Raw genomic sequence first — 72089 nt, 5'->3', positions numbered from 1 at the left:
CCCTCACACACTGTCTCACTCTCTCTCTCCTCACACACTGTCTCACTCTCTCCTCACTCTGTCTCACTCTCTCCCCTCACACACTGTCTCACTCTCTCCTCACCCACTGTCTCACTCTCTCCCCTCACACACTGTCTCACTCTCTATCTCCTCACACATTGTCTCACTCTCTCCTCACTCTTTCTCACTCTCTCCCCTCACACACTGTCTCACTCTCTCCTCACACTGTCTCACTCTCTCGTCACACACTGTCTCACTCTCTCCTCACACATTGTCTCACTCTCTCTCCTCTCACACACTGTCTCACTCTCTCCTCACACGCTGTCTCACTCTCTCCTCACACACTGTCTCACTCTGTCCTCACATACTGTCTCACTCTCTCCTCACACACTGTCTCACTCTCTCCCCTCACACACTGTCTCAGTCTCTCCCCTCACACACTGTCTCGCTCTCTCTCTCCTCGCTCACCGTCTCTCTCTCTCCTCACACACTGTCTCTCTCTCTCCCTTCGCACACTGTCTCACTCTCTCCTCACACAATGTCTCACTCTCTCCCCTCACACAATATCTCTCGCCCTCTCTCTCCCCACACTCTGTCTCACTCTCTCTCCCCTGGCACACTGTCTCTCTCTCTCCTCACACACTGTCTCACTCTCTCCTCACACACTGTCTCACTCTCTCCCCTCATACACTGTCTCACTCTCTCCTCACACACTGTCTCACTCTCTCTCCTCACACACTGTCTCACTCTCTCCTCACACACTGTCTCACTCTCTCCTCACACTGTCTCACTCTCTCTCCTCTCGCACACTGTCTCACTCTCTCTCCTCACACGCTGTCTTACTCTCTCCTCACACACTGTCTAACTCTCTCTCCTCACACACTGTCTCACTCTCTCCCCTCACACACTGTCTCACTCTCTCTCTCCTCACACACTGTCTAACTCTCTCCTCACACTCTGTCTCACTCTCTCCCCTCACCCACTGTCTCACTCTCTCCCCTCACACACTGTCTCACTCTCTCTCTCCTCACACACTGTCTCACTCTCTCCTCACACTCTGTCTCACTCCCTCCCCTCACCCACTGTCTCACTCTCTCCTGACACACTGTCTCACTCTCTCCTCACACACTGTCTCACTCTCTCTCCTCTCACACACTGTCTCACTCTCTCCGCACACGCTGTCTTACTCTCCCTCACACACTGTCTGACTCTCTCTGCTCACACACTCTCTCACACTCTCCCCTCACACACTGTCTAACTCTCTTTCTCCTCACACACTGTCTCACTCTCTCCTCACACTCTGTCACACTCTCTCCCCTCACCCACTGTCTCACTCTCTCCCCTCACACACTGTCTCACTCTCTATCACCTCACACACTGTCTCACTCTCTCCTCACACACTGTCTCACTCTCTCGTCACACACTGTCTCACTCTCTCCTCACACATTGTCTCACTCTCTCTCCTCTCGCACACTGTCTCACTCTCTCTCCTCACACGCTGTCTCACTCTCTCCTCACACATTGTCTCACTCTCTCTCCTCTCGCACACTGTCTCACTCTCTCTCCTCACACGCTGTCTCACTCACTCCTCACACTGTCTCACTCTCTCTCCTCTCGCACACTGTTTCACTCTCTCACCTCACACGCTGTCTTACTCTCTCCTCACACACTGTCTCACTCTCTCCTCACACTGTCTCGCTCTCTCCCCTCACACTGTCTCACCCTCTCCCCTCACACACTGTCTCACTCTCTCCTCACACACTGTCTCACTCTCTCTCCTCACCCACTCTCTCACTCTCTCTCTCCTCACACACTGTCTCACTCTCTCCTCACACTCTGTCTCACTTTCTCCCCTCACACTGTCTCACTCTCTCTCCTCACTCACTGTCTCACTCTCTCCTCACACACTGTCTCACTCTCTCCTCACACACTGTCTCACTCTCTCTCCTCTCACACCCTGTCTCACTCTCTCTCCTCACACGCTGTCTTACTCTCTCCTCACACACTGTCTCACTCTCTCACCTCACCCACTGTCTCACTCTCTCCCCTCACACACTGTCTCACTCTCTCTCTCCTCACACACTGTCTCACTCTCTGCTCACACATGTCTCATTCTCTCCCCTCACACTGTCTCACTCACTCTCTCCTCACACACTGTCTCACTCTCTCCTCACACTCTGTCTCACTCTCTCCCCTCACACACTGTCACACTCTCTCCTCACACACTTTCTCACTCTCTCTCCTCTCACACACTGTCTCAGTCTCACTCCTCACACGCTGTCTTTCGCTCTCCTCACACACTGTCTCACTCTCTCTCCTCACACACTGCCTCACTCTCTCCCCTCACACACTGTCTCGCTCTCTCTCTCCTCACACACTGTCTCACTCTCTCCTCACACTCTGTCTCACTCTCTCCTCACACACTGTCTCACTCTCTCCTCACACACAGTCTCATTCTTTCTCCTCTCACACACTATCTCACTCTCTCCTCACACTCTGTCTCACTCTCTCCCCTCACACACTGTCTCTCTCTCTCCTCACATACTGTCTCACTCTCTCCTCACAGTGTCTCACTCTCTCCTCACATATCGTCTCACTCTCTCCTCACACACTGTCTCACTCTCTCCTCACACACTGTCTCACTCTCTCCTCACACACTGTCTCACTCTCTCTCCTCACACACTGTCTCACTCTCTCCTCACACACTGTCTCACTCTCTCCTCACACACTGTCTCTCTCTCTCCCCTCACACACTGTCCCACTCTCTCCCCTCACACATTGTCTCACTCTCTCCTCACACACTGTCTTACTCTCTCCTCACACACTGTCGCACTCTCTCCCCACACACTGTCTCTCTCTCTCTCATCACACACTGTCTCACTCTCTCCTCACATACTGTCTCACTCTCTCCTCTCACTGTCTCACTCTCTCCCCTCACACACTGTCTCACTCTCTCACACACTGTCTCACTCTCTCCTCACACACTGTCTCACTCACTCTCCTCACACACTGTCTCACTCTCTCCTTACACAGTCTCACTATCTCCTCACACACTGTCTCACTCACTCTCCTCTCATACACTGTCTCACTCTCTCCCCTCACACACTGTCTCACTCTCTCTCTCCTCACACACTGTCTAACTCTCTCCTCACACTCTGTCTCACTCTCTCCCCTCACCCACTGTCTCACTCTCTCCCCTCACACACTGTCTCACTCTCTCTCTCCTCACACACTGTCTCACTCTCTCCTCACACTCTGTCTCACTCTCTCCCCTCACCCACTGTCTCACTCTCTCCTGACACACTGTCTCACTCTCTCCTCACACACTGTCTCACTCTCTCTCCTCTCACACACTGTCTCACTCTCTCTCCGCACACGCTGTCTTACTCTCCCTCACACACTGTCTGACTCTCTCTGCTCACACACTCTCTCACACTCTCCCCTCACACACTGTCTAACTCTCTTTCTCCTCATACACTGTCTCACTCTCTCCTCACACTCTGTCACACTCTCTCCCCTCACCCACTGTCTCACTCTCTCCCCTCACACACTGTCTCACTCTCTATCTCCTCACACACTGTCTCACTCTCTCCTCACTCTGTCTCACTCTCTCCCCTCACACACTGTCTCACTCTCTCCTCACACACTGTCTCACTCTCTCGTCACACACTGTCTCACTCTCTCCTCACACATTGTCTCACTCTCTCTCCTCTCGCACACTGTCTCACTCTCTCTCCTCACACGCTGTCTCACTCTCTCTCCTCTCGCACACTGTCTCACTCTCTCACCTCACACGCTGTCTTACTCTCTCCTCACACACTGTCTCACTCTCTCCTCACACTGTCTCGCTCTCTCCCCTCACACTGTCTCACCCTCTCCCCTCACACACTGTCTCACTCTCTCCTCACACACTGTCTCACTCTCTCTCCTCACACACTGTCTCACTCTCTATCTCCTCACACACTGTCTCACTCTCTCCTCACTCTGTCTCACTCTCTCCCCTCACACACTGTCTCACTCTCTCCTCACACACTGTCTCACTCTCTCGTCACACACTGTCTCACTCTCTCCTCACACATTGTCTCACTCTCTCTCCTCTCGCACACTGTCTCACTCTCTCTCCTCACACGCTGTCTCACTCTCTCTCCTCTCGCACACTGTCTCACTCTCTCACCTCACACGCTGTCTTACTCTCTCCTCACACACTGTCTCACTCTCTCCTCACACTGTCTCGCTCTCTCCCCTCACACTGTCTCACCCTCTCCCCTCACACACTGTCTCACTCTCTCCTCACACACTGTCTCACTCTCTCTCCTCACCCACTGTCTCACTCTCTCCTCACACTCTGTCTCACTCTCTCCCCTCACACTGTCTCACTCTCTCTCCTCACTCACTGTCTCACTCTCTCCTCACACACTGTCTCACTCTCTCCTCACACACTGTCTCACTCTCTCTCCTCTCACACCCTGTCTCACTCTCTCTCCTGACACGCTGTCTTACTCTCTCCTCACACACTGTCTCACTCTCACACCTCACCCACTGTCTCACTCTCTCCCCTCACACACTGTCTCACTCTCTCTCTCCTCACACACTGTCTCACTCTCTGCTCACACATGTCTCATTCTCTCCCCTCAGACTGTCTCACTCACTCTCTCCTCACACACTGTCTCACTCTCTCCTCACACTCTGTCTCACTCTCTCCCCTCACACAATGTCACACTCTCTCTTCACACACTTTCTCACTCTCTCTCCTCTCACACACTGTCTCAGTCTCACTCCTCACACGCTGTCTTTCGCTCTCCTCACACACTGTCTCACTCTCTCTCCTCACACACTGCCTCACTCTCTCCCCTCACACACTGTCTCACTCTCTCTCTCCTCACACACTGTCTCACTCTCTCCTCACACTCTGTCTCACTCTCTCCTCACACACTGTCTCACTCTCTCCTCACTCTGTCTCACTCTCTCCCCTCACACACTGTCTCACTCTCTCCTCACCCACTGTCTCACTCTCTCCCCTCACACACTGTCTCACTCTCTATCTCCTCACACATTGTCTCACTCTCTCCTCACTCTTTCGCACTCTCTCCCCTCACACACTGTCTCACTCTCTCCTCACACTGTCTCACTCTCTCGTCACACACTGTCTCACTCTCTCCTCACACATTGTCTCACTCTCTCTCCTCTCACACACTGTCTCACTCTCTCCTCACACGCTGTCTCACTCTCTCCTCACACACTGTCTCACTCTGTCCTCACATACTGTCTCACTCTCTCCTCACACACTGTCTCACTCTCTCCCCTCACACATTGTCTAACTCTCTTTCTCCTCACACACTGTCTCACTCTCTCCTCACACTCTGTCTCACTCTCTCCCCTCACCCACTGTCTCACTCTCTCCCCTCACACACTGTCTCACTCTCTCTCTCCTCACACACTGTCTCACTCACTCCTCACACTCTGTCTCACTCTCTCCCCTCACTCACTGTCTCACTCTCTCCTCACACACTGTCTCACTCTCTCCTCACACACTGTCTCACTCTTTCTCCTCTCACACACTGTCTCACTCTCTCTCCTCACACGCTGTCTTACTCTCTCCTCACACACTGTCTCACTCTCTCCTCACACACTGTCTCACTCTCTATCTCCTCACACATTGTCTCACTCTCTCCTCACTCTTTCTCACTCTCTCCCCTCACACACTGTCTCACTCTCTCCTCACACTGTCTCACTCTCTCGTCACACACTGTCTCACTCTCTCCTCACACATTGTCTCACTCTCTCTCCTCTCACACACTGTCTCACTCTCTCCTCACACGCTGTCTCACTCTCTCCTCACACACTGTCTCACTCTGTCCTCACATACTGTCTCACTCTCTCCTCACACACTGTCTCACTCTCTCCCCTCACACACTGTCTCAGTCTCTCCCCTCACACACTGTCTCGCTCTCTCTCTCCTCGCTCACCGTCTCTCTCTCTCCTCACACACTGTCTCTCTCTCTCCCTTCGCACACTGTCTCACTCTCTCCTCACACAATGTCTCACTCTCTCCCCTCACACAATATCTCTCGCCCTCTCTCTCCCCACACTCTGTCTCACTCTCTCTCCCCTGGCACACTGTCTCTCTCTCTCCTCACACACTGTCTCACTCTCTCCTCACACACTGTCTCACTCTCTCCCCTCATACACTGTCTCACTCTCTGCTCACACACTGTCTCACTCTCTCTCCTCACACACTGTCTCACTCTCTCCTCACACACTGTCTCACTCTCTCCTCACACTGTCTCACTCTCTCTCCTCTCGCAAACTGTCTCACTCTCTCTCCTCACACGCTGTCTTACTCTCTCCTCACACACTGTCTAACTCTCTCTCCTCACACACTGTCTCACTCTCTCCCCTCACACACTGTCTCACTCTCTCTCTCCTCACACACTGTCTAACTCTCTCCTCACACTCTGTCTCACTCTCTCCCCTCACCCACTGTCTCACTCTCTCCCCTCACACACTGTCTCACTCTCTCTCTCCTCACACACTGTCTCACTCTCTCCTCACACTCTGTCTCACTCTCTCCCCTCACCCACTGTCTCACTCTCTCCTGACACACTGTCTCACTCTCTCCTCACACACTGTCTCACTCTCTCTCCTCTCACAAACTGTCTCACTCTCTCCGCACTCGCTGTCTTACTCTCCCTCACACACTGTCTGACTCTCTCTGCTCACACACTCTCTCACACTCTCCCCTCACACACTGTCTAACTCTCTTTCTCCTCACACACTGTCTCACTCTCTCCTCACACTCTGTCACACTCTCTCCCCTCACCCACTGTCTCACTCTCTCCCCTCACACACTGTCTCACTCTCTATCACCTCACACACTGTCTCACTCTCTCCTCACACACTGTCTCACTCTCTCGTCACACACTGTCTCACTCTCTCCTCACACATTGTCTCACTCTCTCTCCTCTCGCACACTGTCTCACTCTCTCTCCTCACACGCTGTCTCACTCTCTCCTCACACATTGTCTCACTCTCTCTCCTCTCGCACACTGTCTCACTCTCTCTCCTCACACGCTGTCTCACTCACTCCTCACACTGTCTCACTCTCTCTCCTCTCGCACACTGTCTCACTCTCTCACCTCACACGCTGTCTTACTCTCTCCTCACACACTGTCTCGCTCTCTCCTCACACTGTCTCGCTCTCTCCCCTCACACTGTCTCACCCTCTCCCCTCACACACTGTCTCACTCTCTCCTCACACACTGTCTCACTCTCTCTCCTCACCCACTCTCTCACTCTCTCTCTCCTCACACACTGTCTCACTCTCTCCTCACACTCTGTCTCACTCTCTCCCCTCACACTGTCTCACTCTCTCTCCTCACTCACTGTCTCACTCTCTCCTCACACACTGTCTCACTCTCTCCTCACACACTGTCTCACTCTCTCTCCTCTCACACCCTGTCTCACTCTCTCTCCTCACACGCTGTCTTACTCTCTCCTCACACACTGTCTCACTCTCTCACCTCACCCACTGTCTCACTCTCTCCCCTCACACACTGTCTCACTCTCTCTCTCCTCACACACTGTCTCACTCTCTGCTCACACATGTCTCATTCTCTCCCCTCACACTGTCTCACTCACTCTCTCCTCACACACTGTCTCACTCTCTCCTCACACTCTGTCTCACTCTCTCCCCTCACACACTGTCACACTCTCTCCTCACACACTTTCTCACTCTCTCTCCTCTCACACACTGTCTCAGTCTCACTCCTCACACGCTGTCTTTCGCTCTCCTCACACACTGTCTCACTCTCTCTCCTCACACACTGCCTCACTCTCTCCCCTCACACACTGTCTCACTCTCTCTCTCCTCACACACTGTCTCACTCTCTCCTCACACTCTGTCTCACTCTCTCCTCACACACTGTCTCACTCTCTCCTCACACACAGTCTCATTCTTTCTCCTCTCACACACTATCTCACTCTCTCCTCACACTCTGTCTCACTCTCTCCCCTCACACAGTGTCTCTCTCTCTCCTCACATACTGTCTCACTCTCTCCTCACAGTGTCTCACTCTCTCCTCACACACTGTCTCACTCTCTCCTCACATATCGTCTCACTCTCTCCTCACACACTGTCTCACTCTCTCCTCACACACTGTCTCACTCTCTCTCCTCACACACTGTCTCACTCTCTCCTCACACACTGTCTCACTCTCTCCTCACACACTGTCTCTCTCTCTCCCCTCACACACTGTCTCACTCTCTCCCCTCACACATTGTCTCACTCTCTCCTCACACACTGTCTTACTCTCTCCTCACACACTGTCTCACTCTCTCCCCACACACTGTCTCTCTCTCTCTCATCACACACTGTCTCACTCTCTCCTCACATACTGTCTCACTCTCTCCTCTCACTGTCTCACTCTCTCCCCTCACACACTGTCTCACTCTCTCACACACTGTCTCACTCTCTCCTCACACACTGTCTCACTCTCTCTCCTCACACACTGTCTCACTCTCTCCTTACACAGTCTCACTATCTCCTCACACACTGTCTCACTCTCTCTCCTCTCATACACTGTCTCACTCTCTCCCCTCACACACTGTCTCACTCTCTCTCTCCTCACACACTGTCTAACTCTCTCCTCACACTCTGTCTCACTCTCTCCCCTCACCCACTGTCTCACTCTCTCCCCTCACACACTGTCTCACTCTCTCTCTCCTCACACACTGTCTCACTCTCTCCTCACACTCTGTCTCACTCTCTCCCCTCACCCACTGTCTCACTCTCTCCTGACACACTGTCTCACTCTCTCCTCACACACTGTCTCACTCTCTCTCCTCTCACAAACTGTCTCACTCTCTCTCCGCACACGCTGTCTTACTCTCCCTCACACACTTTCTGACTCTCTCTGCTCACACACTCTCTCACACTCTCCCCTCACACACTGTCTAACTCTCTTTCTCCTCACACACTGTCTCACTCTCTCCTCACACTCTGTCACACTCTCTCCCCTCACCCACTGTCTCACTCTCTCCCCTCACACACTGTCTCACTCTCTATCTCCTCACACACTGTCTCACTCTCTCCTCACTCTGTCTCACTCTCTCCCCTCACACACTGTCTCACTCTCTCCTCACACACTGTCTCACTCTCTCGTCACACACTGTCTCACTCTCTCCTCACACATTGTCTCACTCTCTCTCCTCTCGCACACTGTCTCACTCTCTCTCCTCACACGCTGTCTCAGTCTCTCTCCTCTCGCACACTGTCTCACTCTCTCACCTCACACGCTGTCTTACTCTCTCCTCACACACTGTCTCGCTCTCTCCTCACACTGTCTCGCTCTCTCCCCTCACATTGTCTCACCCTCTCCCCTCACACACTGTCTCACTCTCTCCTCACACACTGTCTCACTCTCTCTCCTCACCCACTGTCTCACTCTCTCCTCACACTCTGTCTCACTCTCTCCCCTCACACTGTCTCACTCTCTCTCCTCACTCACTGTCTCACTCTCTCCTCACACACTGTCTCACTCTCTCCTCACACACTGTCTCACTCTCTCTCCTCTCACACCCTGTCTCACTCTCTCTCCTCACACGCTGTCTTACTCTCTCCTCACACACTGTCTCACTCTCTCACCTCACCCACTGTCTCACTCTCTCCCCTCACACACTGTCTCACTCTCTCTTTCCTCACACACTGTCTCACTCTCTGCTCACACATGTCTCATTCTCTCCCCTCAGACTGTCTCACTCACTCTCTCCTCACACACTGTCTCACTCTCTCCTCACACTCTGTCTCACTCTCTCCCCTCACACACTGTCACACTCTCTCCTCACACACTTTCTCACTCTCTCTCCTCTCACACACTGTCTCAGTCTCACTCCTCACACGCTGTCTTTCGCTCTCCTCACACACTGTCTCACTCTCTCTCCTCACACACTGCCTCACTCTCTCCCCTCACACACTGTCTCACTCTCTCTCTCTCCTCACACACTGTCTCACTCTCTCCTCACACTCTGTCTCACTCTCTCCTCACACACTGTCTCACTCTCTCCTCACACACAGTCTCATTCTTTCTCCTCTCACACACTATCTCACTCTCTCCTCACACTCTGTCTCACTCTCTCCCCTCACACACTGTCTCTCTCTCTCTCCTCACATACTGTCTCACTCTCTCCTCACAGTGTCTCACTCTCTCCTCACACACTGTCTCACTCTCTCCTCACATATCGTCTCACTCTCTCCTCACACACTGTCTCACTCTCTCCTCACACACTGTCTCACTCTCTCCTCACACACTGTCTCACTCTCTCTCCTCACACACTGTCTCACTCTCTCCTCACACACTGTCTCACTCTCTCCTCACACTCTGTCTCACTCTCTCCCCTCACCCACTGTCTCACTCTCTCCTGACACACTGTCTCACTCTCTCCTCACACACTGTCTCACTCTCTCTCCTCTCACACACTGTCTCACTCTCTCTCCGCACACGCTGTCTTACTCTCCCTCACACACTGTCTGACTCTCTCTGCTCACACACTCTCTCACACTCTCCCCTCACACACTGTCTAACTCTCTTTCTCCTCACACACTGTCTCACTCTCTCCTCACACTCTGTCACACTTTCTCCCCTCACCCACTGTCTCACTCTCTCCCCTCACACACTGTCTCACTCTCTATCTCCTCACACACTGTCTCACTCTCTCCTCACTCTGTCTCACTCTCTCCCCTCACACACTGTCTCACTCTCTCCTCACACACTGTCTCACTCTCTCGTCACACACTGTCTCACTCTCTCCTCACACATTGTCTCACTCTCTCTCCTCTCGCACACTGTCTCACTCTCTCTCCTCACACGCTGTCTCACTCTCTCTCCTCTCGCACACTGTCTCACTCTCTCACCTCACACGCTGTCTTAAACTCTCCTCACACACTGTCTCGCTCTCTCCTCACACTGTCTCGCTCTCTCCCCTCACACTGTCTCACCCTCTCCCCTCACACACTGTCTCACTCTCTCCTCACACACTGTCTCACTCTCTCTCCTCACCCACTGTCTCACTCTCTCCTCACACTCTGTCTCACTCTCTCCCCTCACACTGTCTCACTCTCTCTCCTCACTCACTGTCTCACTCTCTCCTCACACACTGTCTCACTCTCTCCTCACACACTGTCTCACTCTCTCTCCTCTCACACCCTGTCTCACTCTCTCTCCTCACACGCTGTCTTACTCTCTCCTCACACACTGTCTCACTCTCTCACCTCACCCACTGTCTCACTCTCTCCCCTCACACACTGTCTCACTCTCTCTTTCCTCACACACTGTCTCACTCTCTGCTCACACATGTCTCATTCTCTCCCCTCAGACTGTCTCACTCACTCTCTCCTCACACACTGTCTCACTCTCTCCTCACACTCTGTCTCACTCTCTCCCCTCACACACTGTCACACTCTCTCCTCACACACTTTCTCACTCTCTCTCCTCTCACACACTGTCTCAGTCTCACTCCTCACACGCTGTCTTTCGCTCTCCTCACACACTGTCTCACTCTCTCTCCTCACACACTGCCTCACTCTCTCCCCTCACACACTGTCTCACTCTCTCTCTCTCCTCACATACTGTCTCACTCTCTCCTCACACTCTGTCTCACTCTCTCCTCACACACTGTCTCACTCTCTCCTCACACACAGTCTCATTCTTTCTCCTCTCACACACTATCTCACTCTCTCCTCACACTCTGTCTCACTCTCTCCCCTCACACACTGTCTCTCTCTCTCTCCTCACATACTGTCTCACTCTCTCCTCACAGTGTCTCACTCTCTCCTCACACACTGTCTCACTCTCTCCTCACATATCGTCTCACTCTCTCCTCACACACTGTCTCACTCTCTCCTCACACACTGTCTCACTCTCTCCTCACACACTGTCTCACTCTCTCTCCTCACACACTGTCTCACTCTCTCCTCACACACTGTCTCACTCTCTCCTCACACACTGTCTCTCTCTCTCCCCTCACACACTGTCTCACTCTCTCCCCTCACACATTGTCTCACTCTCTCTCCTCACACACTGTCTTACTCTCTCCTCACACACTGTCTCACTCTCTCCCCACACACTGTCTCTCTCTCTCTCATCACACACTGTCTCACTCTCTCCTCACATACTGTCTCACTCTCTCCTCTCACTGTCTCACTCTCTCCCCTCACACAATGTCTCACTCTCTCACACACTGTCTCACTCTCTCCTCACACACTGTCTCACTCTCTCTCCTCACACACTGTCTCACTCTCTCCTTACACAGTCTCACTATCTCCTCACACACTGTCTCATTCTCTCTCCTCTCATACACTGTCTCAGTCTCTCTCCTCACACGCTGTCTTACTCTCTCCTCACACACTGTCTCACTCTCTCCTCACACACTGTCTCACTCTCTCCCCTCACACAATGTCTCACTCTCTCCCTCCTCACACACTGTCTCACTCACTCCTCACACTCTGTCTCACTCTCTCCCCTCACACACTGTCTCACTCTCCCCTCACACACAGTCTCACTCTTTCTCCTCTCACACACTATCTCACTCTCTCCTCACACTCTGTCGCACTCTCTCTCCTCACTCACTGTCTCTCTCTCTCCTCAGATACTGTCTCACTCTCTCCTCACAGTGTCTCACTCTCTCCTCACACACTGTCTCACTCTCTCCTCACATATAGTCTCACTCTCTCCTCACACACTGCCTCACTCTCTCCTCACACACTGTCTCACTCTCTCTCCTCACACACTGTCTCACTCTCTCCTCACACACTGTCTCACTCTCTCCTCACACACTGTCTCTCTCTCTCCCCTCACACAATGTCTCACTCTCTCCCTCCTCACACACTGTCTCACTCACTCCTCACATTCTGTCTCACTCTCTCCCCTCACTCACTGTCTCACTCTCTCCTCACACACTGTCTCACTCTCTCCTCACACACTGTCTCACTCTTTCTCCTCTCACACACTGTCTCACTCTCTCTCCTCACACGCTGTCTTACTCTCTCCTGACACACTGTCTCACTCTCTCTCCTCACACACTGTCTCACTCTCTCCCCTCACACACTGTCTCACTCTCTCTCTCCAAACACACTGTCTCACTCTCTCCTCACACTGTCTCACTCTCTCCCCTCACCCACTGTCTCACTCTCTCCCCTCACACACTGTCTCACTCTCTCTCCTCACACACTGTCTCACTCTCTCCTCACACTCTGTCTCACTCTCTCCCCTCACACACTGTCTCACTCTCTCCCCTCACACACTGTCTAACTCTCTTTCTCCTCACACACTGTCTCACTCTCTCCTCACACTCTGTCTCACTCTCTCCCCTCACCCACTGTCTCTCTCTCCCCTCACACACTGTCTCACTCTCTCTCTCCTCACACACTGTCTCACTCTCTCCTCACTCTGTCTCACTCTCTCCCCTCACACACTGTCTCATTCTCTCCTCACCCACTGTCTCACTCTCTCCCCTCACACACTGTCTCACTCTCTATCTCCTCACACATTGTCTCACTCTCTCCTCACTCTTTCTCACTCTCTCCCCTCACACACTGTCTCACTTTCTCCTCACACTGTCTCACTCTCTCGTCACACACTGTCTCACTCTCTCCTCACACATTGTCTCACTCTCTCTCCTCTCACACACTGTCTCACTCTCTGTCCTCACACGCTGTCTCACTCTCTCCTCACACACTGTCTCACTCTGTCCTCGCATACTGTCTCACTCTCTCCTCACACACTGTCTCACTCTCCCCCCTCACACACTGTCTCACTCTCTCCCCTCACACACTGTCTGACTCTCTCTCTCCTCGCTCACCGTCTCTCTCTCTCCTCACACACTGTCTCTCTCTCTCCCTTCGCACACTGTCTCACTCTCTCCTCACACAATGTCTCACTCTCTCCCCTCACACAATATCTCTCGCCCTCTCTCTCCCCACACTCTGTCTCACTCTCTCTCCCCTGGCACACTCTCTCTCTCTCTCCTCACACACTGTCTCACTCTCTCCTCACACACTGTCTCACTCTCTCCCCTCATACACTGTCTCACTCTCTCCTCACACACTGTCTCACTCTCTCTCCTCACACACTGTCTCACTCTCTCCTCACACACTGTCTCACTCTCTCCTCACACTGTCTCACTCTCTCTCCTCTCGCACACTGTCTCACTCTCTCTCCTCACACACTGTCTTACTCTCTCCTCACACACTGTCTCACTCTCTCTCCTCACACACTGTCTCACTCTCTCCCCTCACACACTGTCTCACTCTCTCTCTCCTCACACACTGTCTCACTCTCTCCTCACACTCTGTCTCAATCTCTCCCCTCACCCACTGTCTCACTCTCTCCCCTCACACACTGTCTCACTCTCTCTCTCCTCACACACTGTCTCACTCTCTCCTCACACTCTGTCTCACTCTCTCCCCTCACCCACTGTCTCACTCTCGCCTGACACACTGTCTCACTCTTTCCTCACACACTGACTCACTCTCTCTCCTCTCACACACTGTCTCACTCTCTCTCCGCACACGCTGTCTTACTCTCTCCTCACACACTGTCTGACTCTCTCTGCTCACACACTCTCTCACACTCTCCCCTCACACACTGTCTAACTCTCTTTCTCCTCACACACTGTCTCACTCTCTCCTCACACCCACTGTCTCACTCTCTCTCCTCACACACTGTCTCACTCTCTCTCCTCACACACTGTCTCACTCTCTCCTCAGTCTGTCACAATCTCTCCCCTCACACACTGTCTCACTCTCTCCTCACCCACTGTCTCACTCTCTCCTCAGTCTGTCACAATCTCTCCCCTCACACACTGTCTCACTCTCTCCTCACCCACTGTCTCACTCTCTCCCCTCACACACTGCCTCACTCTCTATCTCCTCACACACTGTCTCACTCTCTCCTCACTCTGTCTCACTCTCTCCCCTCACACACTGTCTCACTCTCTCTCCTCACACACTGTCTCACTCTCTCCTCAGTCTGTCACAATCTCTCCCCTCACACACTGTCTCACTCTCTCCTCACCCACTGTCTCACTCTCTCCCCTCACACACTGCCTCACTCTCTATCTCCTCACACACTGTCTCACTCTCTCCTCACTCTGTCTCACTCTCTCCCCTCACACACTGTCTCTCTCTCTCCTCACACACTGTCTCACTCTCTCATCACACACTGTCTCACTCTCTCCTCACACATTGTCTCACTCTCTCTCCTCTCGCACACTGTCTCACTCTCTCTCCTCACACGCTGTCTCACTCACTCCTCACACTGTCTCACTCTCTCTCCTCTCGCACACTGTCTCACTCTCTCACCTCACACGCTGTCTTACTCTCTCCTCACACACTGTCTCGCTCTCTCCTCACACACTGTCTCGCTCTCTCCCCCACACTGTCTCACCCTCTCCCCTCACACACTGTCTCACTCTCTCCTCACACACTGTCTCACTCTCTCTCCTCACCCACTCTCTCACTCTCTCTCTCCTCACACACTGTCTCACTCTCTCCTCACACTCTGTCTCAATCTCTCCCCTCACACTGTCTCACTCTCTCTCCTCACTCACTGTCTCACTCTCTCCTCACACACTGTCTCACTCTCTCCTCACACACTGTCTCACTCTCTCTCCTCTCACACCCTGTCTCACTCTCTCTCCTCACACGCTGTCTTACTCTCTCCTCACACACTGTTTCACTCTCTCACATCACCCACTGTCTCACACTCTCCCCTCACACACTGTCTCACTCTCTCTCTCCTCACACACTGTCTCACTCTCTCCTCACACTCTGTCTCACTCTCTCCCCTCACACACTGTCACACTCTCTCCTCACACACTTTCTCACTCTCTCTCCTCTCACACACTGTCTCAGTCTCACTCCTCACACGCTGTCTTACGCTCTCCTCACACACTGTCTCACTCTCTCTCCTCACACACTGCCTCACTCTCTCCCCTCACACACTGTCTCACTCTCTCTCTCCTCACACACTGTCTCACTCTCTCCTCACACTCTGTCTCACTCTCTCCCCTCACACAGTCTCACTCTCTTCTCACACATTGTCTCACTCTCTCCTCACACACTGTCTCACTCTCTCTCCTCACACTCTGTCTCACTCTCTCCTCACACACTGTCTCTCTCTCTCTCCTCACACACTGTCTCTCTCTCTCCTCCTCACACACTGTCTCTCTCTCTCCTCACACACTGTCTCACTCTCTCTCTCCTCACACACTGTCTCACTCTCTCTCCTCACACACTGTCTCACTCTCTCTCCTCACACACTGCCTCTCTCTCTCCTCACAAACTATCTCACTCTCCTCACAGTGTCTCTCTCTCTCTCCTCACACACTGTCCCTCTCTCATTCCTCACACACTGTCTCAATCTCTCTCCTCACACACTGTCTCACTCTCTCCTCACACACTGTCTCACTCTCTCTCCTCACACACTGTCTCTCTCTCTCTCCTCACACACTGTCTCACTCTCTCCTCACACACTTTCTCTCTCTCTCCTCACACACTGTCTCACTCTCTCCCCTCACACACTGTCTTACTCTCTCTCCTCACACACTGTCTCGCTCTCTCTCCTCACAAACTCTCTATCTCTCCTCACACACTGTCTCACTCTCATCTCACACACTGTCTCTCTCTCCCTCCTCACACACTGTCTCCCTCTCCTCACACACTGTCTCACTCTCTCCTCACACACTGTCTCACTCTCTCCTCACACACTGTCTCACTCTCTCTCCTCACACACTGTCTCACTCTCTCCTCACACACTGTCTCACTCTCTCTCCTCACACACTGTCTCACTCTCTCTCCTCACACACTGTCTCACTCTCTCTCCACACACACTGTCTCACTCTCTCCTCACACACTGTCTCACTCTCTCCTCACACACTTTCTCATTCTCTCCTCACACACTGTCTCTCTCTCTCTCCTCACACACTGTCTCACTCTCTCCTCACACACATGTCTCTCTCTCCTCACACACGGTCTCACTCTCTCCTCACACACTGTCTCACTCTCTCCCGTCACACACTGTCTCTCTCTCTCTCTCCTCACACACTGTCTCACTCTCTCCTCGCACACTGTCTCACTCTCTCCTCGCACACTGTCTCACTCTCTCCTCACACACTGTCTCACTCTCTCCTCACACACATGTCTCTCTCTCCTCACACACGGTCTCACTCTCTCCTCACACACTGTCTCTCTCTCTCTCCCCTCACACAATGTCTCACACTCTCCCTCCTCACACACTGTCTCACTCACTCCTCACATTCTGTCTCACTCTCTCCCCTCACTCACTGTCTCACTCTCTCCTCACACACTGTCTCACTCTCTCCTCACATACTGTCTCACTCTTTCTCCTCTCACACACTGTCTCACTCTCTCTCCTCACACGCTGTCTTACTCTCTCCTCACACACTGTCTCACTCTCTCTCCTCACACACTGTCTCACTCTCTCCATCACACACTGTCTCACTCTCTCTCTCCAAACACACTGTCTCACTCACTCCCCTCACTCACTGTCTCACTCTCTCCTCACACACTGTCTCACTCTCTCTCTCCAAACACACTGTCTCACTCACTCCCCTCACACAATGTCTCACTCTCTCCCTCCTCACACACTGTCTCACTCACTCCTCACATTCTGTCTCACTCTCTCCCCTCACTCACTGTCTCACTCTCTCCTCACACACTGTCTCACTCTCTCCTCACATACTGTCTCACTCTTTCTCCTCTCACACACTGTCTCACTCTCTCCTCACACTCTGTCTCACTCTCTCCCCTCACACACTGTCTCACTCTCTCCCCTCACACACTGTCTAACTCTCTTTCTCCTCACACACTGTCTCACTCTCTCCTCACACTCTGTCTCACTCTCTCCCCTCACCCACTGTCTCTCTCTCCCCTCACACACTGTCTCACTCTCTCTCTCCTCACACACTGTCTCACTCTCTCCTCACTCTGTCTCACTCTCTCCCCTCACACACTGTCTCACTCTCTCCTCACCCACTGTCTCACTCTCTCCCCTCACACACTGTCTCACTCTCTATATCCTCACACATTGTCTCACTCTCTCCTCACTCTTTCTCACTCTCTCCCCTCACACACTGTCTCACTCTCTCCTCACACTGTCTCACTCTCTCGTCACACACTGTCTCACTCTCTCACCTCACCCACTGTCTCACTCTCTCCCCTCACACACTGTCTCACTCTCTCTCTCCTCACACACTGTCTCACTCTCTGCTCACACATGTCTCATTCTCTCCCCTCACACTGTCTCACTCACTCTCTCCTCACACACTGTCTCACTCTCTCCTCACACTCTGTCTCACTCTCTCCCCTCACACACTGTCACACTCTCTCCTCACACACTTTCTCACTCTCTCTCCTCTCACACACTGTCTCAGTCTCACTCCTCACACGCTGTCTTTCGCTCTCCTCACACACTGTCTCACTCTCTCTCCTCACACACTGCCTCACTCTCTCCCCTCACACACTGTCTCACTCTCTCTCTCCTCACACACTGTCTCACTCTCTCCTCACACTCTGTCTCACTCTCTCCTCACACACTGTCTCACTCTCTCCTCACACACAGTCTCATTCTTTCTCCTCTCACACACTATCTCACTCTCTCCTCACACTCTGTCTCACTCTCTCCCCTCACACAGTGTCTCTCTCTCTCCTCACATACTGTCTCACTCTCTCCTCACAGTGTCTCACTCTCTCCTCACACACTGTCTCACTCTCTCCTCACATATCGTCTCACTCTCTCCTCACACACTGTCTCACTCTCTCCTCACACACTGTCTCACTCTCTCTCCTCACACACTGTCTCACTCTCTCCTCACACACTGTCTCACTCTCTCCTCACACACTGTCTCTCTCTCTCCCCTCACACACTGTCTCACTCTCTCCCCTCACACATTGTCTCACTCTCTCCTCACACACTGTCTTACTCTCTCCTCACACACTGTCTCACTCTCTCCCCACACACTGTCTCTCTCTCTCTCATCACACACTGTCTCACTCTCTCCTCACATACTGTCTCACTCTCTCCTCTCACTGTCTCACTCTCTCCCCTCACACACTGTCTCACTCTCTCACACACTGTCTCACTCTCTCCTCACACACTGTCTCACTCTCTCTCCTCACACACTGTCTCACTCTCTCCTTACACAGTCTCACTATCTCCTCACACACTGTCTCACTCTCTCTCCTCTCATACACTGTCTCACTCTCTCCCCTCACACACTGTCTCACTCTCTCTCTCCTCACACACTGTCTAACTCTCTCCTCACACTCTGTCTCACTCTCTCCCCTCACCCACTGTCTCACTCTGTCCCCTCACACACTGTCTCACTCTCTCTCTCCTCACACACTGTCTCACTCTCTCCTCACACTCTGTCTCACTCTCTCCCCTCACCCACTGTCTCACTCTCTCTTGACACACTGTCTCACTCTCTCCTCACACACTGTCTCACTCTCTCTCCTCTCACAAACTGTCTCACTCTCTCTCCGCACACGCTGTCTTACTCTCCCTCACACACTTTCTGACTCTCTCTGCTCACACACTCTCTCACACTCTCCCCTCACACACTGTCTAACTCTCTTTCTCCTCACACACTGTCTCACTCTCTCCTCACACTCTGTCACACTCTCTCCCCTCACCCACTGTCTCACTCTCTCCCCTCACACACTGTCTCACTCTCTATCTCCTCACACACTGTCTCACTCTCTCCTCACTCTGTCTCACTCTCTCCCCTCACACACTGTCTCACTCTCTCCTCACACACTGTCTCACTCTCTCGTCACACACTGTCTCACTCTCTCCTCACACATTGTCTCACTCTCTCTCCTCTCGCACACTGTCTCACTCTCTCTCCTCACACGCTGTCTCACTCTCTCTCCTCTCGCACACTGTCTCACTCTCTCACCTCACACGCTGTCTTACTCTCTCCTCACACACTGTCTCGCTCTCTCCTCACACTGTCTCGCTCTCTCCCCTCACATTGTCTCACCCTCTCCCCTCACACACTGTCTCACTCTCTCCTCACACACTGTCTCACTCTCTCTCCTCACCCACTGTCTCACTCTCTCCTCACACTCTGTCTCACTCTCTCCCCTCACACTGTCTCACTCTCTCTCCTCACTCACTGTCTCACTCTCTCCTCACACACTGTCTCACTCTCTCCTCACACACTGTCTCACTCTCTCTCCTCTCACACCCTGTCTCACTCTCTCTCCTCACACGCTGTCTTACTCTCTCCTCACACACTGTCTCACTCTCTCACCTCACCCACTGTCTCACTCTCTCCCCTCACACACTGTCTCACTCTCTCTTTCCTCACACTGTCTCACTCTCTGCTCACACATGTCTCATTCTCTCCCCTCAGACTGTCTCACTCACTCTCTCCTCACACACTGTCTCACTCTCTCCTCACACTCTGTCTCACTCTCTCCCCTCACACACTGTCACACTCTCTCCTCACACACTTTCTCACTCTCTCTCCTCTCACACACTGTCTCAGTCTCACTCCTCACACGCTGTCTTTCGCTCTCCTCACACACTGTCTCACTCTCTCTCCTCACACACTGCCTCACTCTCTCCCCTCACACACTGTCTCACTCTCTCTCTCTCCTCACACACTGTCTCACTCTCTCCTCACACTCTGTCTCACTCTCTCCTCACACACTGTCTCACTCTCTCCTCACACACAGTCTCATTCTTTCTCCTCTCACACACTATCTCACTCTCTCCTCACACTCTGTCTCACTCTCTCCCCTCACACACTGTCTCTCTCTCTCTCCTCACATACTGTCTCACTCTCTCCTCACAGTGTCTCACTCTCTCCTCACACACTGTCTCACTCTCTCCTCACATATCGTCTCACTCTCTCCTCACACACTGTCTCACTCTCTCCTCACACACTGTCTCACTCTCTCCTCACACACTGTCTCACTCTCTCTCCTCACACACTGTCTCACTCTCTCCTCACACACTGTCTCACTCTCTCCTCACACTCTGTCTCACTCTCTCCCCTCACCCACTGTCTCACTCTCTCCTGACACACTGTCTCACTCTCTCCTCACACACTGTCTCACTCTCTCTCCTCTCACACACTGTCTCACTCTCTCTCCGCACACGCTGTCTTACTCTCCCTCACACACTGTCTGACTCTCTCTGCTCACACACTCTCTCACACTCTCCCCTCACACACTGTCTAACTCTCTTTCTCCTCACACACTGTCTCACTCTCTCCTCACACTCTGTCACACTTTCTCCCCTCACCCACTGTCTCACTCTCTCCCCTCACACACTGTCTCACTCTCTATCTCCTCACACACTGTCTCACTCTCTCCTCACTCTGTCTCACTCTCTCCCCTCACACACTGTCTCACTCTCTCCTCACACACTGTCTCACTCTCTCGTCACACACTGTCTCACTCTCTCCTCACACATTGTCTCACTCTCTCTCCTCTCGCACACTGTCTCACTCTCTCTCCTCACACGCTGTCTCACTCTCTCTCCTCTCGCACACTGTCTCACTCTCTCACCTCACACGCTGTCTTAAACTCTCCTCACACACTGTCTCGCTCTCTCCTCACACTGTCTCGCTCTCTCCCCTCACACTGTCTCACCCTCTCCCCTCACACACTGTCTCACTCTCTCCTCACACACTGTCTCACTCTCTCTCCTCACCCACTGTCTCACTCTCTCCTCACACTCTGTCTCACTCTCTCCCCTCACACTGTCTCACTCTCTCTCCTCACTCACTGTCTCACTCTCTCCTCACACACTGTCTCACTCTCTCCTCACACACTGTCTCACTCTCTCTCCTCTCACACCCTGTCTCACTCTCTCTCCTCACACGCTGTCTTACTCTCTCCTCACACACTGTCTCACTCTCTCACCTCACCCACTGTCTCACTCTCTCCCCTCACACACTGTCTCACTCTCTCTTTCCTCACACACTGTCTCACTCTCTGCTCACACATGTCTCATTCTCTCCCCTCAGACTGTCTCACTCACTCTCTCCTCACACACTGTCTCACTCTCTCCTCACACTCTGTCTCACTCTCTCCCCTCACACACTGTCACACTCTCTCCTCACACACTTTCTCACTCTCTCTCCTCTCACACACTGTCTCAGTCTCACTCCTCACACGCTGTCTTTCGCTCTCCTCACACACTGTCTCACTCTCTCTCCTCACACACTGCCTCACTCTCTCCCCTCACACACTGTCTCACTCTCTCTCTCTCCTCACATACTGTCTCACTCTCTCCTCACACTCTGTCTCACTCTCTCCTCACACACTGTCTCACTCTCTCCTCACACACAGTCTCATTCTTTCTCCTCTCACACACTATCTCACTCTCTCCTCACACTCTGTCTCACTCTCTCCCCTCACACACTGTCTCTCTCTCTCTCCTCACATACTGTCTCACTCTCTCCTCACAGTGTCTCACTCTCTCCTCACACACTGTCTCACTCTCTCCTCACATATCGTCTCACTCTCTCCTCACACACTGTCTCACTCTCTCCTCACACACTGTCTCACTCTCTCCTCACACACTGTCTCACTCTCTCTCCTCACACACTGTCTCACTCTCTCCTCACACACTGTCTCACTCTCTCCTCACACACTGTCTCTCTCTCTCCCCTCACACACTGTCTCACTCTCTCCCCTCACACATTGTCTCACTCTCTCTCCTCACACACTGTCTTACTCTCTCCTCACACACTGTCTCACTCTCTCCCCACACACTGTCTCTCTCTCTCTCATCACACACTGTCTCACTCTCTCCTCACATACTGTCTCACTCTCTCCTCTCACTGTCTCACTCTCTCCCCTCACACAATGTCTCACTCTCTCACACACTGTCTCACTCTCTCCTCACACACTGTCTCACTCTCTCTCCTCACACACTGTCTCACTCTCTCCTTACACAGTCTCACTATCTCCTCACACACTGTCTCATTCTCTCTCCTCTCATACACTGTCTCAGTCTCTCTCCTCACACGCTGTCTTACTCTCTCCTCACACACTGTCTCACTCTCTCCTCACACACTGTCTCACTCTCTCCCCTCACACAATGTCTCACTCTCTCCCTCCTCACACACTGTCTCACTCACTCCTCACACTCTGTCTCACTCTCTCCCCTCACACACTGTCTCACTCTCCCCTCACACACAGTCTCACTCTTTCTCCTCTCACACACTATCTCACTCTCTCCTCACACTCTGTCGCACTCTCTCTCCTCACTCACTGTCTCTCTCTCTCCTCAGATACTGTCTCACTCTCTCCTCACAGTGTCTCACTCTCTCCTCACACACTGTCTCACTCTCTCCTCACATATAGTCTCACTCTCTCCTCACACACTGCCTCACTCTCTCCTCACACACTGTCTCACTCTCTCTCCTCACACACTGTCTCACTCTCTCCTCACACACTGTCTCACTCTCTCCTCACACACTGTCTCTCTCTCTCCCCTCACACAATGTCTCACTCTCTCCCTCCTCACACACTGTCTCACTCACTCCTCACATTCTGTCTCACTCTCTCCCCTCACTCACTGTCTCACTCTCTCCTCACACACTGTCTCACTCTCTCCTCACACACTGTCTCACTCTTTCTCCTCTCACACACTGTCTCACTCTCTCTCCTCACACGCTGTCTTACTCTCTCCTCACACACTGTCTCACTCTCTCTCCTCACACACTGTCTCACTCTCTCCCCTCACACACTGTCTCACTCTCTCTCTCCAAACACACTGTCTCACTCTCTCCTCACACTCTGTCTCACTCTCTCCCCTCACCCACTGTCTCACTCTCTCCCCTCACACACTGTCTCACTCTCTCTCCTCACACACTGTCTCACTCTCTCCTCACTCTGTCTCACTCTCTCCCCTCACACACTGTCTCATTCTCTCCTCACCCACTGTCTCACTCTCTCTCCTCACACACTGTCTCACTCTCTATCTCCTCACACATTGTCTCACTCTCTCCTCACTCTTTCTCACTCTCTCCCCTCACACACTGTCTCACTTTCTCCTCACACTGTCTCACTCTCTCGTCACACACTGTCTCACTCTCTCCTCACACATTGTCTCACTCTCTCTCCTCTCACACACTGTCTCACTCTCTGTCCTCACACGCTGTCTCACTCTCTCCTCACACACTGTCTCACTCTGTCCTCGCATACTGTCTCACTCTCTCCTCACACACTGTCTCACTCTCCCCCCTCACACACTGTCTCACTCTCTCCCCTCACACACTGTCTGACTCTCTCTCTCCTCGCTCACCGTCTCTCTCTCTCCTCACACACTGTCTCTCTCTCTCCCTTCGCACACTGTCTCACTCTCTCCTCACACAATGTCTCACTCTCTCCCCTCACACAATATCTCTCGCCCTCTCTCTCCCCACACTCTGTCTCACTCTCTCTCCCCTGGCACACTCTCTCTCTCTCTCCTCACACACTGTCTCACTCTCTCCTCACACACTGTCTCACTCTCTCCCCTCATACACTGTCTCACACTCTCCTCACACACTGTCTCACTCTCTCTCCTCACACACTGTCTCACTCTCTCCTCACACACTGTCTCACTCTCTCCTCACACTGTCTCACTCTCTCTCCTCTCGCACACTGTCTCACTCTCTCTCCTCACACACTGTCTTACTCTCTCCTCACACACTGTCTCACTCTCTCTCCTCACACACTGTCTCACTCTCTCCCCTCACACACTGTCTCACTCTCTCTCTCCTCACACACTGTCTCACTCTCTCCTCACACTCTGTCTCAATCTCTCCCCTCACCCACTGTCTCACTCTCTCCCCTCACACACTGTCTCACTCTCTCTCTCCTCACACACTGTCTCACTCTCTCCTCACACTCTGTCTCACTCTCTCCCCTCACCCACTGTCTCACTCTCGCCTGACACACTGTCTCACTCTTTCCTCACACACTGACTCACTCTCTCTCCTCTCACACACTGTCTCACTCTCTCTCCGCACACGCTGTCTTACTCTCTCCTCACACACTGTCTGACTCTCTCTGCTCACACACTCTCTCACACTCTCCCCTCACACACTGTCTAACTCTCTTTCTCCTCACACACTGTCTCACTCTCTCCTCACACTCTGTCACACTCTCTCCCCTCACCCACTGTCTCACTCTCTCTCCTCACACACTGTCTCACTCTCTCCTCAGTCTGTCACAATCTCTCCCCTCACACACTGTCTCACTCTCTCCTCACCCACTGTCTCACTCTCTCCCCTCACACACTGCCTCACTCTCTATCTCCTCACACACTGTCTCACTCTCTCCTCACTCTGTCTCACTCTCTCCCCTCACACACTGTCTCTCTCTCTCCTCACACACTGTCTCACTCTCTCATCACACACTGTCTCACTCTCTCCTCACACATTGTCTCACTCTCTCTCCTCTCGCACACTGTCTCACTCTCTCTCCTCACACGCTGTCTCACTCACTCCTCACACTGTCTCACTCTCTCTCCTCTCGCACACTGTCTCACTCTCTCACCTCACACGCTGTCTTACTCTCTCCTCACACACTGTCTCGCTCTCTCCTCACACACTGTCTCGCTCTCTCCCCCACACTGTCTCACCCTCTCCCCTCACACACTGTCTCACTCTCTCCTCACACACTGTCTCACTCTCTCTCCTCACCCACTCTCTCACTCTCTCTCTCCTCACACACTGTCTCACTCTCTCCTCACACTCTGTCTCAATCTCTCCCCTCACACTGTCTCACTCTCTCTCCTCACTCACTGTCTCACTCTCTCCTCACACACTGTCTCACTCTCTCCTCACACACTGTCTCACTCTCTCTCCTCACTCACTGTCTCACTCTCTCCTCACACACTGTCTCACTCTCTCCTTACACCCTGTCTCACTCTCTCTCCTCACACGCTGTCTTACTCTCTCCTCACACACTGGCTCACTCTCTCACATCACCCACTGTCTCACACTCTCCCCTCACACACTGTCTCACTCTCTCTCTCCTCACACACTGTCTCACTCTCTCCTCACACTCTGTCTCACTCTCTCCCCTCACACACTGTCACACTCTCTCCTCACACACTTTCTCACTCTCTCTCCTCTCACACACTGTCTCAGTCTCACTCCTCACACGCTGTCTTACGCTCTCCTCACACACTGTCTCACTCTCTCTCCTCACACACTGCCTCACTCTCTCCCCTCACACACTGTCTCACTCTCTCTCTCCTCACACACTGTCTCACTCTCTCCTCACACTCTGTCTCACTCTCTCCCCTCACACAGTCTCACTCTCTTCTCACACATTGTCTCACTCTCTCCTCACACACTGTCTCACTCTCTCTCCTCACACTCTGTCTCACTCTCTCCTCACACACTGTCTCTCTCTCTCTCCTCACACACTGTCTCTCTCTCTCCTCCTCACACACTGTCTCTCTCTCTCCTCACACACTGTCTCACTCTCTCTCTCCTCACACACTGTCTCACTCTCTCTCCTCACACACTGTCTCACTCTCTCTCCTCACACACTGCCTCTCTCTCTCCTCACAAACTATCTCACTCTCCTCACAGTGTCTCTCTCTCTCTCCTCACACACTGTCCCTCTCTCATTCCTCACACACTGTCTCAATCTCTCTCCTCACACACTGTCTCACTCTCTCCTCACACACTGTCTCACTCTCTCTCCTCACACACTGTCTCTCTCTCTCTCCTCACACACTGTCTCACTCTCTCCTCACACACTTTCTCTCTCTCTCCTCACACTCTGTCTCACTCTCTCCCCTCACACACTGTCTTACTCTCTCTCCTCACACACTGTCTCGCTCTCTCTCCTCACAAACTCTCTATCTCTCCTCACACACTGTCTCACTCTCATCTCACACACTGTCTCTCTCTCCCTCCTCACACACTGTCTCCCTCTCCTCACACACTGTCTCACTCTCTCCTCACACACTGTCTCACTCTCTCCTCACACACTGTCTCACTCTCTCTCCTCACACACTGTCTCACTCTCTCCTCACACACTGTCTCACTCTCTCTCCTCACACACTGTCTCACTCTCTCTCCTCACACACTGTCTCACTCTCTCTCCACACACACTGTCTCACTCTCTCCTCACACACTGTCTCACTCTCTCCTCACACACTTTCTCATTCTCTCCTCACACACTGTCTCTCTCTCTCTCCTCACACACTGTCTCACTCTCTCCTCACACACATGTCTCTCTCTCCTCACACACGGTCTCACTCTCTCCTCACACACTGTCTCACTCTCTCCCGTCACACACTGTCTCTCTCTCTCTCTCCTCACACACTGTCTCACTCTCTCCTCGCACACTGTCTCACTCTCTCCTCGCACACTGTCTCACTCTCTCCTCACACACTGTCTCACTCTCTCCTCACACACATGTCTCTCTCTCCTCACACACGGTCTCACTCTCTCCTCACACACTGTCTCTCTCTCTCCCCTCACACAATGTCTCACTCTCTCCCTCCTCACACACTGTCTCACTCACTCCTCACATTCTGTCTCACTCTCTCCCCTCACTCACTGTCTCACTCTCTCCTCACACACTGTCTCACTCTCTCCTCACATACTGTCTCACTCTTTCTCCTCTCACACACTGTCTCACTCTCTCTCCTCACACGCTGTCTTACTCTCTCCTCACACACTGTCTCACTCTCTCTCCTCACACACTGTCTCACTCTCTCCATCACACACTGTCTCACTCTCTCTCTCCAAACACACTGTCTCACTCACTCCCCTCACTCACTGTCTCACTCTCTCCTCACACACTGTCTCACTCTCTCCTCACATACTGTCTCACTCTTTCTCCTCTCACACACTGTCTCACTCTCTCTCCTCACACACATGTCTCTCTCTCCTCACACACGGTCTCACTCTCTCCTCACACACTGTCTCTCTCTCTCCCCTCACACAATGTCTCACTCTCTCCCTCCTCACACACTGTCTCACTCACTCCTCACATTCTGTCTCACTCTCTCCCCTCACTCACTGTCTCACTCTCTCCTCACACACTGTCTCACTCTCTCCTCACATACTGTCTCACTCTTTCTCCTCTCACACACTGTCTCACTCTCTCCTCACACTCTGTCTCACTCTCTCCCCTCACACACTGTCTCACTCTCTCCCCTCACACACTGTCTAACTCTCTTTCTCCTCACACACTGTCTCACTCTCTCCTCACACTCTGTCTCACTCTCTCCCCTCACCCACTGTCTCTCTCTCCCCTCACACACTGTCTCACTCTCTCTCTCCTCACACACTGTCTCACTCTCTCCTCACTCTGTCTCACTCTCTCCCCTCACACACTGTCTCACTCTCTCCTCACCCACTGTCTCACTCTCTCCCCTCACACACTGTCTCACTCTCTATATCCTCACACATTGTCTCACTCTCTCCTCACTCTTTCTCACTCTCTCCCCTCACACACTGTCTCACTCTCTCCTCACACTGTCTCACTCTCTCGTCACACACTGTCTCACTCTCTCCTCACACATTGTCTCACTCTCTCTCCTCTCACACACTGTCTCACTCTCTCTCCTCACACGCTGTCTCACTCTCTCCTCACACACTGTCTCACTCTGTCCTCGCATACTGTCTCACTCTCTCCTCACACACTGTCTCACTCTCTCCCCTCACACACTGTCTCACTCTCTCCCCTCACACACTGTCTGACTCTCTCTCTCCTCGCTCACCGTCTCTCTCTCTCCTCACACACTGTCTCTCTCTCTCCCTTCGCACACTGTCTCACTCTCTCCTCACACAATGTCTCACTCTCTCCCCTCACACAATATCTCTCGCCCTCTCTCTCCCCACACTCTGTCTCACTCTCTCTCCCCTGGCACACTCTCTCTCTCTCTCCTCACACGCTGTCTCACTCTCTCCTCACACACTGTCTCACTCTCTCCCCTCATACACTGTCTCACTCTCTCCTCACACACTGTCTCACTCTCTCTCCTCACACACTGTCTCACTCTCTCCTCACACACTGTCTCACTCTCTCCTCACACTGTCTCACTCTCTCTCCTCTCGCACACTGTCTCACTCTCTCTCCTCACACACTGTCTTACTCTCTCCTCACACACTGTCTCACTCTCTCTCCTCACACACTGTCTCACTCTCTCCCCTCACACACTGTCTCACTCTCTCTCTCCTCACACACTGTCTCACTCTCTCCTCACACTCTGTCTCAATCTCTCCCCTCACCCACTGTCTCACTCTCTCCCCTCACACACTGTCTCACTCTCTCTCTCCTCACACACTGTCTCACTCTCTCCTCACACTCTGTCTCACTCTCTCCCCTCACCCACTGTCTCACTCTCGCCTGACACACTGTCTCACTCTCTCCTCACACACTGTCTCACTCTCTCTCCTCTCACACACTGTCCCACTCTCTCTCCGCACACGCTGTCTTACTCTCTCCTCACACACTGTCTGATTCTCTCTGCTCACACACTCTCTCACACTCTCCCCTCACACACTGTCTAACTCTCTTTCTCCTCACACACTGTCTCACTCTCTCCTCACACTCTGTCACACTCTCTACCCTCACCCACTGTCTCACTCTCTCTCCTCACACACTGTCTCACTCTCTCCTCAGTCTGTCACAATCTCTCCCCTCACACACTGTCTCACTCTCTCCTCACCCACTGTCTCACCCTCTCCCGTCACACACTGTCTCACTCTCTCCTCACACACTGTCTCACTCTCTCTCCTCACCCACTCTCTCACTCTCTCTCTCCTCACACACTGTCTCACTCTCTCCTCACACTCTGTCTCACTCTCTCCCCTCACACTGTCTCACTCTCTCTCCTCACTCACTGTCTCACTCTCTCCTCACACACTGTCTCACTCTCTCCTCACACACTGTCTCACTCTCTCTCCTCTCACACCCTGTCTCACTCTCTCTCCTCACACGCTGTCTTACTCTCTCCTCACACACTGTCTCACTCTCTCACCTCACCCACTGTCTCACACTCTCCCCTCACACACTGTCTCACTCTCTCTCTCCTCACACACTGCCTCACTCTCTCCTCACACTCTGTCTCACTCTCTCCCCTCACACACTGTCACACTCTCTCCTCACACACTTTCTCACTCTCTCTCCTCTCACACACTGTCTCAGTCTCACTCCTCACACGCTGTCTTACGCTCTCCTCACACACTGTCTCACTCTCTCTCCTCACACACTGCCTCACTCTCTCCCCTCACACACTGTCTCACTCTCTCTCTCCTCACACACTGTCTCACTCTCTCCTCACACTCTGTCTCACTCTCTCCCCTCACACAGTCCCACTCTCTTCTCACACATTGTCTCACTCTCTCCTCACACACTGTCTCACTCTCTCTCCTCACACTCTGTCTCACTCTCTCCTCACACACTGTCTCTCTCTCTCTCCTCACACACTGTCTCTCTCTCTCCTCCTCACACACTGTCTCTCTCTCTCCTCACACACTGTCTCACTCTCTCTCTCCTCACACACTGTCTCACTCTCTCCTCACACTCTGTCTCACTCTCTCCCCTCACACTGTCTCACTCTCTCTCCTCACTCACTGTCTCACTCTCTCCTCACACACTGTCTCACTCTCTCCTCACACACTGTCTCACTCTCTCTCCTCTCACACCCTGTCTCACTCGCTCTCCTCACACGCTGTCTTACTCTCTCCTCACACACTGTCTCACTCTCTCACCTCACCCACTGTCTCACACTCTCCCCTCACACACTGTCTCACTCTCTCTCTCCTCACACACTGTCTCACTCTCTCCTCACACTCTGTCTCACTCTCTCCCCTCACACACTGTCACACTCTCTCCTCACACACTTTCTCACTCTCTCTCCTCTCACACACTGTCTCAGTCTCACTCCTCACACGCTGTCTTACGCTCTCCTCACACACTGTCTCACTCTCTCTCCTCACACACTGCCTCACTCTCTCCCCTCACACACTGTCTCACTCTCTTCTCACACATTGTCTCACTCTCTCCTCACACACTGTCTAACTCTCTCTCCTCACACTCTGTCTCACTCTCTCCTCACACACTGTCTCTCTCTCTCTCCTCACACACTGTCTCTCTCTCTCCTCCTCACACACTGTCTCTCTCTCTCCTCACACACTGTCTCACTCTCTCTCTCCTCACACACTGTCTCACTCTCTCTCCTCACACACTGTCTCACTCTCTCTCCTCACACACTGCCTCTCTCTCTCCTCACAAACTATCTCACTCTCCTCACAGTGTCTCTCTCTCTCTCCTCACACACTGTCCCTCTCTCATTCCTCACACACTGTCTCAATCTCTCTCCTCACACACTGTCTCACTCTCTCCTCACACACTGTCTCACTCTCTCTCCTCACACACTGTCTCTCTCTCTCTCCTCACACACTGTCTCACTCTCTCCTCACACACTTTCTCTCTCTCTCCTCACACTCTGTCTCACTCTCTCCCCTCACACACTGTCTTACTCTCTCTCCTCACACACTGTCTCGCTCTCTCTCCTCACAAACTCTCTCTATCTCTCCTCACACACTGTCTCACTCTCATCTCACACACTGTCTCTCTCTCCCTCCTCACACACTGTCTCCCTCTCCTCACACACTGTCTCACTCTCTCCTCACACACTGTCTCACTCTCTCCTCACACACTGTCTCACTCTCTCTCCTCACACACTGTCTCACTCTCTCCTCACACACTGTCTCACTCTCTCTCCTCACCCACTCTCTCACTCTCTCTCTCCTCACACACTGTCTCACTCTCTCCTCACACTCTGTCTCACTCTCTCCCCTCACACTGTCTCACTCTCTCTCCTCACTCACTGTCTCACTCTCTCCTCACACACTGTCTCACTCTCTCCTCACACACTGTCTCACTCTCTCTCCTCTCACACCCTGTCTCACTCTCTCTCCTCACACGCTGTCTTACTCTCTCCTCACACACTGTCTCACTCTCTCACCTCACCCACTGTCTCACACTCTCCCCTCACACACTGTCTCACTCTCTCTCTCCTCACACACTGTCTCACTCTCTCCTCACACTCTGTCTCACTCTCTCCCCTCACACACTGTCACACTCTCTCCTCACACACTTTCTCACTCTCTCTCCTCTCACACACTGTCTCAGTCTCACTCCTCACACGCTGTCTTACGCTCTCCTCACACACTGTCTCACTCTCTCTCCTCACACACTGCCTCACTCTCTCCCCTCACACACTGTCTCACTCTCTCTCTCCTCACACACTGTCTCACTCTCTCCTCACACTCTGTCTCACTCTCTCCCCTCACACAGTCTCACTCTCTTCTCACACAATGTCTCACTCTCTCCTCACACACTGTCTCACTCTCTCTCCTCACACACTGTCTCACTCTCTCCTCACACTCTGTCTGACTCTCTCACCTCACACACTGTCACACTCTCTCCTCACACACTGTCTCACTCTCTCTCTCCTCACACACAATCTCACTCTCTCCTCACACACTGTCTCACTCTCTCACCTCACCCACTGTCTCACACTCTCCCCTCACACACTGTCTCACTCTCTCTCTCCTCACACACTGTCTCACTCTCTCCTCACACTCTGTCTCACTCTCTCCCCTCACACACTGTCACACTCTCTCCTCACACACTTTCTCACTCTCTCTCCTCTCACACACTGTCTCAGTCTCACTCCTCACACGCTGTCTTACGCTCTCCTCACACACTGTCTCACTCTCTCTCCTCACACACTGTCTCACTCTCTCCTCACACACTGTCTCACTCTCTCCTCACACACTGTCTCACTCTCTCCTCACACACTGTCTCACTCTCTCCTCACACACTGTCTCACTCTCTCCTCACACACTGTCTCACTCTCTCTCCTCACACACTGCCTCACTCTCTCCCCTCACACACTGTCTCACTCTCTCTCTCCTCACACACTGTCTCACTCTCTCCTCACACTCTGTCTCACTCTCTCCCCTCACACAGTCTCACTCTCTTCTCACACATTGTCTCACTCTCTCCTCACACACTGTCTCACTCTCTCTCCTCACACTCTGTCTCACTCTCTCCTCACACACTGTCTCTCTCTCTCTCCTCACACACTGTCTCTCTCTCTCCTCCTCACACACTGTCTCTCTCTCTCCTCACACACTGTCTCACTCTCTCTCTCCTCACACACTGTCTCACTCTCTCTCCTCACACACTGTCTCACTCTCTCTCCTCACACACTGCCTCTCTCTCTCCTCACAAACTATCTCACTCTCCTCACAGTGTCTCTCTCTCTCTCCTCACACACTGTCCCTCTCTCATTCCTCACACACTGTCTCAATCTCTCTCGTCACACACTGTCTCACTCTCTCCTCACACACTGTCTCACTCTCTCTCCTCACACACTGTCTCTCTCTCTCTCCTCACACACTGTCTCACTCTCTCCTCACACACTTTCTCTCTCTCTCCTCATACTCTGTCTCGCTCTCTCTCCTCACAAACTCTCTCTATCTCTCCTCACACACTGTCTCACTCTCATCTCACACACTGTCTCTCTCTCCCTCCTCACACACTGTCTCCCTCTCCTCACACACTGTCTCACTCTCTCCTCACACACTGTCTCACTCTCTCCTCACACACTGTCTCACTCTCTCTCCTCACACACTGTCTCACTCTCTCCTCACACACTGTCTCACTCTCAGTCCTCACCCACTCTCTCACTCTCTCTCTCCTCACACACTGTCTCACTCTCTCCTCACACTCTGTCTCACTCTCTCCCCTCACACTGTCTCACTCTCTCTCCTCACTCACTGTCTCACTCTCTCCTCACACACTGTCTCACTCTCTCCTCACACACTGTCTCACTCTCTCCTCTCACACCCTGTCTCACTCTCTCTCCTCACACGCTGTCTTACTCTCTCCTCACACACTGTCTCACTCTCTCACCTCACCCACTGTCTCACACTCTCCCCTCACACACTGTCTCACTCTCTCTCTCCTCACACACTGTCTCACTCTCTCCTCACACTCTGTCTCACTCTCTCCCCTCACACACTGTCACATTCTCTCCTCACACACTTTCTCACTCTCTCTCCTCTCACACACTGTCTCAGTCTCACTCCTCACACGCTGTCTTACGCTCTCCTCACACACTGTCTCACTCTCTCTCCTCACACACTGCCTCACTCTCTCCCCTCACACACTGTCTCACTCTCTCTCTCCTCACACACTGTCTCACTCTCTCCTCACACTCTGTCTCACTCTCTCCTCACACACTGTCTCACTCTCTCTCCTCACACACTGCCTCACTCTCTCCCCTCACACACTGTCTCACTCTCTCTCTCCTCACACACTGTCTCACTCTCTCCTCACACTCTGTCTCACTCTCTCGCCTCACACAGTCTCACTCTCTTCTCACACATTGTCTCACTCTCTCCTCACACACTGTCTCACTCTCTCTCCTCACACTCTGTCTCACTCTCTCCTCACACACTGTCTCTCTCTCTCTCCTCACACACTGTCTCTCTCTCTCCTCCTCACACACTGTCTCTCTCTCTCCTCACACACTGTCTCACTCTCTCTCTCCTCACACACTGTCTCACTCTCTCTCCTCACACACTGTCTCACTCTCTCTCCTCACACACTGCCTCTCTCTCTCCTCACAAACTATCTCACTCTCCTCACAGTGTCTCTCTCTCTCTCCTCACACACTGTCCCTCTCTCATTCCTCACACACTGTCTCAATCTCTCTCCTCACACACTGTCTCACTCTCTCCTCACACACTGTCTCACTCTCTCCTCACACACTGTCTCTCTCTCTCTCCTCACACACTGTCTCACTCTCTCCTCACACACTTTCTCTCTCTCTCCTCACACTCTGTCTCACTCTCTCCCCTCACACACTGTCTTACTCTCTCTCCTCACACACTGTCTCGCTCTCTCTCCTCACAAACTCTCTCTATCTCTCCTCACACACTGTCTCACTCTCATCTCACACACTGTCTCTCTCTCCCTCCTCACACACTGTCTCCCTCTCCTCACACACTGTCTCACTCTCTCCTCACACACTGTCTCACTCTCTCCTCACACACTGTCTCACTCTCTCTCCTCACACACTGTCTCACTCTCTCCTCACACACTGTCTCACTCTCTCTCCTCACACACTGTCTCACTCTCTCTCCTCACACACTGTCTCACTCTCTCTCCACACACACTGTCTCACTCTCTCCTCACACACTGTCTCACTCTCTCCTCACACACTATCTCATTCTCTCCTCACACACTGTCTCTCTCTCTCCTCACAGACTGTCTCACTCTCTCCTCACACACATGTCTCTCTCTCCTCACACACGGTCTCACTCTCTCCTCACACACTGTCTCACTCTCTCCTCGCACACTGTCTCTCTCTCTCCTCACACACTGTCTCACTCTCTCCTCGCACACTGTCTCACTCTCTCCTCGCACACTGTCTCACTCTCTCCTCACACACTGTCTCACTCTCCCCTCACTCACTGTTTCACTCTCTCCCCTCACATACAGTCTCACTCTCTCCTCACACACTGTCTCACTCTCTCCTCACACACTGTCTCACTCTCTCTCCTCACCCACTCTCTCACTCTCTCTCCTCACACACTGTCTCACTCTCTCCTCACACTCTGTCTCACTCTCTCCCCTCACACTGTCTCACTCTCTCTCTTCACTCACTGTCTCACTCTCTCCTCACACACTGTCTCACTCTCTCCTCACACACTGTCTCACTCTCTCCTCACACACTGTCTCACTCTCTCTCCTCACACACTGTCTCACTCTCTCCTCACACACTGTCTCACTCTCTCCTCACACACTGTCTCTCTCTCTCTCCCCTCACACACTGTCTCACTCTCTCCCCTCACACACTGTCTCACTCTCTCTCCACACACACTGTCTTACTCTCTCCTCACACACTGTCTCACTCTCTCCCCACACACTGTCTCTCTCTCTCTCATCACACACTGTCTCACTCTCTCCTCAAATACTGTCTCACTCTCTCCTCTCACTGTCTCACTCTCTCCCCTCACACACTGTCTCAATCTCTCATACACTGTCTCACTCTCCTCGCACACTGTCTCACTCTCTCTCCTCACACACTGTCTCACTCTCTCTCCTCACACACTGTCTCACTCTCTCCTCACACTCTGTCTCACTCTCTCCCCTCACACAGTCTCACTCTCTTCTCACACATTGTCTCACTCTCTCCTCACACACTGTCTCACTCTCTCTCCTCACACTCTGTCTCACTCTCTCCTCACACACTGTCTCTCTCTCTCTCCTCACACACTGTCTCTCTCTCTCCTCCTCACACACTGTCTCTCTCTCTCCTCACACACTGTCTCACTCTCTCTCTCCTCACACACTGTCTCACTCTCTCCTCACACTCTGTCTCACTCTCTCCCCTCACACTGTCTCACTCTCTCTCCTCACTCACTGTCTCACTCTCTCCTCACACACTGTCTCACTCTCTCCTCACACACTGTCTCACTCTCTCTCCTCTCACAACCTGTCTCACTCTCTCTCCTCACACGCTGTCTTACTCTCTCCTCACACACTGTCTCACTCTCTCACCTCACCCACTGTCTCACACTCTCCCCTCACACACTGTCTCACTCTCTCTCTCCTCACACACTGTCTCACTCTCTCCTCACACTCTGTCTCACTCTCTCCCCTCACACACTGTCACACTCTCTCCTCACACACTTTCTCACTCTCTCTCCTCACACACTGTCTCAGTCTCACTCCTCACACGCTGTCTTACGCTCTCCTCACACACTGTCTCACTCTCTCTCCTCACACACTGCCTCACTCTCTCCCCTCACACACTGTCTCACTCTCTCTCTCCTCACACACTGTCTCACTCTCTCCTCACACTCTGTCTCACTCTCTCCCCTCACACAGTCTCACTCTCTTCTCACACATTGTCTCACTCTCTCCTCACACACTGTCTCACTCTCTCTCCTCACACTCTGTCTCACTCTCTCCTCACACACTGTCTCTCTCTCTCTCCTCACACACTGTCTCTCTCTCTCCTCCTCACACACTGTCTCTCTCTCTCCTCACACACTGTCTCACTCTCTCTCTCCTCACACACTGTCTCACTCTCTCTCCTCACACACTGTCTCACTCTCTCTCCTCACACACTGCCTCTCTCTCTCCTCACAAACTATCTCACTCTCCTCACAGTGTCTCTCTCTCTCTCCTCACACACTGTCCCTCTCTCATTCCTCACACACTGTCTCAATCTCTCTCCTCACACACTGTCTCACTCTCTCCTCACACACTGTCTCACTCTCTCTCCTCACACACTGTCTCTCTCTCTCTCCTCACACACTGTCTCACTCTCTCCTCACACACTTTCTCTCTCTCTCCTCACACTCTGTCTCACTCTCTCCCCTCACACACTGTCTTACTCTCTCTCCTCACACATTGTCTCGCTCTCTCTCCTCACAAACTCTCTCTATCTCTCCTCACACACTGTCTCACTCTCATCTCACACACTGTCTCTCTCTCCCTCCTCACACACTGTCTCCCTCTCCTCACACACTGTCTCACTCTCTCCTCACACACTGTCTCACTCTCTCCTCACACACTGTCTCACTCTCTCTCCTCACACACTGTCTCACTCTCTCCTCACACACTGTCTCACTCTCTCTCCTCACCCACTCTCTCACTCTATCTCTCCTCACACACTGTCTCACTCTCTCCTCACACTCTGTCTCACTCTCTCCCCTCACACTGTCTCACTCTCTCTCCTCACTCACTGTCTCACTCTCTCCTCACACACTGTCTCACTCTCTCCTCACACACTGTCTCACTCTCTCTCCTCTCACACCCTGTCTCACTCTCTCTCCTCACACGCTGTCTTACTCTCTCCTCACACACTGTCTCACTCTCTCACCTCACCCACTGTCTCACACTCTCCCCTCACACACTGTCTCACTCTCTCTCTCCTCACACACTGTCTCACTCTCTCCTCACACTCTGTCTCACTCTCTCCCCTCACACACTGTCACACTCTCTCCTCACACACTTTCTCACTCTCTCTCCTCTCACACACTGTCTCAGTCTCACTCCTCACACGCTGTCTTACGCTCTCCTCACACACTGTCTCACTCTCTCTCCTCACACACTGCCTCACTCTCTCCCCTCACACACTGTCTCACTCTCTCTCTCCTCACACACTGTCTCACTCTCTCCTCACACTCTGTCTCACTCTCTCCCCTCACACAGTCTCACTCTCTTCTCACACATTGTCTCACTCTCTCCTCACACACTGTCTCACTCTCTCTCCTCACACTCTGTCTCACTCTCTCCTCACACACTGTCTCTCTCTCTCTCCTCACACACTGTCTCTCTCTCTCCTCACACACTGTCTCTCTCTCTCCTCACACACTGTCTCACTCTCTCTCTCCTCACACACTGTCTCACTCTCTCTCCTCACACACTGTCTCACTCTCTCTCCTCACACACTGCCTCTCTCTCTCCTCACAAACTATCTCACTCTCCTCACAGTGTCTCTCTCTCTCTCCTCACACACTGTCCCTCTCTCATTCCTCACACACTGTCTCAATCTCTCTCCTCACACACTGTCTCACTCTCTCCTCACACACTGTCTCACTCTCTCTCCTCACACACTGTCTCTCTCTCTCTCCTCACACACTGTCTCACTCTCTCCTCACACACTTTCTCTCTCTCTCCTCACACTCTGTCTCACTCTCTCCCCTCACACACTGTCTTACTCTCTCTCCTCACACACTGTCTCGCTCTCTCTCCTCACAAACTCTCTCTATCTCTCCTCACACACTGTCTCACTCTCATCTCACACACTGTCTCTCTCTCCCTCCTCACACACTGTCTCCCTCTCCTCACACACTGTCTCACTCTCTCCTCACACACTGTCTCACTCTCTCCTCACACACTGTCTCACTCTCTCTCCTCACACACTGTCTCACTCTCTCCTCACACACTGTCTCACTCTCTCTCCTCACACACTGTCTCACTCTCTCTCCTCACACACTGTCTCACTCTCTCTCCACACACACTGTCTCACTCTCTCCTCACACACTGTCTCACTCTCTCCTCACACACTTTCTCATTCTCTCCTCACACACTGTCTCTCTCTCTCCTCACACACTGTCTCACTCTCTCCTCACACACATGTCTCTCTCTCCTCACACACGGCCTCACTCTCTCCTCACACACTGTCTCACTCTCTCCCGTCACACACTGTCTCTCTCTCTCTCTCCTCACACACTGTCTCACTCTCTCCTCGCACACTGTCTCACTCTCTCCTCGCACACTGTCTCACTCTCTCCTCACACACTGTCTCACTCTCCCCTCACTCACTGTTTCACTCTCTCCCCTCACATACAGTCTCACTCTCTCCTCACACACTGTCTCACTCTCTCCTCACACACTGTCTCACTCTCTCTCCTCACCCACTCTCTCACTCTCTCTCTCCTCACACACTGTCTCACTCTCTCCTCACACTCTGTCTCACTCTCTCCCCTCACACTGTCTCACTCTCTCTCTTCACTCACTGTCTCACTCTCTCCTCACACACTGTCTCACTCTCTCCTCACACACTGTCTCACTCTCTCCTCACACACTGTCTCTCTCTCTCCTCACACACTGTCTCACTCTCTCCTCACACACATGTCTCTCTCTCCTCACACACGGTCTCACTCTCTCCTCACACACTGTCTCACTCTCTCCCGTCACACACTGTCTCTCTCTCTCTCCTCACACACTGTCTCACTCTCTCCTCGCACACTGTCTCACTCTCTCCCCTCACACACTGTCACACTCTCTCCTCACACACTTTCTCACTCTCTCTCCTCTCACACACTGTCTCAGTCTCACTCCTCACACGCTGTCTTACGCTCTCCTCACACACTGTCTCACTCTCTCTCCTCACACACTGCCTCACTCTCTCCCCTCACACACTGTCTCACTCTCTCTCTCCTCACACACTGTCTCACTCTCTCCTCACACTCTGTCTCACTCTCTCCCCTCACACAGTCTCACTCTCTTCTCACACATTGTCTCACTCTCTCCTCACACACTGTCTCACTCTCTCTCCTCACACTCTGTCTCACTCTCTCCTCACACACTGTCTCTCTCTCTCTCTCCTCACACACTGTCTCTCTCTCTCCTCACACACTGTCTCTCTCTCTCCTCACACACTGTCTCACTCTCTCTCTCCTCACACACTGTCTCACTCTCTCTCCTCACACACTGTCTCACTCTCTCTCCTCACACACTGCCTCTCTCTCTCCTCACAAACTATCTCACTCTCCTCACAGTGTCTCTCTCTCTCTCCTCACACACTGTCCCTCTCTCATTCCTCACACACTGTCTCAATCTCTCTCCTCACACACTGTCTCACTCTCTCCTCACACACTGTCTCACTCTCTCTCCTCACACACTGTCTCTCTCTCTCTCCTCACACACTGTCTCACTCTCTCCTCACACACTTTCTCTCTCTCTCCTCACACTCTGTCTCACTCTCTCCCCTCACACACTGTCTTACTCTCTCTCCTCACACACTGTCTCGCTCTCTCTCCTCACAAACTCTCTCTATCTCTCCTCACACACTGTCTCACTCTCATCTCACACACTGTCTCTCTCTCCCTCCTCACACACTGTCTCCCTCTCCTCACACACTGTCTCACTCTCTCCTCACACACTGTCTCACTCTCACCTCACACACTGTCTCACTCTCTCTCCTCACACACTGTCTCACTCTCTCCTCACACACTGTCTCACTCTCTCTCCTCACACACTGTCTCACTCTCTCTCCTCACACACTGTCTCACTCTCTCTCCACACACACTGTCTCACTCTCTCCTCACACACTGTCTCACTCTCTCCTCACACACTTTCTCATTCTCTCCTCACACACTGTCTCTCTCTCTCCTCACACACTGTCTCACTCTCTCCTCACACACATGTCTCTCTCTCCTCACACACGGTCTCACTCTCTCCTCACACACTGTCTCACTCTCTCCCGTCACACACTGTCTCTCTCTCTCTCTCCTCACACACTGTCTCACTCTCTCCTCGCACACTGTCTCACTCTCTCCTCGCACACTGTCTCACTCTCTCCTCACACACTGTCTCACTCTCCCCTCACTCACTGTTTCACTCTCTCCCCTCACATACAGTCTCACTCTCTCCTCACACACTGTCTCACTCTCTCCTCACACACTGTCTCACTCTCTCTCCTCACCCACTCTCTCACTCTCTCTCTCCTCACACACTGTCTCACTCTCTCCTCACACTCTGTCTCACTCTCTCCCCTCACACTGTCTCACTCTCTCTCTTCACTCACTGTCTCACTCTCTCCTCACACACTGTCTCACTCTCTCCTCACACACTGTCTCACTTTCTCCTCACACACTGTCTCACTCTCTCTCCTCACACACTGTCTCACTCTCTCCTCACACACTTCTCACTCTCTCCTCACACACTGTCTCTCTCTCTCTCCCCTCACACACTGTCTCACTCTCTCCCCTCACACACTGTCTCACTCTCTCTCCACACACACTGTCTTACTCTCTCCTCACACACTGTCTCACTCTCTCCCCACACACTGTCTCTCTCTCTCTCATCACACACTGTCTCACTCTCTCCTCAAATACTGTCTCACTCTCTCCTCTCACTGTCTCACTCTCTCCCCTCACACACTGTCTCAATCTCTCACACACTGTCTCACTCTCTCCTCGCACACTGTCTCACTCTCTCTCCTCACACACTGTGTCACTCTCTCTCCTAACACACTGTCTCTCTCTCTCCTCACAAACTGTCTCACTCTCTCTCCTCACACACTGTCTCACTCTCTCCTCACACACTGTCTCACTCTCTCTCCTCACACACTGTCTCTCTCTCTCTCCTCACACACTGTCTCACTCTCTCCTCACACTTTTTCTCTCTCTCTCCTCACACTCTGTCTCACTCTCTCCCCTCACACACTGTCTTACTCTCTCTCCTCACACACTGTCTCGCTCTCTCTCCTCACAAACTCTCTCTCTCTCCTCACACACTGTCTCACTCTCTCCTCACACACTGTCTCTCTCTCTCTCCTCACACACTGTCTCCCTCTCCTCACACACTGTCTCACTCTCTCCTCACACACTGTCTCACTCTCTCCTCACACACTGTCTCACTCTCTCTCCTCACACACTGTCTCACTCTCTCCTCACACACTGTCTCACTCTCTCTCCTCACACACTGTCTCACTCTCTCTCCTCACACACTGTCTCACTCTCTCTCCTCACACACTGTCTCACTCTCTCCTCACACACTGTCTCACTCTCTCCTCACACACTTTCTCATTCTCTCCTCACACACTGTCTCTCTCTCTCTCCTCACACACTGTCTCACTCTCTCCTCACACACATGTCTCTCTCTCCTCACACACGGTCTCACTCTCTCCTCACACACTGTCTCACTCTCTCCCGTCACACACTGTCTCTCTCTCTCTCTCCTCACACACTGTCTCACTCTCTCCTCGCACACTGTCTCACTCTCTCCTCGCACACTGTCTCACTCTCTCCTCACACACTGTCTCACTCTCCCCTCACTCACTGTTTCACTCTCTCCCCTCACATACTGTCTCACTCTCTCCTCACACACTGTCTCAGTCTCTCCTCACACACTGTCTCACTCTCTCTCCTCACCCACTCTCTCACTCTCTCTCTCCTCACACACTGTCTCACTCTCTCCTCACACTCTGTCTCACTCTCTCCCCTCACACTGTCTCACTCTCTCTCTTCACTCACTGTGTCACTCTCTCCTCACACACTGTCTCACTCTCTCCTCACACACTGTCTCACTCTCTCCTCACACACTGTCTCACTCTCTCTCCTCACACACTGTCTCACTCTCTCCTCACACACTGTCTCACTCTCTCCTCACACACTGTCTCTCTCTCTCCCCTCACACACTGTCTCACTCTCTCCCCTCACACACTGTCTCACTCTCTCTCCACACACACTGTCTTACTCTCTCCTCACACACTGTCTCACTCTCTCCCCACACACTGTCTCTCTCTCTCTCATCACACACTGTCTCACTCTCTCCTCACATACTGTCTCACTCTCTCCTCTCACTGTCTCACTCTCTCCCCTCACACACTGTCTCAATCTCTCACACACTGTCTCACTCTCTCCTCGCACACTGTCTCACTCGCTCTCCTCACACACCGTCTCACTCTCTCTCCTCACACACTGTCTCTCTCTCTCCTCACAAACTGTCTCACTCTCCTCACAGTGTCTCTCTCTCTCCTCACACACTGTCCCTCTCTCATTCCTCACACACTGTCTCAATCTCTCTCCTCACACACTGTCTCACTCTCTCCTCACACACTGTCTCACTCTCTCTCCTCACACACTGTCTCTCTCTCTCTCCTCACACTGTCTCACTCTCTCCTCACACACTTTCTCTCTCTCTCCTCACACTCTGTCTCACTCTCTCCCCTCACACACTGTCTTACTCTCTCTCCTCACACACTGTCTCGCTCTCTCTCCTCACAAACTCTCTCTCTCTCTCCTCACACACTGTCTCACTCTCTCCTCACACACTGTCTCTCTCTCTCTCCTCACACACTGTCTCCCTCTCCTCACACACTGTCTCACTCTCTCCTCACAACTGTCTCACTCTCTCCTCACACACTGCCTCACTCTCTCTCCTCACACACTGTCTCACTCTCTCCTCACACACTGTCTCACTCTCTCTCCTCACACACTGTCTCACTCTCTCTCCTCACACACTGTCCCACTCTCTCTCCTCACACACTGTCTCACTCTCTCCTCACACACTGTCTCACTCTCTCCTCACACACTTTCTCATTCTCTCCTCACACACTGTCTCTCTCTCTCTCCTCACACACTGTCTCACTCTCTCCTCACACACATGTCTCTCTCTCCTCACACACGGTCTCACTCTCTCCTCACACACTGTCTCACTCTCTCCCGTCACACACTGTCTCTCTCTCTCTCTCCTCACACACTGTCTCACTCTCTCCTCACACACTGTCTCACTCTCCCCTCACTCACTGTTTCACTCTCTCCCCTCACATACTGTCTCACTCTCTCCTCACACACTGTCTCACTCTCTCCTCACACACTGTCTCACTCTCTCTCCTCACCCACTCTCTCACTCTCTCTCTCCTCACACACCGTCTCACTCTCTCCTCACACTCTGTCTCACTCTCTCCCCTCACACTGTCTCACTCTCTCTCCTCACTCACTGTCCCACTCTCTCCTCACACACTGTCGTACTCTCTCCTCACACACTGTCTCACTCTCTCTCCTCTCACACCCTGTCTCACTCTCTCTCCTCACACGCTGTCTTACTCTCTCCTCACACACTGTCTCACTCTCTCACCTCACCCACTGTCTCACTCTCTCCCCTCACACACTGTCTCACTCTCTCTCTCCTCACACACTGTCTCACTCTCTCCTCACACTCTGTCTCACTCTCTCCCCTCACACAGTCTCACTCTCTCCTCACACATTGTCTCACTCTCTCCTCACACACTGTCTCACTCTCTCTCCTCACACTCTGTCTCACTCTCTCCTCACATACTGTCTCACTCTCTCCTCTCACTGTCTCACTCTCTCCCCTCACACACTGTCTCAATCTCTCACACACTGTCTCACTCTCTCCTCGCACACTGTCTCACTCGCTCTCCTCACACACTGTCTCACTCTCTCTCCTCACACACTGTCTCTCTCTCTCCTCACAAACTGTCTCACTCTCCTCACAGTGTCTCTCTCTCTCCTCACACACTGTCCCTCTCTCATTCCTCACACACTGTCTCAATCTCTCTCCTCACACACTGTCTCACTCTCTCCTCACACACTGTCTCACTCTCTCTCCTCACACACTGTCTCACTCTCTCTCCTCACACACTGTCTCACTCTCTCTCCTCACACACTGTCTCACTCTCTCCTCACACACTGTCTCACTCTCTCCTCACACACTTTCTCATTCTCTCCTCACACACTGTCTCTCTCTCTCTCCTCACACACTGTCTCACTCTCTCCTCACACACATGTCTCTCTCTCCTCACACACGGTCTCACTCTCTCCTCACACACTGTCTCACTCTCTCCCGTCACACACTGTCTCTCTCTCTCTCTCCTCACACACTGTCTCACTCTCTCCTCGCACACTGTCTCACTCTCTCCTCGCACACTGTCTCACTCTCTCCTCACACACTGTCTCACTCTCCCCTCACTCACTGTTTCACTCTCTCCCCTCACATACTGTCTCACTCTCTCCTCACACACTGTCTCAGTCTCTCCTCACACACTGTCTCACTCTCTCTCCTCACCCACTCTCTCACTCTCTCTCTCCTCACACACTGTCTCACTCTCTCCTCACACTCTGTCTCACTCTCTCCCCTCACACTGTCTCACTCTCTCTCTTCACTCACTGTGTCACTCTCTCCTCACACACTGTCTCACTCTCTCCTCACACACTGTCTCACTCTCTCCTCACACACTGTCTCACTCTCTCTCCTCACACACTGTCTCACTCTCTCCTCACACACTGTCTCACTCTCTCCTCACACACTGTCTCTCTCTCTCCCCTCACACACTGTCTCACTCTCTCCCCTCACACACTGTCTCACTCTCTCTCCACACACACTGTCTTACTCTCTCCTCACACACTGTCTCACTCTCTCCCCACACACTGTCTCTCTCTCTCTCATCACACACTGTCTCACTCTCTCCTCACATACTGTCTCACTCTCTCCTCTCACTGTCTCACTCTCTCCCCTCACACACTGTCTCAATCTCTCACACACTGTCTCACTCTCTCCTCGCACACTGTCTCACTCGCTCTCCTCACACACCGTCTCACTCTCTCTCCTCACACACTGTCTCTCTCTCTCCTCACAAACTGTCTCACTCTCCTCACAGTGTCTCTCTCTCTCCTCACACACTGTCCCTCTCTCATTCCTCACACACTGTCTCAATCTCTCTCCTCACACACTGTCTCACTCTCTCCTCACACACTGTCTCACTCTCTCTCCTCACACACTGTCTCTCTCTCTCTCCTCACACTGTCTCACTCTCTCCTCACACACTTTCTCTCTCTCTCCTCACACTCTGTCTCACTCTCTCCCCTCACACACTGTCTTACTCTCTCTCCTCACACACTGTCTCGCTCTCTCTCCTCACAAACTCTCTCTCTCTCTCCTCACACACTGTCTCACTCTCTCCTCACACACTGTCTCTCTCTCTCTCCTCACACACTGTCTCCCTCTCCTCACACACTGTCTCACTCTCTCCTCACAACTGTCTCACTCTCTCCTCACACACTGCCTCACTCTCTCTCCTCACACACTGTCTCACTCTCTCCTCACACACTGTCTCACTCTCTCTCCTCACACACTGTCTCACTCTCTCTCCTCACACACTGTCCCACTCTCTCTCCTCACACACTGTCTCACTCTCTCCTCACACACTGTCTCACTCTCTCCTCACACACTTTCTCATTCTCTCCTCACACACTGTCTCTCTCTCTCTCCTCACACACTGTCTCACTCTCTCCTCACACACATGTCTCTCTCTCCTCACACACGGTCTCACTCTCTCCTCACACACTGTCTCACTCTCTCCCGTCACACACTGTCTCTCTCTCTCTCTCCTCACACACTGTCTCACTCTCTCCTCACACACTGTCTCACTCTCCCCTCACTCACTGTTTCACTCTCTCCCCTCACATACTGTCTCACTCTCTCCTCACACACTGTCTCACTCTCTCCTCACACACTGTCTCACTCTCTCTCCTCACCCACTCTCTCACTCTCTCTCTCCTCACACACCGTCTCACTCTCTCCTCACACTCTGTCTCACTCTCTCCCCTCACACTGTCTCACTCTCTCTCCTCACTCACTGTCTCACTCTCTCCTCACACACTGTCGTACTCTCTCCTCACACACTGTCTCACTCTCTCTCCTCTCACACCCTGTCTCACTCTCTCTCCTCACACGCTGTCTTACTCTCTCCTCACACACTGTCTCACTCTCTCACCTCACCCACTGTCTCACTCTCTCCCCTCACACACTGTCTCACTCTCTCTCTCCTCACACACTGTCTCACTCTCTCCTCACACTCTGTCTCACTCTCTCCCCTCACACAGTCTCACTCTCTCCTCACACATTGTCTCACTCTCTCCTCACACACTGTCTCACTCTCTCTCCTCACACTCTGTCTCACTCTCTCCTCACATACTGTCTCACTCTCTCCTCTCACTGTCTCACTCTCTCCCCTCACACACTGTCTCAATCTCTCACACACTGTCTCACTCTCTCCTCGCACACTGTCTCACTCGCTCTCCTCACACACTGTCTCACTCTCTCTCCTCACACACTGTCTCTCTCTCTCCTCACAAACTGTCTCACTCTCCTCACAGTGTCTCTCTCTCTCCTCACACACTGTCCCTCTCTCATTCCTCACACACTGTCTCAATCTCTCTCCTCACACACTGTCTCACTCTCTCCTCACACACTGTCTCACTCTCTCTCCTCACACACTGTCTCTCTCTCTCTCCTCACACTGTCTCACTCTCTCCTCACACACTTTCTCTCTCTCTCCTCACACTCTGTCTCACTCTCTCCCCTCACACACTGTCTTACTCTCTCTCCTCACACACTGTCTCGCTCTCTCTCCTCACAAACTCTCTCTCTCTCTCCTCACACACTGTCTCACTCTCTCCTCACACACTGTCTCTCTCTCTCTCCTCACACACTGTCTCCCTCTCCTCACACACTGTCTCACTCTCTCCTCACAACTGTCTCACTCTCTCCTCACACACTGCCTCACTCTCTCTCCTCACACACTGTCTCACTCTCTCCTCACACACTGTCTCACTCTCTCTCCTCACACACTGTCTCACTCTCTCTCCTCACACACTGTCCCACTCTCTCTCCTCACACACTGTCTCACTCTCTCCTCACACACTGTCTCACTCTCTCCTCACACACTTTCTCATTCTCTCCTCACACACTGTCTCTCTCTCTCTCCTCACACACTGTCTCACTCTCTCCTCACACACATGTCTCTCTCTCCTCACACACGGTCTCACTCTCTCCTCACACACTGTCTCACTCTCTCCCGTCACACACTGTCTCTCTCTCTCTCTCCTCACACACTGTCTCACTCTCTCCTCGCACACTGTCTCACTCTCCCCTCACTCACTGTTTCACTCTCTCCCCTCACATACTGTCTCACTCTCTCCTCACACACTGTCTCACTCTCTCCTCACACACTGTCTCACTCTCTCTCCTCACCCACTCTCTCACTCTCTCTCTCCTCACACACCGTCTCACTCTCTCCTCACACTCTGTCTCACTCTCTCCCCTCACACTGTCTCACTCTCTCTCCTCACTCACTGTCTCACTCTCTCCTCACACACTGTCGTACTCTCTCCTCACACACTGTCTCACTCTCTCTCCTCTCACACCCTGTCTCACTCTCTCTCCTCACACGCTGTCTTACTCTCTCCTCACACACTGTCTCACTCTCTCACCTCACCCACTGTCTCACTCTCTCCCCTCACACACTGTCTCACTCTCTCTCTCCTCACACACTGTCTCACTCTCTCCTCACACTCTGTCTCACTCTCTCCCCTCACACAGTCTCACTCTCTCCTCACACATTGTCTCACTCTCTCCTCACACACTGTCTCACTCTCTCTCCTCACACTCTGTCTCACTCTCTCCTCACACACTGTCTCTCTCTCTCTCTCCTCACACACTGTCTCTCTCTCTCCTCCTCACACACTGTCTCTCTCTCTCCTCACAGACTGTCTCACTCTCTCTCTCCTCACACACTGTCTCACTCTCTCTCCTCACACACTGTCTCACTCTCTCTCCTCACACAATGCCTCTCTCTCTCCTCACACACTGTCTCACTCTCTCCTCACACACTGTCTCTCTCTCTCTCCTCACACTCTGTCTCACTCTCTCCCCTCACACACTGTCTCACTCTCTCTCCTCACACACTGTCTCACTATCTCTCCTCACACACTGTCTCACTGTCTCCTCACACACTGTCTCTCTCTCTCTCCTCACACTGTCTCACTCTCGCTCTTCACTCACTGTCTCACTCTCTCCTCACACACTGTCTCACTCTCTCCTCACACACTGTCTCACTCTCTCCTCACACACTGTCTCACTCTCTCTCCTCACACACTGTCTCACTCTCTCTCCTCACACACTGTCTCACTCTCTCTCCTCACACACTGTCTCACTCTCTCCTCGCACACTGTCTCACTCTCTCCCCTCACACACTGTCACACTCTCTCCTCACACACTTTCTCACTCTCTCTCCTCTCACACACTGTCTCTCTCTCTCTCCTCACACACTGTCTCACTCTCTCCTCACACACTTTCTCTCTCTCTCCTCACACTCTGTCTCACTCTCTCCCCTCACACACTGTCTTACTCTCTCTCCTCACACACTGTCTCGCTCTCTCTCCTCACAAACTCTCTCTATCTCTCCTCACACACTGTCTCACTCTCATCTCACACACTGTCTCTCTCTCCCTCCTCACACACTGTCTCCCTCTCCTCACACACTGTCTCACTCTCTCCTCACACACTGTCTCACTCTCACCTCACACACTGTCTCACTCTCTCTCCTCACACACTGTCTCACTCTCTCCTCACACACTGTCTCACTCTCTCTCCTCACACACTGTCTCACTCTCTCTCCTCACACACTGTCTCACTCTCTCTCCACACACACTGTCTCACTCTCTCCTCACACACTGTCTCACTCTCTCCTCACACACTTTCTCATTCTCTCCTCACACACTGTCTCTCTCTCTCCTCACACACTGTCTCACTCTCTCCTCACACACATGTCTCTCTCTCCTCACACACGGTCTCACTCTCTCCTCACACACTGTCTCACTCTCTCCCGTCACACACTGTCTCTCTCTCTCTCTCCTCACACACTGTCTCACTCTCTCCTCGCACACTGTCTCACTCTCTCCTCGCACACTGTCTCACTCTCTCCTCACACACTGTCTCACTCTCCCCTCACTCACTGTTTCACTCTCTCCCCTCACATACAGTCTCACTCTCTCCTCACACACTGTCTCACTCTCTCCTCACACACTGTCTCACTCTCTCTCCTCACCCACTCTCTCACTCTCTCTCTCCTCACACACTGTCTCACTCTCTCCTCACACTCTGTCTCACTCTCTCCCCTCACACTGTCTCACTCTCTCTCTTCACTCACTGTCTCACTCTCTCCTCACACACTGTCTCACTCTCTCCTCACACACTGTCTCACTTTCTCCTCACACACTGTCTCACTCTCTCTCCTCACACACTGTCTCACTCTCTCCTCACACACTTCTCACTCTCTCCTCACACACTGTCTCTCTCTCTCTCCCCTCACACACTGTCTCACTCTCTCCCCTCACACACTGTCTCACTCTCTCTCCACACACACTGTCTTACTCTCTCCTCACACACTGTCTCACTCTCTCCCCACACACTGTCTCTCTCTCTCTCATCACACACTGTCTCACTCTCTCCTCAAATACTGTCTCACTCTCTCCTCTCACTGTCTCACTCTCTCCCCTCACACACTGTCTCAATCTCTCACACACTGTCTCACTCTCTCCTCGCACACTGTCTCACTCTCTCTCCTCACACACTGTGTCACTCTCTCTCCTAACACACTGTCTCTCTCTCTCCTCACAAACTGTCTCACTCTCTCTCCTCACACACTGTCTCACTCTCTCCTCACACACTGTCTCACTCTCTCTCCTCACACACTGTCTCTCTCTCTCTCCTCACACACTGTCTCACTCTCTCCTCACACTTTTTCTCTCTCTCTCCTCACACTCTGTCTCACTCTCTCCCCTCACACACTGTCTTACTCTCTCTCCTCACACACTGTCTCGCTCTCTCTCCTCACAAACTCTCTCTCTCTCCTCACACACTGTCTCACTCTCTCCTCACACACTGTCTCTCTCTCTCTCCTCACACACTGTCTCCCTCTCCTCACACACTGTCTCACTCTCTCCTCACACACTGTCTCACTCTCTCCTCACACACTGTCTCACTCTCTCTCCTCACACACTGTCTCACTCTCTCCTCACACACTGTCTCACTCTCTCTCCTCACACACTGTCTCACTCTCTCTCCTCACACACTGTCTCACTCTCTCTCCTCACACACTGTCTCACTCTCTCCTCACACACTGTCTCACTCTCTCCTCACACACTTTCTCATTCTCTCCTCACACACTGTCTCTCTCTCTCTCCTCACACACTGTCTCACTCTCTCCTCACACACATGTCTCTCTCTCCTCACACACGGTCTCACTCTCTCCTCACACACTGTCTCACTCTCTCCCGTCACACACTGTCTCTCTCTCTCTCTCCTCACACACTGTCTCACTCTCTCCTCGCACACTGTCTCACTCTCTCCTCGCACACTGTCTCACTCTCTCCTCACACACTGTCTCACTCTCCCCTCACTCACTGTTTCACTCTCTCCCCTCACATACTGTCTCACTCTCTCCTCACACACTGTCTCAGTCTCTCCTCACACACTGTCTCACTCTCTCTCCTCACCCACTCTCTCACTCTCTCTCTCCTCACACACTGTCTCACTCTCTCCTCACACTCTGTCTCACTCTCTCCCCTCACACTGTCTCACTCTCTCTCTTCACTCACTGTGTCACTCTCTCCTCACACACTGTCTCACTCTCTCCTCACACACTGTCTCACTCTCTCCTCACACACTGTCTCACTCTCTCTCCTCACACACTGTCTCACTCTCTCCTCACACACTGTCTCACTCTCTCCTCACACACTGTCTCTCTCTCTCCCCTCACACACTGTCTCACTCTCTCCCCTCACACACTGTCTCACTCTCTCTCCACACACACTGTCTTACTCTCTCCTCACACACTGTCTCACTCTCTCCCCACACACTGTCTCTCTCTCTCTCATCACACACTGTCTCACTCTCTCCTCACATACTGTCTCACTCTCTCCTCTCACTGTCTCACTCTCTCCCCTCACACACTGTCTCAATCTCTCACACACTGTCTCACTCTCTCCTCGCACACTGTCTCACTCGCTCTCCTCACACACCGTCTCACTCTCTCTCCTCACACACTGTCTCTCTCTCTCCTCACAAACTGTCTCACTCTCCTCACAGTGTCTCTCTCTCTCCTCACACACTGTCCCTCTCTCATTCCTCACACACTGTCTCAATCTCTCTCCTCACACACTGTCTCACTCTCTCCTCACACACTGTCTCACTCTCTCTCCTCACACACTGTCTCTCTCTCTCTCCTCACACTGTCTCACTCTCTCCTCACACACTTTCTCTCTCTCTCCTCACACTCTGTCTCACTCTCTCCCCTCACACACTGTCTTACTCTCTCTCCTCACACACTGTCTCGCTCTCTCTCCTCACAAACTCTCTCTCTCTCTCCTCACACACTGTCTCACTCTCTCCTCACACACTGTCTCTCTCTCTCTCCTCACACACTGTCTCCCTCTCCTCACACACTGTCTCACTCTCTCCTCACAACTGTCTCACTCTCTCCTCACACACTGCCTCACTCTCTCTCCTCACACACTGTCTCACTCTCTCCTCACACACTGTCTCACTCTCTCTCCTCACACACTGTCTCACTCTCTCTCCTCACACACTGTCCCACTCTCTCTCCTCACACACTGTCTCACTCTCTCCTCACACACTGTCTCACTCTCTCCTCACACACTTTCTCATTCTCTCCTCACACACTGTCTCTCTCTCTCTCCTCACACACTGTCTCACTCTCTCCTCACACACATGTCTCTCTCTCCTCACACACGGTCTCACTCTCTCCTCACACACTGTCTCACTCTCTCCCGTCACACACTGTCTCTCTCTCTCTCTCCTCACACACTGTCTCACTCTCTCCTCACACACTGTCTCACTCTCCCCTCACTCACTGTTTCACTCTCTCCCCTCACATACTGTCTCACTCTCTCCTCACACACTGTCTCACTCTCTCCTCACACACTGTCTCACTCTCTCTCCTCACCCACTCTCTCACTCTCTCTCTCCTCACACACCGTCTCACTCTCTCCTCACACTCTGTCTCACTCTCTCCCCTCACACTGTCTCACTCTCTCTCCTCACTCACTGTCCCACTCTCTCCTCACACACTGTCGTACTCTCTCCTCACACACTGTCTCACTCTCTCTCCTCTCACACCCTGTCTCACTCTCTCTCCTCACACGCTGTCTTACTCTCTCCTCACACACTGTCTCACTCTCTCACCTCACCCACTGTCTCACTCTCTCCCCTCACACACTGTCTCACTCTCTCTCTCCTCACACACTGTCTCACTCTCTCCTCACACTCTGTCTCACTCTCTCCCCTCACACAGTCTCACTCTCTCCTCACACATTGTCTCACTCTCTCCTCACACACTGTCTCACTCTCTCTCCTCACACTCTGTCTCACTCTCTCCTCACATACTGTCTCACTCTCTCCTCTCACTGTCTCACTCTCTCCCCTCACACACTGTCTCAATCTCTCACACACTGTCTCACTCTCTCCTCGCACACTGTCTCACTCGCTCTCCTCACACACTGTCTCACTCTCTCTCCTCACACACTGTCTCTCTCTCTCCTCACAAACTGTCTCACTCTCCTCACAGTGTCTCTCTCTCTCCTCACACACTGTCCCTCTCTCATTCCTCACACACTGTCTCAATCTCTCTCCTCACACACTGTCTCACTCTCTCCTCACACACTGTCTCACTCTCTCTCCTCACACACTGTCTCACTCTCTCTCCTCACACACTGTCTCACTCTCTCTCCTCACACACTGTCTCACTCTCTCCTCACACACTGTCTCACTCTCTCCTCACACACTTTCTCATTCTCTCCTCACACACTGTCTCTCTCTCTCTCCTCACACACTGTCTCACTCTCTCCTCACACACATGTCTCTCTCTCCTCACACACGGTCTCACTCTCTCCTCACACACTGTCTCACTCTCTCCCGTCACACACTGTCTCTCTCTCTCTCTCCTCACACACTGTCTCACTCTCTCCTCGCACACTGTCTCACTCTCTCCTCGCACACTGTCTCACTCTCTCCTCACACACTGTCTCACTCTCCCCTCACTCACTGTTTCACTCTCTCCCCTCACATACTGTCTCACTCTCTCCTCACACACTGTCTCAGTCTCTCCTCACACACTGTCTCACTCTCTCTCCTCACCCACTCTCTCACTCTCTCTCTCCTCACACACTGTCTCACTCTCTCCTCACACTCTGTCTCACTCTCTCCCCTCACACTGTCTCACTCTCTCTCTTCACTCACTGTGTCACTCTCTCCTCACACACTGTCTCACTCTCTCCTCACACACTGTCTCACTCTCTCCTCACACACTGTCTCACTCTCTCTCCTCACACACTGTCTCACTCTCTCCTCACACACTGTCTCACTCTCTCCTCACACACTGTCTCTCTCTCTCCCCTCACACACTGTCTCACTCTCTCCCCTCACACACTGTCTCACTCTCTCTCCACACACACTGTCTTACTCTCTCCTCACACACTGTCTCACTCTCTCCCCACACACTGTCTCTCTCTCTCTCATCACACACTGTCTCACTCTCTCCTCACATACTGTCTCACTCTCTCCTCTCACTGTCTCACTCTCTCCCCTCACACACTGTCTCAATCTCTCACACACTGTCTCACTCTCTCCTCGCACACTGTCTCACTCGCTCTCCTCACACACCGTCTCACTCTCTCTCCTCACACACTGTCTCTCTCTCTCCTCACAAACTGTCTCACTCTCCTCACAGTGTCTCTCTCTCTCCTCACACACTGTCCCTCTCTCATTCCTCACACACTGTCTCAATCTCTCTCCTCACACACTGTCTCACTCTCTCCTCACACACTGTCTCACTCTCTCTCCTCACACACTGTCTCTCTCTCTCTCCTCACACTGTCTCACTCTCTCCTCACACACTTTCTCTCTCTCTCCTCACACTCTGTCTCACTCTCTCCCCTCACACACTGTCTTACTCTCTCTCCTCACACACTGTCTCGCTCTCTCTCCTCACAAACTCTCTCTCTCTCTCCTCACACACTGTCTCACTCTCTCCTCACACACTGTCTCTCTCTCTCTCCTCACACACTGTCTCCCTCTCCTCACACACTGTCTCACTCTCTCCTCACAACTGTCTCACTCTCTCCTCACACACTGCCTCACTCTCTCTCCTCACACACTGTCTCACTCTCTCCTCACACACTGTCTCACTCTCTCTCCTCACACACTGTCTCACTCTCTCTCCTCACACACTGTCCCACTCTCTCTCCTCACACACTGTCTCACTCTCTCCTCACACACTGTCTCACTCTCTCCTCACACACTTTCTCATTCTCTCCTCACACACTGTCTCTCTCTCTCTCCTCACACACTGTCTCACTCTCTCCTCACACACATGTCTCTCTCTCCTCACACACGGTCTCACTCTCTCCTCACACACTGTCTCACTCTCTCCCGTCACACACTGTCTCTCTCTCTCTCTCCTCACACACTGTCTCACTCTCTCCTCACACACTGTCTCACTCTCCCCTCACTCACTGTTTCACTCTCTCCCCTCACATACTGTCTCACTCTCTCCTCACACACTGTCTCACTCTCTCCTCACACACTGTCTCACTCTCTCTCCTCACCCACTCTCTCACTCTCTCTCTCCTCACACACCGTCTCACTCTCTCCTCACACTCTGTCTCACTCTCTCCCCTCACACTGTCTCACTCTCTCTCCTCACTCACTGTCTCACTCTCTCCTCACACACTGTCGTACTCTCTCCTCACACACTGTCTCACTCTCTCTCCTCTCACACCCTGTCTCACTCTCTCTCCTCACACGCTGTCTTACTCTCTCCTCACACACTGTCTCACTCTCTCACCTCACCCACTGTCTCACTCTCTCCCCTCACACACTGTCTCACTCTCTCTCTCCTCACACACTGTCTCACTCTCTCCTCACACTCTGTCTCACTCTCTCCCCTCACACAGTCTCACTCTCTCCTCACACATTGTCTCACTCTCTCCTCACACACTGTCTCACTCTCTCTCCTCACACTCTGTCTCACTCTCTCCTCACATACTGTCTCACTCTCTCCTCTCACTGTCTCACTCTCTCCCCTCACACACTGTCTCAATCTCTCACACACTGTCTCACTCTCTCCTCGCACACTGTCTCACTCGCTCTCCTCACACACTGTCTCACTCTCTCTCCTCACACACTGTCTCTCTCTCTCCTCACACACTGTCCCTCTCTCATTCCTCACACACTGTCTCAATCTCTCTCCTCACACACTGTCTCACTCTCTCCTCACACACTGTCTCACTCTCTCTCCTCACACACTGTCTCTCTCTCTCTCCTCACACTGTCTCACTCTCTCCTCACACACTTTCTCTCTCTCTCCTCACACTCTGTCTCACTCTCTCCCCTCACACACTGTCTTACTCTCTCTCCTCACACACTGTCTCGCTCTCTCTCCTCACAAACTCTCTCTCTCTCTCCTCACACACTGTCTCACTCTCTCCTCACACACTGTCTCTCTCTCTCTCCTCACACACTGTCTCCCTCTCCTCACACACTGTCTCACTCTCTCCTCACAACTGTCTCACTCTCTCCTCACACACTGCCTCACTCTCTCTCCTCACACACTGTCTCACTCTCTCCTCACACACTGTCTCACTCTCTCTCCTCACACACTGTCTCACTCTCTCTCCTCACACACTGTCCCACTCTCTCTCCTCACACACTGTCTCACTCTCTCCTCACACACTGTCTCACTCTCTCCTCACACACTTTCTCATTCTCTCCTCACACACTGTCTCTCTCTCTCTCCTCACACACTGTCTCACTCTCTCCTCACACACATGTCTCTCTCTCCTCACACACGGTCTCACTCTCTCCTCACACACTGTCTCACTCTCTCCCGTCACACACTGTCTCTCTCTCTCTCTCCTCACACACTGTCTCACTCTCTCCTCGCACACTGTCTCACTCTCCCCTCACTCACTGTTTCACTCTCTCCCCTCACATACTGTCTCACTCTCTCCTCACACACTGTCTCACTCTCTCCTCACACACTGTCTCACTCTCTCTCCTCACCCACTCTCTCACTCTCTCTCTCCTCACACACCGTCTCACTCTCTCCTCACACTCTGTCTCACTCTCTCCCCTCACACTGTCTCACTCTCTCTCCTCACTCACTGTCTCACTCTCTCCTCACACACTGTCGTACTCTCTCCTCACACACTGTCTCACTCTCTCTCCTCTCACACCCTGTCTCACTCTCTCTCCTCACACGCTGTCTTACTCTCTCCTCACACACTGTCTCACTCTCTCACCTCACCCACTGTCTCACTCTCTCCCCTCACACACTGTCTCACTCTCTCTCTCCTCACACACTGTCTCACTCTCTCCTCACACTCTGTCTCACTCTCTCCCCTCACACAGTCTCACTCTCTCCTCACACATTGTCTCACTCTCTCCTCACACACTGTCTCACTCTCTCTCCTCACACTCTGTCTCACTCTCTCCTCACACACTGTCTCTCTCTCTCTCTCCTCACACACTGTCTCTCTCTCTCCTCCTCACACACTGTCTCTCTCTCTCCTCACAGACTGTCTCACTCTCTCTCTCCTCACACACTGTCTCACTCTCTCTCCTCACACACTGTCTCACTCTCTCTCCTCACACAATGCCTCTCTCTCTCCTCACACACTGTCTCACTCTCTCCTCACACACTGTCTCTCTCTCTCTCCTCACACTCTGTCTCACTCTCTCCCCTCACACACTGTCTCACTCTCTCTCCTCACACACTGTCTCACTATCTCTCCTCACACACTGTCTCACTGTCTCCTCACACACTGTCTCTCTCTCTCTCCTCACACTGTCTCACTCTCGCTCTTCACTCACTGTCTCACTCTCTCCTCACACACTGTCTCACTCTCTCCTCACACACTGTCTCACTCTCTCCTCACACACTGTCTCACTCTCTCTCCTCACACACTGTCTCACTCTCTCTCCTCACACACTGTCTCACTCTCTCTCCTCACACACTGTCTCACTCTCTCCTCGCACACTGTCTCACTCTCTCCCCTCACACACTGTCACACTCTCTCCTCACACACTTTCTCACTCTCTCTCCTCTCACACACTGTCTCAGTCTCACTCCTCACACGCTGTCTTACGCTCTCCTCACACACTGTCTCACTCTCTCTCCTCACACACTGCCTCACTCTCTCCCCTCACACACTGTCTCACTCTCTCTCTCCTCACACACTGTCTCACTCTCTCCTCACACTCTGTCTCACTCTCTCCCCTCACACAGTCTCACTCTCTTCTCACACATTGTCTCACTCTCTCCTCACACACTGTCTCACTCTCTCTCCTCACACTCTGTCTCACTCTCTCCTCACACACTGTCTCTCTCTCTCTCTCCTCACACACTGTCTCTCTCTCTCCTCACACACTGTCTCTCTCTCTCCTCACACACTGTCTCACTCTCTCTCTCCTCACACACTGTCTCACTCTCTCTCCTCACACACTGTCTCACTCTCTCTCCTCACACACTGCCTCTCTCTCTCCTCACAAACTATCTCACTCTCCTCACAGTGTCTCTCTCTCTCTCCTCACACACTGTCCCTCTCTCATTCCTCACACACTGTCTCAATCTCTCTCCTCACACACTGTCTCACTCTCTCCTCACACACTGTCTCACTCTCTCTCCTCACACACTGTCTCTCTCTCTCTCCTCACACACTGTCTCACTCTCTCCTCACACACTTTCTCTCTCTCTCCTCACACTCTGTCTCACTCTCTCCCCTCACACACTGTCTTACTCTCTCTCCTCACACACTGTCTCGCTCTCTCTCCTCACAAACTCTCTCTATCTCTCCTCACACACTGTCTCACTCTCATCTCACACACTGTCTCTCTCTCCCTCCTCACACACTGTCTCCCTCTCCTCACACACTGTCTCACTCTCTCCTCACACACTGTCTCACTCTCACCTCACACACTGTCTCACTCTCTCTCCTCACACACTGTCTCACTCTCTCCTCACACACTGTCTCACTCTCTCTCCTCACACACTGTCTCACTCTCTCTCCTCACACACTGTCTCACTCTCTCTCCACACACACTGTCTCACTCTCTCCTCACACACTGTCTCACTCTCTCCTCACACACTTTCTCATTCTCTCCTCACACACTGTCTCTCTCTCTCCTCACACACTGTCTCACTCTCTCCTCACACACATGTCTCTCTCTCCTCACACACGGTCTCACTCTCTCCTCACACACTGTCTCACTCTCTCCCGTCACACACTGTCTCTCTCTCTCTCTCCTCACACACTGTCTCACTCTCTCCTCGCACACTGTCTCACTCTCTCCTCGCACACTGTCTCACTCTCTCCTCACACACTGTCTCACTCTCCCCTCACTCACTGTTTCACTCTCTCCCCTCACATACAGTCTCACTCTCTCCTCACACACTGTCTCACTCTCTCCTCACACACTGTCTCACTCTCTCTCCTCACCCACTCTCTCACTCTCTCTCTCCTCACACACTGTCTCACTCTCTCCTCACACTCTGTCTCACTCTCTCCCCTCACACTGTCTCACTCTCTCTCTTCACTCACTGTCTCACTCTCTCCTCACACACTGTCTCACTCTCTCCTCACACACTGTCTCACTTTCTCCTCACACACTGTCTCACTCTCTCTCCTCACACACTGTCTCACTCTCTCCTCACACACTTCTCACTCTCTCCTCACACACTGTCTCTCTCTCTCTCCCCTCACACACTGTCTCACTCTCTCCCCTCACACACTGTCTCACTCTCTCTCCACACACACTGTCTTACTCTCTCCTCACACACTGTCTCACTCTCTCCCCACACACTGTCTCTCTCTCTCTCATCACACACTGTCTCACTCTCTCCTCAAATACTGTCTCACTCTCTCCTCTCACTGTCTCACTCTCTCCCCTCACACACTGTCTCAATCTCTCACACACTGTCTCACTCTCTCCTCGCACACTGTCTCACTCTCTCTCCTCACACACTGTGTCACTCTCTCTCCTAACACACTGTCTCTCTCTCTCCTCACAAACTGTCTCACTCTCTCTCCTCACACACTGTCTCACTCTCTCCTCACACACTGTCTCACTCTCTCTCCTCACAGACTGTCTCTCTCTCTCTCCTCACACACTGTCTCACTCTCTCCTCACACTTTTTCTCTCTCTCTCCTCACACTCTGTCTCACTCTCTCCCCTCACACACTGTCTTACTCTCTCTCCTCACACACTGTCTCGCTCTCTCTCCTCACAAACTCTCTCTCTCTCCTCACACACTGTCTCACTCTCTCCTCACACACTGTCTCTCTCTCTCTCCTCACACACTGTCTCCCTCTCCTCACACACTGTCTCACTCTCTCCTCACACACTGTCTCACTCTCTCCTCACACACTGTCTCACTCTCTCTCCTCACACACTGTCTCACTCTCTCCTCACACACTGTCTCACTCTCTCTCCTCACACACTGTCTCACTCTCTCTCCTCACACACTGTCTCACTCTCTCTCCTCACACACTGTCTCACTCTCTCCTCACACACTGTCTCACTCTCTCCTCACACACTTTCTCATTCTCTCCTCACACACTGTCTCTCTCTCTCTCCTCACACACTGTCTCACTCTCTCCTCACACACATGTCTCTCTCTCCTCACACACGGTCTCACTCTCTCCTCACACACTGTCTCACTCTCTCCCGTCACACACTGTCTCTCTCTCTCTCTCCTCACACACTGTCTCACTCTCTCCTCGCACACTGTCTCACTCTCTCCTCGCACACTGTCTCACTCTCTCCTCACACACTGTCTCACTCTCCCCTCACTCACTGTTTCACTCTCTCCCCTCACATACTGTCTCACTCTCTCCTCACACACTGTCTCACTCTCTCCTCACACACTGTCTCACTCTCTCTCCTCACCCACTCTCTCACTCTCTCTCTCCTCACACACTGTCTCACTCTCTCCTCACACTCTGTCTCACTCTCTCCCCTCACACTGTCTCACTCTCTCTCTTCACTCACTGTGTCACTCTCTCCTCACACACTGTCTCACTCTCTCCTCACACACTGTCTCACTCTCTCCTCACACACTGTCTCACTAACTCCTCACACACTGTCTCACTCTCTCCTCACACACTGTCTCTCTCTCTCCCCTCACACACTGTCTCACTCTCACCCCTCACACACTGTCTCACTCTCTCTCCACACACACTGTCTTACTCTCTCCTCACACACTGTCTCACTCTCTCCCCACACACTGTCTCTCTCTCTCTCATCACACACTGTCTCACTCTCTCCTCACATACTGTCTCACTCTCTCCTCTCACTGTCTCACTCTCTCCCCTCACACACTGTCTCAATCTCTCACACACTGTCTCACTCTCTCCTCGCACACTGTCTCACTCGCTCTCCTCACACACCGTCTCACTCTCTCTCCTCACACACTGTCTCTCTCTCTCCTCACAAACTGTCTCACTCTCCTCACAGTGTCTCTCTCTCTCCTCACACACTGTCCCTCTCTCATTCCTCACACACTGTCTCAATCTCTCTCCTCACACACTGTCTCACTCTCTCCTCACACACTGTCTCACTCTCTCTCCTCACACACTGTCTCTCTCTCTCTCCTCACACTGTCTCACTCTCTCCTCACACACTTTCTCTCTCTCTCCTCACACTCTGTCTCACTCTCTCCCCTCACACACTGTCTTACTCTCTCTCCTCACACACTGTCTCGCTCTCTCTCCTCACAAACTCTCTCTCTCTCTCCTCACACACTGTCTCACTCTCTCCTCACACACTGTCTCTCTCTCTCTCCTCACACACTGTCTCCCTCTCCTCACACACTGTCTCACTCTCTCCTCACAACTGTCTCACTCTCTCCTCACACACTGCCTCACTCTCTCTCCTCACACACTGTCTCACTCTCTCCTCACACACTGTCTCACTCTCTCTCCTCACACACTGTCTCACTCTCTCTCCTCACACACTGTCCCACTCTCTCTGCTCACACACTGTCTCACTCTCTCCTCACACACTGTCTCACTCTCTCCTCACACACTTTCTCATTCTCTCCTCACACACTGTCTCTCTCTCTCTCCTCACACACTGTCTCACTCTCTCCTCACACACATGTCTCTCTCTCCTCACACACGGTCTCACTCTCTCCTCACACACTGTCTCACTCTCTCCCGTCACACACTGTCTCTCTCTCTCTCTCCTCACACACTGTCTCACTCTCTCCTCACACACTGTCTCACTCTCCCCTCACTCACTGTTTCACTCTCTCCCCTCACATACTGTCTCACTCTCTCCTCACACACTGTCTCACTCTCTCCTCACACACTGTCTCACTCTCTCTCCTCACCCACTCTCTCACTCTCTCTCTCCTCACACACCGTCTCACTCTCTCCTCACACTCTGTCTCACTCTCTCCCCTCACACTGTCTCACTCTCTCTCCTCACTCACTGTCTCACTCTCTCCTCACACACTGTCGTACTCTCTCCTCACACACTGTCTCACTCTCTCTCCTCTCACACCCTGTCTCACTCTCTCTCCTCACACGCTGTCTTACTCTCTCCTCACACACTGTCTCACTCTCTCACCTCACCCACTGTCTCACTCTCTCCCCTCACACACTGTCTCACTCTCTCTCTCCTCACACACTGTCTCACTCTCTCCTCACACTCTGTCTCACTCTCTCCCCTCACACAGTCTCACTCTCTCCTCACACATTGTCTCACTCTCTCCTCACACACTGTCTCACTCTCTCTCCTCACACTCTGTCTCACTCTCTCCTAACATACTGTCTCACTCTCTCCTCTCACTGTCTCACTCTCTCCCCTCACACACTGTCTCAATCTCTCACACACTGTCTCACTCTCTCCTCGCACACTGTCTCACTCGCTCTCCTCACACACTGTCTCACTCTCTCTCCTCACACACTGTCTCTCTCTCTCCTCACAAACTGTCTCACTCTCCTCACAGTGTCTCTCTCTCTCCTCACACACTGTCCCTCTCTCATTCCTCACACACTGTCTCAATCTCTCTCCTCACACACTGTCTCACTCTCTCCTCACACACTGTCTCACTCTCTCTCCTCACACACTGTCTCTCTCTCTCTCCTCACACTGTCTCACTCTCTCCTCACACACTTTCTCTCTCTCTCCTCACACTCTGTCTCACTCTCTCCCCTCACACACTGTCTTACTCTCTCTCCTCACACACTGTCTCGCTCTCTCTCCTCACAAACTCTCTCTCTCTCTCCTCACACACTGTCTCACTCTCTCCTCACACACTGTCTCTCTCTCTCTCCTCACACACTGTCTCCCTCTCCTCACACACTGTCTCACTCTCTCCTCACAACTGTCTCACTCTCTCCTCACACACTGCCTCACTCTCTCTCCTCACACACTGTCTCACTCTCTCCTCACACACTGTCTCACTCTCTCTCCTCACACACTGTCTCACTCTCTCTCCTCACACACTGTCCCACTCTCTCTCCTCACACACTGTCTCACTCTCTCCTCACACACTGTCTCACTCTCTCCTCACACACTTTCTCATTCTCTCCTCACACACTGTCTCTCTCTCTCTCCTCACACACTGTCTCACTCTCTCCTCACACACATGTCTCTCTCCTCACACACGGTCTCACTCTCTCCTCACACACTGTCTCACTCTCTCCCGTCACACACTGTCTCTCTCTCTCTCTCCTCACACACTGTCTCACTCTCTCCTCGCACACTGTCTCACTCTCCCCTCACTCACTGTTTCACTCTCTCCCCTCACATACTGTCTCACTCTCTCCTCACACACTGTCTCACTCTCTCCTCACACACTGTCTCACTCTCTCTCCTCACCCACTCTCTCACTCTCTCTCTCCTCACACACCGTCTCACTCTCTCCTCACACTCTGTCTCACTCTCTCCCCTCACACTGTCTCACTCTCTCTCCTCACTCACTGTCTCACTCTCTCCTCACACACTGTCGTACTCTCTCCTCACACACTGTCTCACTCTCTCTCCTCTCACACCCTGTCTCACTCTCTCTCCTCACACGCTGTCTTACTCTCTCCTCACACACTGTCTCACTCTCTCACCTCACCCACTGTCTCACTCTCTCCCCTCACACACTGTCTCACTCTCTCTCTCCTCACACACTGTCTCACTCTCTCCTCACACTCTGTCTCACTCTCTCCCCTCACACAGTCTCACTCTCTCCTCACACATTGTCTCACTCTCTCCTCACACACTGTCTCACTCTCTCTCCTCACACTCTGTCTCACTCTCTCCTCACACACTGTCTCTCTCTCTCTCCTCACACACTGTCTCTCTCTCTCCTCCTCACACACTGTCTCTCTCTCTCCTCACAGACTGTCTCACTCTCTCTCTCCTCACACACTGTCTCACTCTCTCTCCTCACACACTGTCTCACTCTCTCTCCTCACACAATGCCTCTCTCTCTCCTCACACACTGTCTCACTCTCTCCTCACACACTGTCTCTCTCTCTCTCCTCACACTCTGTCTCACTCTCTCCCCTCACACACTGTCTCACTCTCTCTCCTCACACACTGTCTCACTATCTCTCCTCACACACTGTCTCACTGTCTCCTCACACACTGTCTCTCTCTCTCTCCTCACACTGTCTCACTCTCGCTCTTCACTCACTGTCTCACTCTCTCCTCACACACTGTCTCACTCTCTCCTCACACACTGTCTCACTCTCTCCTCACACACTGTCTCACTCTCTCTCCTCACACACTGTCTCACTCTCTCTCCTCACACACTGTCTCACTCTCTCTCCTCACACACTGTCTCACTCTCTCCTCACACACTGTCTCACTCTCTCCTCACACACTTTCTCATTCTCTCCTCACACACTGTCTCTCTCTCTCTCCTCACACACTGTCTCACTCTCCTCACACACATGTCTCTCTCTCCTCACACACGGTCTCACTCTCTCCTCACACACTGTCTCACTCTCTCCCGTCACACACTGTCTCTCTCTCTCTCTCCTCACACACTGTCTCACTCTCTCCTCGCACACTGTCTCACTCTCTCCTCGCACACTGTCTCACTCTCTCCTCACACACTGTCTCACTCTCCCCTCACTCACTGTTTCACTCTCTCCCCTCACATTCTGTCTCACTCTCTCCTCACACACTGTCTCACTCTCTCCTCACACACTGTCTCACTCTCTCTCCTCACCCACTCTCTCACTCTCTCTCTCCTCACACACTGTCTCACTCTCTCCTCACACTCTGTCTCACTCTCTCCCCTCACACTGTCTCACTCTCTCTCCTCACTCACTGTCTCACTCTCTCCTCACACACTGTCTCACTCTCTCCTCACACACTGTCTCACTCTCTCTCCTCTTACACCCTGTCTCACTCTCTCTCCTCACACGCTGTCTTACTCTCTCCTCACACACTGTCTAACTCTCTCACCTCACCCACTGTCTCACTCTCTCCCCTCACACACTGTCTCACTCTCTCTCTCCTCACACACTGTCTCACTCTCTCCTCACACTCTGTCTCACTCTCTCCCCTCACACACTGTCACACTCTCTCCTCACACACTTTCTCACTCTCTCTCCTCTCACACACTGTCTCAGTCTCACTCCTCACACGCTGTCTTACGCTCTCCTCACACACTGTCTCACTCTCTCTCCTCACACACTGCCTCACTCTCTCCCCTCACACACTGTCTCACTCTCTCTCTCTCCTCACACACTGTCTCACTCTCTCCTCACACTCTGTCTCACTCTCTCCCCTCACACAGTCTCACTCTCTCCTCACACATTGTCTCACTCTCTCCTCACACACTGTCTCACTCTCTCTCCTCACACTCTGTCTCACTCTCTCCTCACACACTGTCTCTCTCTCTCTCCTCACACACTGTCTCTCTCTCTCCTCCTCACACACTGTCTCTCTCTCTCCTCACACACTGTCTCACTCTCTCTCTCCTCACACACTGTCTCACTCTCTCTCCTCACACACTGTCTCACTCTCTCTCCTCACACAATGCCTCTCTCTCTCCTCACACACTGTCTCACTCTCTCCTCACACACTGTCTCTCTCTCTCTCCTCACACAATGTCTCACTCTCTCTCCTCACACTCTGTCTCACTCTCTCCCCTCACACACTGTCTCACTCTCTCTCCTCACACACTGTCTCACTATCTCTCCTCACACACTGTCTCACTCTCTCCTCACACACTGTCTCTCTCTCTCTCCTCACACTGTCTCACTCTCTCTCTTCACTCACTGTCTCACTCTCTCCTCACACACTGTCTCACTCTCTCCTCACACACTGTCTCACTCTCTCCTCACACACTGTCTCACTCTCTCTCCTCACACACTGTCTCACTCTCTCCTCACACACTGTCTCACTCTCTCTCCTCACCCACTCTCTCACTCTCTCTCTCCTCACACACTGTCTCACTCTCTCCTCACACTCTGTCTCACTCTCTCCCCTCACACTGTCTCACTCTCTCTCTTCACTCACTGTCTCACTCTCTCCTCACACACTGTCTCACTCTCTCCTCACACACTGTCTCACTCTCTCCTCACACACTGTCTCACTCTCTCTCCTCACACACTGTCTCACTCTCTCCTCACACACTGTCTCACTCTCTCCTCACACACTGTCTCTCTCTCTCTCCCCTCACACACTGTCTCACTCTCTCCCCTCACACACTGTCTCACTCTCTCTCCACACACACTGTCTTACTCTCTCCTCACACACTGTCTCACTCTCTCCCCACACACTGTCTCTCTCTCTCTCATCACACACTGTCTCACTCTCTCCTCAAATACTGTCTCACTCTCTCCTCTCACTGTCTCACTCTCTCCCCTCACACACTGTCTCAATCTCTCACACACTGTCTCACTCTCTCCTCGCACACTGTCTCACTCTCTCTCCTCACACACTGTCTCACTCTCTCTCCTCACACACTGTCTCTCTCTCTCCTCACAAACTGTCTCACTCTCTCTCCTCACACACTGTCTCACTCTCTCCTCACACACTGTCTCACTCTCTCTCCTCACACACTGTCTCTCTCTCTCTCCTCACACACTGTCTCACTCTCTCCTCACACTTTTTCTCTCTCTCTCCTCACACTCTGTCTCACTCTCTCCCCTCACACACTGTCTTACTCTCTCTCCTCACACACTGTCTCGCTCTCTCTCCTCACAAACTCTCTCTCCTCACACACTGTCTCACTCTCTCCTCACACACTGTCTCTCTCTCTCTCCTCACACACTGTCTCCCTCTCCTCACACACTGTCTCACTCTCTCCTCACACACTGTCTCACTCTCTCCTCACACACTGTCTCACTCTTTCTCCTCACACACTGTCTCACTCTCTCCTCACACACTGTCTCACTCTCTCTCCTCACACACTGTCTCACTCTCTCTCCTCACACACTGTCTCACTCTCTCTCCTCACACACTGTCTCACTCTCTCCTCACACACTTTCTCATTCTCTCCTCACACACTGGCTCTCTCTCTCTCCTCACACACTGTCTCACTCTCTCCTCACACACATGTCTCTCTCTCCTCACACACGGTCTCACTCTCTCCTCACACACTGTCTCACTCTCTCCCGTCACACACTGTCTCTCTCTCTCTCTCCTCACATACTGTCTCACTCTCTCCTCGCACACTGTCTCACTCTCTCCTCGCACACTGTCTCACTCTCTCCTCACACACTGTCTCACTCTCCCCTCACTCACTGTTTCACTCTCTCCCCTCACATACTGTCTCACTCTCTCCTCACACACTGTCTCACTCTCTCCTCACACACTGTCTCACTCTCTCTCCTCACCCACTCTCTCACTCTCTCTCTCCTCACACACTGTCTCACTCTCTCCTCACACTCTGTCTCACTCTCTCCCCTCACACTGTCTCACTCTCTCTCTTCACTCACTGTCTCACTCTCTCCTCACACACTGTCTCACTCTCTCCTCACACACTGTCTCACTCTCTCCTCACACACTGTCTCTCTCTCTCCCCTCACACACTGTCTCACTCTCTCCCCTCACACACTGTCTCACTCTCTCTCCACACACACTGTCTTACTCTCTCCTCACACACTGTCTCACTCTCTCCCCACACACTGTCTCTCTCTCTCTCATCACACACTGTCTCACTCTCTCCTCACATACTGTCTCACTCTCTCCTCTCACTGTCTCACTCTCTCCCCTCACACACTGTCTCAATCTCTCACACACTGTCTCACTCTCTCCTCGCACACTGTCTCACTCGCTCTCCTCACACACTGTCTCACTCTCTCTCCTCACACACTGTCTCTCTCTCTCCTCACAAACTGTCTCACTCTCCTCACAGTGTCTCTCTCTCTCCTCACACACTGTCCCTCTCTCATTCCTCACACACTGTCTCAATCTCTCTCCTCACACACTGTCTCACTCTCTCCTCACACACTGTCTCACTCTCTCTCCTCACACACTGTCTCTCTCTCTCTCCTCACACTGTCTCACTCTCTCCTCACACACTTTCTCTCTCTCTCCTCACACTCTGTCTCACTCTCTCCCCTCACACACTGTCTTACTCTCTCTCCTCACACACTGTCTCGCTCTCTCTCCTCACAAACTCTCTCTCTCTCTCCTCACACACTGTCTCACTCTCTCCTCACACACTGTCTCTCTCTCTCTCCTCACACACTGTCTCCCTCTCCTCACACACTGTCTCACTCTCTCCTCACAACTGTCTCACTCTCTCCTCACACACTGCCTCACTCTCTCTCCTCACACACTGTCTCACTCTCTCCTCACACACTGTCTCACTCTCTCTCCTCACACACTGTCTCACTCTCTCTCCTCACACACTGTCCCACTCTCTCTCCTCACACACTGTCTCACTCTCTCCTCACACACTGTCTCACTCTCTCCTCACACACTTTCTCATTCTCTCCTCACACACTGTCTCTCTCTCTCTCCTCACACACTGTCTCACTCTCTCCTCACACACATGTCTCTCTCTCCTCACACACGGTCTCACTCTCTCCTCACACACTGTCTCACTCTCTCCCGTCACACACTGTCTCTCTCTCTCTCTCCTCACACACTGTCTCACTCTCTCCTCGCACACTGTCTCACTCTCCCCTCACTCACTGTTTCACTCTCTCCCCTCACATACTGTCTCACTCTCTCCTCACACACTGTCTCACTCTCTCCTCACACACTGTCTCACTCTCTCTCCTCACCCACTCTCTCACTCTCTCTCTCCTCACACACCGTCTCACTCTCTCCTCACACTCTGTCTCACTCTCTCCCCTCACACTGTCTCACTCTCTCTCCTCACTCACTGTCTCACTCTCTCCTCACACACTGTCGTACTCTCTCCTCACACACTGTCTCACTCTCTCTCCTCTCACACCCTGTCTCTCTCTCTCTCCTCACACGCTGTCTTACTCTCTCCTCACACACTGTCTCACTCTCTCACCTCACCCACTGTCTCACTCTCTCCCCTCACACACTGTCTCACTCTCTCTCTCCTCACACACTGTCTCACTCTCTCCTCACACTCTGTCTCACTCTCTCCCCTCACACAGTCTCACTCTCTCCTCACACATTGTCTCACTCTCTCCTCACACACTGTCTCACTCTCTCTCCTCACACTCTGTCTCACTCTCTCCTCACACACTGTCTCTCTCTCTCTCCTCACACACTGTCTCTCTCTCTCCTCCTCACACACTGTCTCTCTCTCTCCTCACAGACTGTCTCACTCTCTCTCTCCTCACACACTGTCTCACTCTCTCTCCTCACACACTGTCTCACTCTCTCTCCTCACACAATGCCTCTCTCTCTCCTCACACACTGTCTCACTCTCTCCTCACACACTGTCTCTCTCTCTCTCCTCACACTCTGTCTCACTCTCTCCCCTCACACACTGTCTCACTCTCTCTCCTCACACACTGTCTCACTATCTCTCCTCACACACTGTCTCACTGTCTCCTCACACACTGTCTCTCTCTCTCCTCACACTGTCTCACTCTCGCTCTTCACTCACTGTCTCACTCTCTCCTCACACACTGTCTCACTCTCTCCTCACACACTGTCTCACTCTCTCCTCACACACTGTCTCACTCTCTCTCCTCACACACTGTCTCACTCTCTCTCCTCACACACTGTCTCACTCTCTCTCCTCACACACTGTCTCACTCTCTCCTCACACACTGTCTCACTCTCTCCTCACACACTTTCTCATTCTCTCCTCACACACTGTCTCTCTCTCTCTCCTCACACACTGTCTCACTCTCCTCACACACATGTCTCTCTCTCCTCACACACGGTCTCACTCTCTCCTCACACACTGTCTCACTCTCTCCCGTCACACACTGTCTCTCTCTCTCTCTCCTCACACACTGTCTCACTCTCTCCTCGCACACTGTCTCACTCACTCCTCGCACACTGTCTCACTCTCTCCTCACACACTGTCTCACTCTCCCCTCACTCACTGTTTCACTCTCTCCCCTCACATTCTGTCTCACTCTCTCCTCACACACTGTCTCACTCTCTCCTCACACACTGTCTCACTCTCTCTCCTCACCCACTCTCTCACTCTCTCTCTCCTCACACACTGTCTCACTCTCTCCTCACACTCTGTCTCACTCTCTCCCCTCACACTGTCTCACTCTCTCTCCTCACTCACTGTCTCACTCTCTCCTCACACACTGTCTCACTCTCTCCTCACACACTGTCTCACTCTCTCTCCTCTCACACCCTGTCTCACTCTCTCTCCTCACACGCTGTCTTACTCTCTCCTCACACACTGTCTCACTCTCTCACCTCACCCACTGTCTCACTCTCTCCCCTCACACACTGTCTCACTCTCTCTCTCCTCACACACTGTCTCACTCTCTCCTCACACTCTGTCTCACTCTCTCCCCACACACACTGTCACACTCTCTCCTCACACACTTTCTCACTCTCTCTCCTCTCACACTGTCTCACTCTCTCTCTCTCCTCACACACTGTCTCACTCTCTCCTCACACTCTGTCTCACTCTCTCCCCACACTCACTGTCTCACTCTCTCCTCACACACTGTCTCAGTCTCACTCCTCACACGCTGTCTTACGCTCTCCTCACACACTGTCTCACTCTCTCTCCTCACACACTGCCTCACTCTCTCCCCTCACACACTGTCTCACTCTCTCTCTCTCCTCACACACTGTCTCACTCTCTCCTCACACTCTGTCTCACTCTCTCCCCTCACACAATCTCACTCTCTCCTCACACATTGTCTCACTCTCTCTCCTCACACACTGTCTCACTCTCTCTCCTCACACAATGCCTCTCTCTCTCCTCACACACTGTCTCACTCTCTCCTCACACACTGTCTCTCTCTCTCTCCTCACACTCTGTCTCACTCTCTCCCCTCACACACTGTCTCACTCTCTCTCCTCACACACTGTCTCACTATCTCTCCTCACACACTGTCTCACTCTCTCCTCACACACTGTCTCTCTCTCTCTCCTCACACTGTCTCACTCTCTCTCTTCACTCACTGTCTCACTCTCTCCTCACACACTGTCTCACTCTCTCCTCACACACTGTCTCTCTCTCTCCTCCTCACACACTGTCTCTCTCTCTCCTCACACACTGACTCACTCTCTCTCTCCTCACACACTGTCTCACTCTCTCTCCTCACACACTGTCTCCCTCTCTCTCCTCACACAATGCCTCTCTCTCTCCTCACACACTGTCTCACTCTCTCCTCACACACTGTCTCTCTCTCTCTCCTCACACTCTGTCTCACTCTCTCCCCTCACACACTGTCTCACTCTCTCTCCTCACACACTGTCTCACTATCTCTCCTCACACACTGTC

The sequence above is a fragment of the Scyliorhinus torazame genome, unplaced genomic scaffold (genome assembly GCF_047496885.1).
Source record: "Scyliorhinus torazame isolate Kashiwa2021f unplaced genomic scaffold, sScyTor2.1 scaffold_40, whole genome shotgun sequence".
Classification (NCBI taxonomy): Eukaryota; Metazoa; Chordata; class Chondrichthyes; order Carcharhiniformes; family Scyliorhinidae; genus Scyliorhinus; species Scyliorhinus torazame.
Note: the sequence above shows the minus strand (reverse complement) of the source record.